This window comes from Pristiophorus japonicus, unplaced genomic scaffold, assembly GCF_044704955.1.
Source record: "Pristiophorus japonicus isolate sPriJap1 unplaced genomic scaffold, sPriJap1.hap1 HAP1_SCAFFOLD_163, whole genome shotgun sequence".
In the NCBI taxonomy this organism is placed as follows: domain Eukaryota; kingdom Metazoa; phylum Chordata; class Chondrichthyes; family Pristiophoridae; genus Pristiophorus; species Pristiophorus japonicus.
Window position 1 is genome coordinate 1,368,350 of NW_027251310.1, and position 72,089 is coordinate 1,440,438.

General features: G+C 47.3%; 3 non-coding genes across 3 annotated transcripts; all 3 read left to right on the forward strand.

Annotated features, from left to right (window-relative positions):
• Window positions 1-30,543: 30,543 nt before the first annotated feature.
• Window positions 30,544-30,615, forward strand: trnaq-uug (transfer RNA glutamine (anticodon UUG)). Its single transcript has one exon. It is a non-coding gene; the product is annotated as a tRNA-Gln (tRNA).
• A 1,250-nt stretch (window positions 30,616-31,865) lies between these two features.
• trnan-guu (transfer RNA asparagine (anticodon GUU)) lies at window positions 31,866-31,939 on the forward strand. Its single transcript has one exon. It is a non-coding gene; the product is annotated as a tRNA-Asn (tRNA).
• A 14,929-nt stretch (window positions 31,940-46,868) lies between these two features.
• Window positions 46,869-46,941, forward strand: trnak-cuu (transfer RNA lysine (anticodon CUU)). Its single transcript has one exon. It is a non-coding gene; the product is annotated as a tRNA-Lys (tRNA).
• Window positions 46,942-72,089: the final 25,148 nt, after the last annotated feature.

Here is a 72,089-nt window from a genome sequence, read left to right on the forward strand (position 1 = left end):
TATAGCGGCACTGGTGGGCCCTGTGATTTCCTCCACAGCGCCAGCATGGGGTTGGCCGGTTGGCCCCATGTGGCGGACTCAGGATTGTGGGACTCGGGGTTCTGTTCTCTCTTCCCTGAGAGAGACTGCGAGCAGCAGCCCTGCCTCTAAAAGGCAACTTTCGGTTCACAGTACTTGCTGGGTTAGAGTCCTGGGGGTGAGACATCCACTTGGAATCACAGGCCGAGATCATGAACGCCTGGCTCACGTTAATTGCCTTCTGCAGGGTGACCGTGGTGTCTGCAGAGAGCAGCCTGTAGAGAAGGCCCTCGTGACCGATTCCAATAACAAAGATGTCCCTTCGTGCTCTCAGGCTGGCTGACACACAAGACAAACTCAAAACAATCACCTAAACATTACTGCAACATTACCCTCAATTCTAAACTAAACCTTAGAATGTAAAATGGTGCAGTCAGCTGCCTTAGACTAAAAATTAGACCTATGTACAACCGCCACCTGTCGTCAGGTGGCCTGGTTCGTCCCTGTCAGGCCCATGCCTTGTGCGGCCTGATAGCTGCCTGGATGCTAGGGTTTCCCTGCAGCCGGTGAGCTGGAGACCATTGTCTCTGGAACAGTTCGATGATACTGCTCCTGTGAGACCCTCACCGCTGGAGGCGGCTGGCTGGGGGTCCCTACTCTGAGCGGCCTCTGTACTTCTGACCTTCGGCCTTTCCTGTCAGGCTGCCCTTCTCCTAGGGTAGAATCGCTGAGGCTCAGATGCCGGTGACCACGGTATTTTAGGCCGTGGTTTACGGAGGGTCCTTCTCAGGGCTTGGGTTACTGGGGGTGCGTCCGAATCCCAAACGATGGGTGGGATAGCCCCTCCAGTACTGCAATTCACCGTCCCTATAGGCACGGTTTCTGAGCCTGCCACATTCCCTGTGGGCCCTCCACCGTCGGGGGCGGCCAACGGAGGATCCCTGTCCAGAGGACAGTTCACACATCCCGGCTGCCCTCTGTGCTTGGCTGACCCTGGGTTGTTCAGCTTGCACTGGTTGATGTGGAACCACTTCGTACAGCGGGGCAGCTTTATGGCATCGACCATCGGGCTTGCCTTGTCGACAATGCTGTATGGCCCCATATATAATGCTTCAAAAATCCCGACCCGAGCATGGTTCCTCAGCATGACCTGGCCTCCTATCTCCCATTCGTGGTGTTTGCTGGGTTCTAGCAGCAATCGGTTACTCTGATGCTGTCTGCCCATGTGACTAGCAGCCTGCCAGTGAATCTGTTTGAGGTGTTCAAACAGGTTCCTGACAAACCAGTCCCAGTTCACCTCTCTGAACTGACCTTCTGTGAGCACCGGGGCTAGGACATGGGTGGGGGTCCGCATGATCCGGCCAGTCATGAGCTCGCATGGGGAATACCCCGTGCTCTTTGACTGGCTGGCTCGGATCCCCATTAGGACAACGGTAAGACCTCCACCTACTTTTGGGGTGAGTCTCCTGTCTCCTTCCGCAGCCTTTCTTTAATGGTGTAGTTTAAAAGCTCCACATTACTCGATGACTGTGGATTGTGGGCAATGTGCCATTTCCCCTCAATGCCGAGCACCTTAAGGGTTGCCTGCAATAACTGCACGGTGAAATGGCTCCCCTGGTCCGACTCCACATACTGTGGGAGTCCCCACCGGGAGAACACTTCCCTCACTAGAATCTTAGCTGTCCCTAGTGCGGTGGCTGTTCGGCAGGGCAAGGCTTCAACCCATTTTGTGAACACGTCCACCAGGACTAGGCAGTATTTGTAGCCTCCCTGGGCGGTGGGTAGGGGCCCGATGGAGTCAATTTGGATTGACTGCCATGGTCCCTCTACCCTCCTGACGTGTCCTAGAGACTCCTTCCTTTTCTGGGGGTCAGGGATGTTCGCAGCACACACCAGGCAGTTCACACAGAACCCACGGACATCCTCCCTGAGTCCCGGCCACCATCCTGCCTGTTCCACCCGTTGCCAGGTGGTCTCAGGCCCGGGGTGTCCCGCACCTGGACCCTCATGGGCCAGTTTTAGGAATTCCCCCTGGTGCTTCTGTGGCACGACCCATTGTCCCTCTTTTAACAGCATGCCTTCCTTAACGGTAATGGCTGTTGTGCCGTACGGACCTTCTACTCTCTCTCCTCTAGCTAGCGCGTTCTGGACAGCTTTCAGGACCGGGTCCTGTGCCTGAACTGTTTTTAAGTCCAGGGCCAAAGCTATCCGCGTACTCCCTGCTGCCCTGTTCTTATTCTTGACCGCTGCTATGCGGCCAGTGTCATAGGGGTCCCAGAACTTTACCGTGCGGGCACTTTCTTTGGCCAGTTTGTCAGCCTGTTGGTTTCCCTCTGCACGGGGTTCGGTTTTTGAATGGTCCTTCACCTTATGTATGTAGACCTTTCCTTCTTCCCTCACCGCTGTCATGATTTTCTCCAGCAGGGGCTTGATTGCCAGGGGTCTCCCGTCAGCGGACGTGTATCCGCGACGGGACCATATAGCCAGGTACTCTGTACACGAATTGCAGGTGAACATACTGTCCGAGCAAATCGTGTACGGGATAGGGAATTCCTCGGGGTGGGACACCACGTACATTACGGCGGACAGTTCAGCATGCTGGGCGCTCATGATGCTGCGGAGCTTGATTACCCGGGCAATACCTGACGTTGGGTCATCGGCTTCGCACTCAGTGAGTCGTTTGCCAGCAGATACCATGCTGGACCCGTCCACGTAGATGTCCCGGCCTGTAGGGTGTAACCCAGCCCGAAGGCCAATGTTCACCTCCCATACCCCTTCTATGGAGCACCTGTGGGCTTTCCCTGGGTAGATTAGGTTGGCTGCGAGCCTTGGCTTATGGGGGCCTTCTACTCTGAGGTCCATCTGGGAGAGGAGCAGGGTCCAGCGAGCAATGCGGGCAGTGCTCACGTCCCGTCCTTAATCATCCCATCTAGGAGCATCTGAATAGGTGTGTGATGGGTTAGGAGTGTTAGAGGAGACACTCCCGTGAAGATCAAGGATCTTTTCACTGACAATGTGTGGCTTGGAGGTGTCTCTCACAGTTGGAGTACCCCTTCTCCACATCTGTGAGGATCCTGGAGGAGTAAACCACCGGTCTCAGCTGGCCGTGCCGCTCTTGAAGCAGCACTGAGCTCAAACTGTCCCCGCTGGCTGCCACCTCCAGGAAAAACTCCTTTCCTACATCTATCGCTCCTGAGGCTGGTGCGGTCTGCAAGTCCTTCTTGAGCTGATTAAATGCTGCCTCGCAACCCTCATCCCAGTCCCACTCTACCGCCTTGTGTAGGAGCCTGAGCAGAGGGGCTGCGGTGGCTGCATAATCCTCAATGAAGTCTCTGCAGTACCCAGTGAGCCCTAGAAAGGATCTTACCCCTGTCACTGTGTTGGAGGCTGGTAACTCCTGTACTGCCTCCCTTCTAGCCTTGTCTATGGCCCTTTCCCCAGCGCGCACAGTCAGCCCCAGGAATTTGACTTCCTTCTGGCCGATCTGTGCCTTATTCGGGTTTACTTTAAACCCTTCTTCTTTTAGCAGCTCCAGCAGCTCAGCCAGCAGTGGGCCATGCTCCTCCCCCTGATCGGTGAACAGGAGCAGGTCATCCACATACTGCACCAACTGCTGGGGTCTGCTAAAGCCCTTTAAACAGTTCGCCATGCATTGGTGAAAAATGCTGGGCTGTTGTGGAAGCCTTGGGGAAGACCGTTCCACGTGTATTGTTGGCCCTGAAAGGTAAAGGCGAACTTGTACTGGTCCTCCCGTTTTAAAAGAATGGACCAGAACCCATTTGAAATGTCCAACACCGTGAAAGTGGTCGCGGATGCTGGAATACTCCCTCTGAGGTCCGCTACGGCTGCTACCGTGTGTGCACAGGCAGGGACATTCTTATTTAGCACTCGATATTTCACGGTGGCCCTCCATGAGTTGTCCGGTTTCTTAACCGGCCACAATGGAGAGTTCACATGGGTTGCTATCGGTCTTAACACCCCTTGCTCTACCAGTGATCCCAGCGCCGTTGTCAGGACTACCTCTGCCTCCCTGGGGAAGTTATATTGCTTTTGTGGTTGGGTCATGGGGTCCCCTTCTATACTAACTTCCACCCCCGTTACCCTGCCACAGTCATGTTTGTGGGTGGCGAATGCTGCAAGGTGTGCCCGTACATATGCCTGGTACTCCACTGGGGTGTTACTGACCAGTAATTCCAAGTCATAACCCTCCTTTGGCTTCACGGTACACAACGTTCCCTTGGCCTCTTTTTCTTGGATCACCGCCACCACACCTTCCCTGTCTGTCCCTGTGGCTCCCCATCGACAGTGGTTCCTCAGATCCAAAAGGATCTAGTGGCTAATGATAAAATCAGCCCCGAGGATACATTTTCCCTCCTGCTCCCATTTCATCAGGACACACTTCCATTTGGTTTTGAGTGTCCCCAACTGAATGGTGAGCGGGATGGGAAACGAACCAGTTTGCTCGTTGCCTGTGAACCCCACTAGACTGTACGGGACCCCGTTCGATAGAGGTGAGGTAGCTGGGTTATCTGCATGTACAAGGGTGCAGGAAGCACCAGTATCTAGCAGGTAGGTCCCGTTCACTTTCTCCACCTCCATTGTAACGCACGGTCTCTTCCAGGCATCGTACTCCAGGGAACACAGGTACACAGGCTGCGCTGGCTCCAGTTATACACATGGGTGGGTTGGAGCAGAGGGATTTACCGTACCGGCTACTGTACCGGTTGCGGTAGCTACTGCTCCCAGTCGGTTTACAAGTGTCTGTAGGGTGGCTACGAGTGTCTCATATGAGTCGGGTGTTCCTGCGCCGGCCTTATGGGCTGGGGCTGAAGTGGCCTTTCCCTTAGTCTCTTTCCATGGGTTCCTACAGTCCTTCCTCCAGTGCCCACTTTTCCCACACCCAAAACATTCACCCCCTTTGTGGGGAGGGTTCCCACCTTCCTGATGCCACTCTCTCTTGCCTTGGCTGGGTTTAATCGGATGGACCTTCCCGTTCCGGTAAGCGAGGGTCAACTGTCCGACCACTGTCTCCTCGGTGGTTCTGGGATCTCTTGGATCGAACCAGACCTGGGCTTTTGCCTTTACTCCAGGTAAGCTGTTTGCCACCAGGCTGCGGAGCCAGTGAGCCAGCTCGTTAGGGGCCAGGTGGGGCCGGTCATGAACCCCACTACAGGCCCTTTCGTAGACCGGCCACAACCTGTCGGCGAAAGCCTGTGGAGTCTCCCCATGGAGCTATACTGTCTTCTCCACTCGGGAGAAAGGACTCCCGTCGTTCATACCCATGGCCTCTAGAACCTCCTCCTTAACCGGAGGGTATGTGTTTCGCCCCTTTCTGCTGTCTGCAGAGAGGGAATGGCACAGCTTGGTGTCTAGTGAGAGGAGCAACAGCTTAGCCTGCTCTGAATCATTGCACCCGTTAATATCCCCTGTGTGTTCCACTTCCAGGAAGTGTACCGAGGGATCCCCCTGTTGGGTGAGCTTACTGAGGTGGCCTATCATAGCGCTCAGTTTTTGGGTGTCATGGGGCCTATGAAATTGCTTACGAGGAGTCCTGCTGCCCCATTTGCACCAGGTGGGCCAAACGTCTGCTGCCGGACCGAGTGCATTGGCCCTGGTTCCAGCCCTCCTTGTATTGGCTTGCCTGCTTCCCCCTGCTACCGAACCGATTTAAAACTCGGGGCCGCCGGTGTTGGTAGTTCGCAATCGTTACCTGCCCTGCACTCTGGTTGACACCCCCGCTGCTCTGGGCTGTTCCCGGGAACTGCAGGCGGTGACTGCGGGGTTTCTCCTTGCTCTACCAGGTATTCCTGGGCTAAACCCGGGTTTATCAGGCACACCATGCCTTTTGCCCGAGATAGAGCAAGGTTCAAGCCTTGGATTAGCTGCTGGCGGGGGCCATGGTCACCAGCCTCAAATTCCCTGGTACTGGCTACCTTAGAGGCTACCTGGATGTCTTTCACCCTCTCCCCATAATCTTTAACTTGCTTGGCGAGGCAGGAATTATATTCCCGCAATGCAAGTTCGCTATTCTTGGCTTCAATAATCTGACACTGTAAAAGGTCCACTTGGGTTTTGTGCCTTTCTTTAGTGAGCTCTCTACTTTCCTTTCACTGTCCCACCTCAGTCCACAGCCTTTCCCCGACTGTGCCCCTTGCACTGGACCTCTCTTCTGCCTGCCTCAATACTCCCTTTAATTTCTCATTCTCCTCATCTAGAAGCCGGATCTGTCGCTGAAGGCAAATTAGCCAAATGGCCTTCTGCATTGACTTTTTATGGTCCTTGCTCTCAGTCCATTGAGCTGCAGCATCTTCTGGACGCTCAGCATACAATAGATCGAGTACCCACTCATTAGCCACATTTACCCTCTTAAAGACATACGAGGAAATTCCCTCTTCCTTTTTGCTTCTTTTCATGAAACCACTCTCTCTCTTATCACGTCTCTTGCACCAGAGGCCCTTGGTGGTCACCATTATGTAAGGGGTGGTTTTCGGAGGGTCAGCTTTCCCTTCTGACCTTAAATGAATCGCTCCCATACCCTTGGTTCTAGACACTTGAATTATAAAGGGGCTGTGACAGACTTGGGCAAAAAATCGGTTTCAAGGTCGGAAGCAGGTATGGCTTTATTGTGTTTAAAAGGAAGTAAAAGGCACATCTTTAATAACACACACAGTATAGTAATAGCAATAGACACTAAGGGGTACAACACGTTGAATAAATTGTCAACATACAGCCTATGGGGAAAAGAATACAGCTTAAACTCTAAATAGGGTAAAGAGGAGAATGCAGATACATTGACACAAGTTATCCTAGCCTCCCCCGCTCTCAATTCCCCTGACTAACTAAGTTATAGCTCTGGGGGTTCAGGAGCTATGCTCACCAATCGCTTTTGACAGTTGCCGGTGAATCGCGGTTTCGGGGTTCACTGCACTTGGCCTTCTAGGCGAGCCATATCCCGGACGGAGGAGAGGACTTCGGACTGCGTAGTCTTCAGTTGGGGTGATGCGGTAAGTTGCATTTTGGATGTATGGAGTAAGTACCCACTTTCTTTGGTTAGGAATAGTTTTAGTTAGTCCTTTTTGGTAATTTCTCACCCGTTGGTCGTTCAGAAGTAGATTGTAGAGTGGAAATAAATGTCGATTCTTCGGTTTTTGCTGAGTTGGTTTCGGTTGGTCGTTTCGCTGGTTGTGGGGGCCGGGTTTTCAATTTGGTTACTGAAAACCTTCCGTTTCGTGGGCCTCGTGCTGTTTGCATGCTCGGTCGGTCCTTGATAATTTCTTGCAGTTTTCTCCACTACTCCATTTCTTCACTCCCCACCTCCGGCTGCTTGTGTTCTTTTCCTTGTAAAACTGGGAATAGATATATCCCAAAAAGGCTTCCTTATCTCCAACCAAATCTGGCCCAGCTCTTTGTTTCAAGGGAGCTGCTCATTAGTTTTGAGTTCTCTTCTTTGTCAGAATTTGTCGGGCTTGTTCAGCAGTAATTTGATTGAGTTGTGTCATTTAGATAATGGTTGGTAATTTGATTATCTCTTAGGGGGTGAATTGGTGTTGCATGGTACCCCCAGACAGTCTGGGAACCTTAATACACGAATTTGCTTCACAGAGGTTAGCCCCATGTCATGTATTCGGTAACTCTTTTTTCGCAGCCAAAATGTTGTAGATTCTTAAAATTGATATGCTGCTTCTCAGAGATGTTTAGGGGATCTCAGGCTTCTGTAATTTAGGTACAAATTAAATTCTCTTTCTTATGAGTTAAAACACTGTGGGGGCTCCATGAATGCATCCCCTTTTATCCCCTGCAGGCCTCGTCTTCCTCTTTAAACTCATTTGTGTCCCGAAGTTTGTCCTTCCATTTTAAAAGTCCAGAAAGGGATTCTTCTCCTCTGCAAGGGAACAGGTACAAGGAATCTTTGCGAAATATTGGTAAATTCTACATCTCCAAAGCAAGTAAAGCAGTATTAAACATGGAAACCAAAACTGCACGCAGTATTCCAGGTCTTGCCTTACCAATCTCCTTTATAACTGCAACAAGACTTCTCTGCTTTTCTACTCCATCCCCTTTGCAATAAAGGCCAAGATTCCATTGGCCTTCTGATCAATTGCTGTACCTGCATAGTAACCTTTTGTGTTTCATGCACAAGTACCCGCAGGTCCCGCTGTTACTGCAGCACTGTGCAATTTTTCTCCATTTAAATAATAACTTGTCTTTGATTTTTTCTGCCAAAGTTTCACTTTCCAACATTATACTCCATCTACCAAATTTTTGCCCACGCACTAAGCCTGGCTATGTTGTTTTGCAGATTTGTTGTGTCCTCCTCACACATTGCTTTTCCTCCAATCTTTGACTACGTTACACTCGGTCCCTTCTTCCAAGTCGTTAATATAGATTATAAATAGTTGGGGTCCCAACACTGATCCCTGCAGCACCCCACTAGTTACTGTTTACCAACCAGAGAATGAACCATTTATTCCGACTCTCTGTTTTCTGTTAGTTAGCCAATCCTCTATCCATGCTAATATATTACCCCCAACCCCGTGAACTTTTATCTTGTGCAGTAATCTTTTATGTGGCACCTTGTCAAAATGTCTTCTGGAAGTCCAAATACATCACATCCCCTGGTTCCCCTTTATCCACCCTGTTCATTACATCCTCAAAGGATTCCAGCAAATTTGTCAAACATGACTTCCCTTTCATAAATCCATGCAGACTCTGCCTGACTGAATTATTTTTTTCCAAAAGTCGGAGGAGCAGTGACCGGAGGAGGTGTGAGCAGCGGCCTATAAAGGCCCAGCGGGAGTCCGGGATCGGCGGCAGCCGGAGGAGCAGCGGCAGGAGGAGCAGCGAGCAGCGAGCTACAGCTGGTGCAGGGTCAAAAGTAAGAAAGAAGTCACAAGTAATCAAAGGGTGACGTCACAGCCAAGAGGGTAAGTGATTGGCTGGTTGAGTGGTGAGTAGTTTTCTGTTGCTTTGTCTTTCTTCTTGTTCTTAACAGCAAGAAACTTTTGGCATGTTGCCAAATTAAGTAATCTAATGGTTAAGTCATGGCAGGAGAGCTCGGACACGTGTCATGCTCCTCCTGTGCTATGTGGGAAGTCAGGGGCGCTTCCAGTGTTCCTGATGACTACATGTGCAGGAAGTGTATCCAGCTGCAGCACCTAACAGGCCGCATTGCGGCATTGGAGCTGCGCATGGTGTCACTCTGGAGCATCCGCGATGCTGAAGATGTCGTGAATAGCACGTTTAGTGAGTTGGTCACTCCGCGGGTAAAGGTTACTCAGGCAGATAGGGAATGGGTGACCATCAGGAAGAGCAGTGGAATGAAGGTAGTGCAGGAGTACCCTGGTGTCATCCCCCTGCAAAACAGATACACCACTTTGGGTACTGTTGGAGGAGATGACTCATCAGGGGAAGGCAGCAGCAGCCAAATCCATGGCACCAGGCGTGGCTCTGCTGCACAGGAGGGCAGGAAAAAGAATGGGAGAACTAGAGTGATAGGGGATTCTATTGTAAGGGGAAAAGATAGATGTTTCTGCGGCTGCAATCGAGACTCCAGAATGGTATGTTGCCTCCATGGTGCAAAAGTCAAGGATGTCTCGGAGCGGCTGCAGTGTATTCTGGAGGGGAAGGGTGAACAGCCAGCTGTCGTGGTACATATAGGTACCAACGATATAGGAAAAAACGGGATGAGGTCCTACAAGCAGAGTTTAGGGAGCTAGAAGTTAAATTAAAAAGTAGGATCTCAAAGGTAGTAATCTCAGGATTGCAACCAGTGCCACGTGCTAGTCGGAGTAGAAATTGCAGGACAGCTCAGATGACTATGTGGCTTGATGAGTAGTGCAGGGGGGAGGGATTCAAATTCCTGGGACATGGGAACCGGTTCTGGGGGAGGTGGGACCAGTACAAACCGGACGGTCTGCACTTGGTCAGAACCGGAACCAATGTCTAGGGGAGTGTTTGCTAGTGCTGTTAAGGAGGGGTTAAACTAATATGGCAGGGGGATGGGAACCGATGCAGGGAGATAGAAGGAAGTAAAATGGGTGCAGAAGCAAAAGATAGAAAGAAGAAAAATAAAAGTGGAGGGCAGAGAAACACAAGGCAAAATCAAAAAGGACCACATTACAGCAAAATTCTAAAGGGAGAAAGTGTATTAAAAAGGCAAGCCTGATGGCTCTGTGCCTCAATGCGAGGAGCATTCGTAATGAGTTGGACAAATTAACTGCATCAACAGCAATTAACAAATATGATATAATTGGGATTACAGAGACATGACTCCAGGGTCACCAAGGCTGGGAACTCAACATCCAGAGGTATTCAACATTCAAGAAGGAGAGACAGAAAGGAAAGGGAGGTCGGTTAACGTTGCTGGTTAAAGAGGAAATTACCGCAATCGTAAGGAAGGACATTAGCTTGGATGGTGTGGAATCAGTATGGAAAGAGCTGCAGAATACCATAGGGCAGAAAACACTCATGGGAGTTGTGCACAGACAACCACACAGTAGTAGTGAGTTTGGGGACAGCATCAAACAAGAAATTACGGATACGTAAAGGTACAGCAGTTATCATGGGCAACTTTAATCTGCATAGACATTGGGCTAACCAAACCGAGAGGCGGGAGTGCATGGTTGGTGAGGCCTATAAAAGGCCCAGCGGCAGCGAGAGGCGACGGCAGTCCGAGAGGCGGGAGTGCGTGGTTGGTGAGGCCTATAAAAGGCCCAGCGGCAGCGAGAGGCGGCGGCAGTCCGAGAGGCGGGAGTGCATGGTTGGTGAGGCCTATAAAAGGCCCAGCGGCAGCGAGAGGCGGCGGCAGTCCGAGAGGCGGGAGTGCATGGTTGGTGAGGCCTATAAAGACCCAGCGGCAGCGAGAGGCGGCGGCAGTCCGAGAGGCGGGAGTACATGGTTGGTGAGGCCTATAAAGACCCAGCGGCAGCGTGAGGCGGCGGCAGTCCGAGAGGCGGGAGTACATGGTTGGTGAGGCCTATAAAGACCCAGCGGCAGCGAGAGGCGGCGGCAGTCCGAGAGGCGGGAGTGCGTGGTCGGTGAGGCCTATAAAGACCCAGCGGCAGCGAGAGGCGGCGGCAGTCCGAGAGGCGTACCTCTGCAGCTGCAGCGGGGAGAGAAGGCAAAAAAGAAGTAGAAATAAATCAAAAGGTGACGTCTCAGCCAAGAGGATGAGTGATTGGTGAGTAGTTTTTCTCTTTTCTTTTTTCTCTTCTATATCAGTGAGTAACTTTTAACATTGTTGTTGCCAATTTAAGTGTATCTAAGGGTTAAGTCATGGCAGGAGAGCTCGGTCGGGTGTTATGCTCCTCCTGTACCATGTGGGAACTCAGGGACGACTCCAGTGTTCCTGACGACTATATCTGCAGAAAGTGTATCCACCTCAAGCTCCTGACGGTCCGCGTTGCGGAGTTGGAGCTGAGGGTGGATTCACTCTGGAGCATCCATGATGCTGAGAATGACGTGAGTATCACGTGTAGTGAGTTGGTCTTACCGCAAGAGAAGGGTCCACAGCCAGCTAGGGAATGGAGGACCAGCAGGAAGAGTAGTGCAAGGAAGGTAGTGCAGGAGTCCCCTGTGGTCATCCCACTACAAAACAGATACACTGCTTTGGGTACTGTTGAGGGGGATGACTCATCAGGGGAGGCCAGCAGCAGCCAAGTTCATGGCAGCGTGGCTGACTCTGTTGCACAGGAGGGCAGAAAAAAGAGTGGGAGAGCGATAGTGATAGGGGATTTGATGGTGAGGGGAATAGATAGGCGTTTCTGCGGCCGCAACCGAGACTCCAGGATGGTATGTTACCTCCCTCGTGCAAGGGTCAAGGATGTCTCGGAGCGGGTGCAGGACATTCTGAAATGGGAGGAAGAACAGCCAGTTGTCGTGGTGCACATTGGTACCAACGACATAGGTAAAAAAAGGGATGAGGTCCTACAAAACGAATTTAAGGAGCTAGGAGCTAAATTAAAAAGTAGGATCTCAAAAGTAGTAATCTCGGGATTGCTAACAGTGCCACGGGAAAGTCAGAGTAGGAATCGCAGGATAGCACAGATGAATACGTGGCTTGAGCAGTGGTGCAGCAGGGACGGATTCAAATTCCTGGGGCATTGGAACCGGTTCTGGGGGAGGTGGGACCAGTACAAACCGGACGGTCTGCACCTGGGCAAGACCGGAACCAATGTCCTCGGGCGAGTGTTTGCTAGTGCTGTTGGGGAGGATTTAAACTAATATGGCAGGGGGATGGGAACCAATGCAGGGAGACAGAGGGAAACAAAAAGGAGCCAGCAGCAAAAGACAGAAAGGAGATGAGGAAAAGTGGAGGGCAGAGAAACCCAAGGCAAAGAACAAAAAGGGCCACTGTACAGCAAAATTCTAAAAGGACAAAGCGTGTTAAAAAAACAAGCCTGAAGGTTTTGTGTCTTAATGCAAGGAGTATCCGCAATAAGGTGGATGAATTAACTGTGCAAATAGATGTTAACAAATATGATTTGATTGGGATTACGGAGACGTGGCTCCAGTATGATCAGGGCTGGGAACTCAACATCCAGGGGTATTCAACATTCAGGAAAGATAGAATAAAAGGAAAAGGAGGTGGGGTAGCATTGCTGGTTAAGGAGGAAATTAAGGCAACAGTTTGAAAGGACATTAGCTTGGATGATGTGGAATCGATATGGGTAGAGTTGCAGAATACCAAAGGGCAAAACACGTTAGTGGGAGTTGTGTACAGACCTCCAAACGGTAGTCGTGATTTTGGTGAGGGCATCAAACATGAAATTAGGGGTGCGTACAATAAAGGTGCAGCAGTTATAATGGGTGAATTTAATATGCACATAGATTGGGTTAACCAAACTGGAAGCAATACGGTGGAGGAGGATTTCCTGGAGTGCATAAGGGATGGTTTTTTAGACCAATATGTCGAGGAACCAACTAGGGGGGAGGCCATCTTAGACTGGGTGTTGTATAATGAGAGAGGATTAATTCGCAATCTCGTTGTGCGAGACCCCTTGGGGAAGAGTGAACATAATATGGTGGAATTCTGCATTAGGATGGAGAATGAAACAGTTAATTCAGAGACCATGGTGCAGAACTTAAAGAAGGGTAACTTTGAAGGTATGAGGCGTGAATTGGCTAGGATAGATTGGCGAATGATACTGAAGGGGTTGACTGTGGATGGGCAATGGCAGACATTTAGAGACCGCATGGATGAACTACAACAATTGTACATGCCTGTCTGGCGGAAAAATAAAAAAGGGAAGGTGGCTCAACCGTGGCTATCAAGGGAAATCAGGGATAGTATTAAAGCCAAGGAAGTGGCATACAAATTGGCCAGAAATAGCAGCGAACCTGGGGACTGGGAGATATTTAGAACTCAGCAGACGAGGACAAAGGGTTTGATTAGGGCAGGGAAAATGGAGTACGAGAAGAAGCTTGCAGGGAACATTAAGATGGATTGCAAAAGTTTCTATAGATATGTAAAGAGAAAAAGGTTAGTAAAGACAAACGTAGGTCACCTGCAGTCAGAATCAGGGGAAGTCATAACGGGGAACAAAGAAATGGCAGATCAATTGAACAAGTACTTTGGTTCAGTATTCACTGAGGAGGACACAAACAACCTTCCGGATATAAAAGGGGTCGGAGGGTCTAGTAAGGAGGAGGAACTGAGGGAAATCCTTATTAGTCGGGAAATTGTGTTGGGGGAATTGATGGGATTGAAGGCCGATAAATCCCCAGGGCCTGATGGACTGCATCCCAGAGTACTTAAGGAGGTGGCCTTGGAAATAGTGGATGCATTAACAGTCATTTTCCAATATTCCATTGATTCTGGATCAGTTCCTATGGAGTGGAGGGTAGCCAATGCAACCCCACTTTTTAAAAAAGGTGGGAGAGATAACAGGGAATTATAGACCGGTCAGCCTGCCATCGGGAGTGGGGAAAATGATGGAATCAATTATTAAGGATGTCATAGCAGTGCATTTGGAAAGAGGTGATATGACAGGTCCAAGTCAGCATGGATTTGTGAAAGGGAAATCATGCTTGACAAATCTTCTGGATTTTGTTGAGGATGTTTCCAGTAGAGTGGACAAGGAAGAACCAGTTGATGTGGTATATTTGGACTTTCAGAAGGCTTTCGACAAGGTCCCACACAAGAGATTAATGTGCAAAGTTAAAGCACATGGGATTTGGGGGTAGTGTGCTGACATGAATTGAGAACTGGTTGTCAGACAGGAAGCAAAGAGTAGGAGTAAATGGGGACTTTTCAGAATGGCAGGCATTGACTATTGGGGTACCGCAAGGTTCTATGCTGGGGCCCCAGCTGTTTACGCTGTACATTAATGATTTAGACGAGGGGATTAAATGTAGTATCTCCAAATTTGCGAATGACACTAAGTTGGGTGGCAGTGTGAGCTGCGAGGAGGATGCTATGAGGCTGCAGAGCGACTTGGATAGGTTAGGTGAGTGGGCAAATGCATGGCAGAAGAAGTATAATGTGGATAAATGTGAGGTTATCCACTTTGGTGGTAAAAACAGAGAGACAGACTATTATCTGAATGGTGACAGATTAGGAAAAGGGGAGGTGCAACGAGGCCTGGGTGTCATGGTACATCAGTCATTGAAGGTTGGCATGCAGGTACAGCTGGCGGTTAAGAAAGCAAATGGCATGTTGGCCTTCATAGCGAGGGGATTTGAGTACAGGGGCAGGGAGGTGTTGCTGCAGTTGTACAGGGCCCTGGTGAGGCCACACCTTGAGTATTGTGTACAATTTTGGTCTCCTAACCTGAGGAAGGACATTCTTGCTATTGAGGGAGTGCAGCGAAGGTTCACCAGACTGATTCCCGGGATGGCGGGACTGACCTATGAAGAAAGATTGGATCAACTGGGCTTGTATTCACTGGAGTTCAGAAGAATGAGAGGGGACCTCATAGAAACGTTTAAAATTCTGAAGGGGTTCGACAGGTTAGATGCAGGAAGAATGTTCCCAATGTTAGGGAAGTCCAGAACCAGGGGACACAGTCTAAGGATAAGGGGTAAGCCATTTCGGACCGAGATTAGGAGGAATTTCTTCACCCAGAGAGTGGGGAACCTGTGGAATTCTCTACCACATAAAGTTGTTGAGGCCAATTCACTAAATATATTCAAAAATGAGTTAGATGAAGTCCTTACTACTAGGGGAATCAAGGGGTATGGTGAGAAAGCAGGAATGGGGTACTGAAGGTGCATGTTCAACCATGAACTCATTGAATGGTGGTGCAGGCTAGAAGGTCCGAATGGCCTACTCCTGCACCTATTTTCTATGTTTCTATGTTTCTAAATACAGTGGAGGAGAATTTCCTGGAGTGTATTAGGAATGGTTTTCTTGACCAATATATGTCGAGGAACCAACTAGAGGGCTGGCTATCCTAGACTCGGTGATGTGGAATGAGAAAGGACTAATTCGCAATATTGTTGTGCGAGGCCTCTTGGGGAAGAGTGACCACAATATGTTACAATTCTTTATTAAGATGGAGAGTGGCACAGTTAATTCAGAGACGAGAATCCTGAACTTGAGGAAAGGATACTTCAATGGTATGAGATGTGAATTGGCTAGAATAGACTGGCAAATGAGACTTAAAGGGTTGATGGTGGATAGGCAATGGCAAACATTTAAAGATCATATGGATGAACTTCAACAATTGTACATCCCTGTCTGGAGAAAAAAATGAAACGGGGAATGTGGCTCAACCGTGGCTAAGAAGGGAAATTAGGGATAGTGTTAATTCCAAGGAGAGGCATATAAATTGGCCAGAAAAAGCAGCAAACCTGAGGACTGGGAGAAATTTAGAATTCAGTCGAGGAGGACAAAGGGTTTAATTAGGAGCGGAAAAATAGAGTAGGAAAAATAGAGACGCCTCACCAAGGTCCTTTAAATCTGCAGTAAGACCTCCCTGCTCCAATACTCAAATTCCCCAGCTATGAAGGCCAACATGCCATGTGTCTTCTTCACAGCCTGCTGTACCTGCATGCCAACTTTCAATGATTGATGTACCATGACACCCAGGTCACGTTGCACCTCCCCTTTTCCTAATCTGTCACCATTCAGATAATATTCTGCCTTCTACGTTTCTATGTTTCTATGTCCTGCTACTGCTTTTTAAATAATGGACGCCAACATTTTCCCAACCACAGACGTTAGGCTAACTGGTCTATAGTTTCCTGCTTTTTGTCTTCCTCCTTTTTTAAATAGGGGCATTAAATTTGCAGTTTTCCAATCTGCTGGGTCCTCCCCAGATACCAGGCAGTGCCTGTCCACAGATCCCTGAAAGTAGCAGGCCAGGTCGATAAGGTGGTTAAGAAGGAATATGGAATGCTTGCCTTTATTATCCGAGGAATAGAATAAAAGAGATGTGGTCGGTGGGGCAGGTTTGGCCACTGCTGGAGTACTGCGTGCAGTTCTGGTCGCCATTTTACAGGAAGGACATGATTGCACTGAAGAGGATACAGAGGGGATTTACGAGTCTGTTGCCGGGAGTGGAGAATCTTAGCCATGAGGTCAGATTGGATAGGCTGGATTTGTTTTCCATGGAACAGAGCCTGAGGGGAGACTTCATTGAGGTGTATAAAATTATGAGGGGCCTAGATATAGTGGATATAAAGGGCCTATTTCCCTTAGCAGAGGGGTCATCAACAAGGAGGCATAAATTTAAAGTAATTGGTAGAAGGTTTAGAGGGGAAATTTCTTCACGCAGAGGGTTGTGGTGGTCTGGAACTCACTGCCTGAAAGGGTGGTAGAGGCAGAAACCCTCACCATATTTTAAAAGTGCTTGGATGTGCACCTGAAGTGCCGTAACCTGCAGGGTTATGGACCTAGAGCTGGAAAGTGGGATTAGGCTGGATAGCCTCTTGTTGGCCGACGCGGACACGATGGGCCGAAATGGCCTCCTTCCGAGCTGTAAACTTCTATGATTCTATGATCTCCTTCACAAAGAGTTGAGGTGCGTGTGAGGTGACTTGGGCACATCTTTCCTCACGTGACAACATTTCAAAGGCAACTCAACGACTGTAAAGCACTTTGGGGCATCATGAGTTCCTGACAGACGCTGCAGAAATGCAAGTCCTTCTTTGCAAAAGTTCGATGCAAATTCAAAATTCGCGGCAAATTGAGGGCTCGTCCGGGATTTGAACCCGGGACCTCTCGCATATTTCAAATAACAACCCCGAAGCGAGAATGATACCTCTAGACCAACAAACAACTGTGTAGTTTATTTGGAGATAAGGTGTAACCATTATTAAGCATTTTTAGTTTGTTGCTATTCCTGATTGGAGGAGCACATGAGACGGAATCAGTGACTTTGTCTTTTTGACATGTCTTCTGAAGTGCCGCACGGTCCCACTCCTGCAGTCAATGAGCTGTCGGGACGTTAATGTATCCATCATCATCATCATCATAGGCGGTCCCTCGAAACGAGGATGACTTGCTTCCACACCAAAAAAGGATGAGTTCATGGTAGTATGGTGTTACTCCTCCCTGTACGATCCCCAAGTTTGGCCAGGGAGCGTACAGCACCTTTGGTGCCTGACCTGATGGCCTCTGCATTTCACTCAACAAGTGAGACACCATAAGTAAAGAATAATCGCGAGTTGACAGACAACCAAAAAGTGGGAAGCTATTCTGATCCCGGCAGGAACTTCTATATTTCTGAAAATGTCCCACCAAGGTGGAATTGTGATCTCTAGAATCTTTCTCCCTATCTCAATTGTTTTCTGTTCTCGAGAATCGAAATGTTTTTGTGAGATTACTACAGCTGCTAGCAGAGCGGTAAGATGTTCGGGTAGTGGGGTAATTTCATCGCCAAATGAAGAAATAATCCTGCAGGTTTGTGATGTTTTCTCTCACAGTGAGGTGAACAGTGGAGGGTTCAGGAATGGGGACAATCCGTTCCTGGGTCAGTTGAACTTCTGCCTCGGGTTTAAAGCAAAAACTGCAGTCACTGACCGGACACCAGAAGTGTCCAAATTGGTAGTGGGGCGCACTGGTGGTGACACAATATGTCCCACCCCCGATGTATGCTCCCTGTGGAGGGACATGGTTTTGTGCCATTACCTCCATGGTACAGTTGATAGACTGTGCACCAGCAGCTTTAAACCCACACTGTGGTTTAGAATAGGTGTTCAAGTGCTGGGGATACAGTATTATGTGTGCACCCGGAGAGGTCAGTACCCGTCACAGCGTGTTCCCACTTTATGACATAGGGTGGGACTGCTGTGAAATGAACATGTGCACCTCCTTGAATGACTCCAATGTTCTCCACCCTGTATACAGTGTGCGAAGGGCTGTCCCACCCATGACCGACATCCTTAGTACTATCCCCATGATGGTGTGATTAGAACATCGCGATCGACTGGGACAGGGTAAGTTTCAGAAGCTCGGCCAAGCTGGCACAGGCTTCGTGATTAATGTACGGGTGAAGGGCTGCAAGGTGCTTGTTACTGATCCAGGAGGGGACTAAACCTTGTTTTAAATCCTCCAGGTTGTTGCGGCCCTCGCCCAACAACCATGCCCCGTACAGCACACACACCTCGTTCTGTGCAACCTGGTCAGAAGCATTCCTATCCTCCCGTATGAGTGCATTCCCTGTCTGTGCATGTTTTTCCAGCTCAGCCATGATTTCAATGGATCATCATAGCCTGGTCCTCGTGTAGCTCTGAGCCTTCTCCTGTGTTTTCTTCTTTCATGATGTTTCTCAGTTGGTTCTTTCGACCATTTATCTGCATGTGTAGTTCTATATCGTCCAGGCTATTTATCACAGAGGATCCTGCATGATATGCAGTTAAAATGTCGTTCAAGGTGCCCCTTCTAGGTCTTCCCGTGCCCCTGGTGTCCCTAGCGTATAGGATGTATATATCTGTTTTGTCTACATTCTCAAATTCTAACTCATAAAAGTTCTTGAACATTTCTCTGAGTAGGGCCTGGTATAGCTGCTCTGTTTCCTTCGGGCACCAGTCAGGTATATGCACTTCGGTAAAGTTTAAAATAACTGAAGCTACTGCATAATGTAACCCCTGGTATAACACCTTTTCGGTTGGTACCAATACTAATCTGTTCGCTGGTCACTTGGTGGTGGTCGGACACCTTTCTATTATTGTTCTCACTGACGGGTTCGTGGGCAGGGGTTTCTTAATGTGTGCTATAAGTTTGGTGGTGTTAATTGGGAGTGGGAAGTGTGGGACCACTCACCTGTGTGGGCTGGAATCCCACCCCATCCCTTCCCCCTCATCTTGCCATTGCCTGGCAAAGGCGATTGATATGCCTGCAGGACAGATCTCCTCTGTCCACCACATGAAGACGTAAATTCCCTGTTCAGACTCCCACCACTTGTTCTAACCCACCTTCACTCCTCCCCATGTCCCCGTGATGGTACGGTACATGTCATTCCCGAGTCTTTCCCAGTCAGAGTGCTGATCCCCCACATCCTTGCTCAGCTTCCTGAGCCAGCACCATCTACCCAGGGGAATCTTTCCTTTACAAGTCAAACATACACGTTTTCCCTCCGTGACACTGACCCACGCAGCAACGACCCGTATCCTGAGGCATGGAACGGAGGCCCCCAGAGGTAAACCCTTCCTGGCTGGAGTAGTGGGTGGAATGAGACCCCATCCACCCTGGCCACCTTCCCTCGTGGGCGTACACGGCGAGCTCTTCCACACCCGGGGTGTCACCCGCTGCAGTCACGATCGGTGCTCTCTCTCCTGAGACCATAAATGGGGGATTCTTCCACGTCTCCTCAGCTGTCACTGCTCATCCTTATCAGGGTGAGCAGGAACAGGACCCTGTTCATGTTGTTATCGATCTTGTAGTGCCTCTTTTACTGCCGACAAGGTGGGGTCTTTTCCTTTCCCCAATACATATGTCACTATTTAGTCACCGGCTGTCGGCTGAAACTCTTAACTTCTATATTCATATAAACATCCTTATCCTATTCTACTCGTTTCACACCTTCCATACGTGTGGTTTCTTTTCGGTTGTGGTGTCCTGAAATCATTACATGCATAATCTACACTACGCTAGATTCTTACTAAACATACCTTAACACATATCGTATTATTTATGTACATCTGCCACCCATCTCCGGGTGGCCAGGTTAATTCCTGCCCTTCTCTTTTCTTCCCTGGCCTCTGTGTTTCCAGCGGGGCCGGTAGTAGGTCGGACTGTACCGCAGGACCTGGAGTGTCCTGACCGGAGGTGGGTCTGAGTCCCACACTATTGGGGGAATGTCCCCTCCGGTGATACAGCACACCGCTCCTTTGGGGGTGGCTGCCTGGTTCATTTTTTCCCCTGGGGGTTCTGCCTGGTTGAGGGCCGTGGGCTGGGGACCCCCAATTAGTGGCTGGTCCACCACTATCTCTTCTGGGGCTCCCTCGTCGCCCGCGGCTACCGGCTGGGTGTCCCTGCTCGCAGGCTGGTCCCTGATCTTAGGTACCCTTTCACGGCAGGTCCCTCTCCCAGGGCTGAACCACTTAAATTGGGGCGCTGGTGACCACGGTGCCTTAGGCCGTGGCGTGCGGAGAGTCCTTCTCAGGGTTTTGACCCCTGGGGGTGCGTCCAAGTCCCAGCTCCTCCAGTAACTCAGTCCACCGCCCCTCTGGGTACAGTCTATGGGTCTGCCACGTCCCCTGTGGGATTTCCATAGTCGGAGGCTGCTGGCTGTGGGTCCCTGCCTTTAGCACAGTTCCCTGTTCCTGGCTGTCCCTTACGTTTCGCTGCTGTCCCGGGGTTGAAAAGTTTGCACTGGTTTATGTGGAACCACTTTGTACGGCGAGGCATTTTCACGGCACAGATCATGGGGCTTGCCTTGTCGACAATGTGGTATGGCCCCATGTACAGTGCCTCAAAAACCCCTACTCGAGCGTAGTTGCTGACCATAACCTGGTCCCCTATCTCCCATTCGTGGTGTTTGCGGGGCTCGAGCAGCAGTCAGTTGCTCCGATGCTGTTTTCCCATATTGTCAGCAGCCTGCCAGTGAATCTGTTTAATGTGTTCAATCAGGTTCCTGACAAATCTGTCCCGGCTCGCTTCCCTAAGCTGACCTTCCATGAGTACCGGGGCTAACACATGGGTGGGGGTTCGCCTGGCTCTGCCGGTCATGAGCTCAAACGGGGAGTACCCCGTGATATTTGACTGGCTGGCCCGGATCCCTATGAGGACCAGTGGTCGGACCTCTACCCACCTCTTGGGTGAGTCCCCTGTCTATTTTCGCAGCCTTTCTTTGATGTTGCGGTTTAAACGCTCCACAGGCCCGGATGACTGCGGGTTGTGGGCGACATGTCATTTCTCTTTGATGCTGAGCACCTTAAAATCTCCTGCATCACCTGCCTGGTGAAGTGGCTCCCCTGGTCGGAATCCACGTACTGGGGTAGTCCCCATCGGGAGAACACCTCCCTGACCAGGATCCTGGCTGTTCCCAGGGCAGTGGCTGTTCGGCATGGGAAGGCTTCCACCCATTTGGTGAATACATCCACCAACACTAGACAGTACTGGTAACCTCCCTGGGCAGTGGGTCGAGGCCCAATGTAATCGACCTGGATCGACTGCCAGGATCCCTCTACCCTCCTGATATGTCCCATAGACACCTTCCTTTTCTGGGGGTCGGGGTTGTTGGCAGCGCACACCAGACAGCTGGCACATAACTCGCAGACGTCTTCCCTGAGTCCTGGCCACCACCATGCCTGTACCACCCATTGCCAAGTGGTCTCAGGTCCAGGATGTCCTGCTCCTGGACCCTCGTGGGCCAGCTGCAGGAATTCTCTCTGCTGTTGTTGGGGTACTACCCATTGCTCCCCACTGAACAGCATGCCTTCTGTCTTCTGTACGGGCCGTCTACCCTTTCCCCTTTTTCTAGCGTGTTCAGGACAGTTTTGGGGACGGGGTCTTGGATCTGAACCGTTTTTAGGTCCGGGGATAATGCTACCCCTACCCTCTCTGTCTTCCCAATCCTGCCCCTGACTGCTGCGATGGGGCCTGGGTTGTACGGATCCTAGAGCTTGCCCGTGCGCGCACCTTGCTTGGCCAACATGTCAGCCTGCTGGTTTCCCTCGCTACGGGGTTCAGTGGTGGAATGTGCCTTCACTTTATGTATATAGATCTTCCCTTCCTCCCCCACGGCTGTCATGATCTTTTCCAGTCGGGGCTTAATTGCCAGGGGTCTCCCGTCTGCAGATGTGTATCCGCGACGGGACCAGATAGCCAAGTACTCCAGACATGAATTGCATGTGAACATACTGTCCGAGAAAATCGTGTGTCGGGTGGGGAATTCTTCGGGGTGTGTGACTACATACACCACCGCAGACAGTTCAGCGTGCTGGGCACTCATCGTACTGGGGAGTTTAATCAACAGGGCAATGCCTGTCTCTGGGTCATAAACTCCACAGCCTGTGAGTCGTTCACCCGCAGATCCGTGCTTGAATCGTCCAAAAGGATCTCTCGGCCTCTGCGGTGTAACCCAGCCCGAAAACCTATGCTAATTTCCCATACCCCTTCTATGGAACACCGGTGGGCGGACCCTGGATAGATCATGTTGGCTGCGAGTCTTGGCTCGCAGAGATTCTTTACCCTCAGGTCCATCTGGGAGAGGAGTAGGGTCCAGCGAGCAATGCGGGCACTGCTCTCTGTCCCGTCCTTGATCCTCCCGTCCAGGAGCATTTGGATGGGCGTATGGTAGGTAAGGAGTGTGATAGGGGATCCCCTGTGAAGATCAGTGATCTTTTCACAGCCCAGTCAGTGGCTAGGAGGTGCCTCTCAAAGTTGGAGTATCCCTTCTCCACATCCGTGAGTATCCTGGAGGAGTAGACCACTGGCCTCAGCCGGCCGTGCCGCTCTTGGAGCAGTACTGCACTCAGGCTGTCCCCACTGGCTGCTACCTCCAGGAAAACTCTTTGCCCCCGAGAGCTGGCACGGTCTGCAGGTCTTTATTGAGTTGGATAAATGCTGCCTCGCAACCTTCGTCCCATTCCCACTCCACTCCCTTGTGTCGGAGTCGGAGCAGAGGGGCTGCTGTGGCTGCATAATCCTCAATGAGATCTCTGCTGTACCCGGTTAGCCCGAGAAAAGATCTTACTCCTGTCACTGTGTCGGGAGCTGGTAACTTCTGCACTGCTTCCCTTCTAGCTTTGTCAATGGCCCTTTCCCCAGCGCGCACAGCCAGTCCAAGGAATTTTACTTCCTTCAGGCCGATCTGTGCCTTTGTGGGATTCACTTTAAACCCTTCTTCTTTCAGCAGCTCCAGCAGTTCAGCCAGCAGTGGACCATGCTCCTCCCCTTCATCGGTGAACAGGAGCAGGTCGTCCACATACTGTACCAGCTGCTGGGGTCTGCTGAAGCTCTTTAAACAGTTGGCCATACATTGATGGAAAATACTGGGGCTGTTGTGGAAGCCCTGAGGGAGACAGTTCCAAGTGTATTGCTGTCCTTTAAAGGTAAAAGCAAACTTGTACTGACCTTCTCTTCTTAAAGGTATGGACCAGAACCCGTTGGAAATATCCAGCACCGTGAAGGTGGTCGCGGAGGCTGGGATACTTCCAATGAGGTCATCCAACGGCAGCAACCGTGGGTGCACAGCCAGGGATGTTACGTTTGAGTATTCGATAATCCACCGTGGCTCTCCAGGTGTTGTCCCGTTTCTTAACAGGCCACAACGGAGAGTTCACTTGGGTAGCTATTGGTCTCAATACCTCTGTTTCACTAAATAACCCAAGGCTGTTTCCATGTCTGCCTCCGCCTCCCTGGGGAAGTTATACTGTTTCTACGGTCGGGTCATAGGGTCACCATCTATGCTAACCTCGACCCCGTTTATCCTGCCACAGTCATGTTTGTGAGTGGCAAAAGCTGCAAGGTTTGCCCTCACATACTCTTGGTACTCCATTGGAGTGTTACTGACCAGTGACTCAAGGTTGTAACACTCCTTGGCTTCATGGTACACACCGTCCCTTTTCCCCATTTTTCTGGGATAACCATCACATCACTCTCCTGTCCCATACATACTGACCCCGAAAGACAATGGTTTCTTAAATCCACGAGGATCCCATGGCCTCGAATGAAGTCAGCCCCTAGGATCCCTCTCCCTTCCTGTTCCCACTTCATCAGGACACAAGTCCATTTGGTGTGGAGTGTTCCGAAACGAATAGAGAACGGAACGGAGAAAGAGCCAACCTTCTCGGTGCCTGTGAAACCCACCAAGCTCTGGGGGACCCCGCTAGATGAGGTGAGGCGGCGGGGTTATTTACATAGACAAGGGTGCTTGATGCACCGGTATCCAGCAGGTCAGTCCCTTTCACCTTTTCCACCTCCATCTGAACGGTCGGTCTCCCCCACGCATCGTACTCGACGAACACAGGTGGACAGGCTGTGTCTGTTCTAGTCACTGTTTTGGCTGGGATGGGGCAGATGGGATTTCGGTACCGGTGGCAGTGGCTACCATCCCAGAGCCATCCAGCATTGTTCGCAGCGCAGTCAGAAATGTATCAAACGGGTGGGGAGGCGCTGGCTTCTCAGTCTCGGTCTTTTGGGCAGGGGCAGGAGAACTCTTCCCTGCGCTACTCTTCCATGGGTCTGGAGAAGGGACTCCCATCATTACAGCCCATGGCTTCTCGAATATCTTCCTGGACAGCAGCACATGTCGTCTGCCCCCTTTTGCTCTCGGCAGATAGGAACCTGTACAGCTTGCTGTCCAGTGAGAGGAGGTGCATCTTTGCTATCTCGGCATCAACACACGCGTTAATATCCCCTGCCTGTTCCACTTCCATAAAGTGGACCGAGGTGTCCCCCTTTGGGGTGATCTTTCCCAGATGACTTATCATAGCCCTAAGCTGTTGGGTAGTGTGGGGAACCACAAACTGACTTTCCAGGGGCCCCAGACCCCCAGCACCGGTGGGCGGGCCAAACATTTGTTGCTGGACCGGGCACATTGGCCCTGGTTCTGGCCCTTCCTGTTCTGGCTCGCCTGCCCCTCCTCCCTGCTGCCAAGCCAAGCTGAAACTCGGTGCCACAGGTGGTGGTTGTCCGCTATCCCTGTCCGCCCCACAACTCGTTCACCCTCCTGCTGCCGAACCGGTATAGTCACCGGCACCACAGGTGGTGGTTGAACAGTTTCCTCCTTCTCTTCCAGGTTTACCCGGGTCGTACCTGGGTTTATTAGGAATACCTTGCCTTTTGCCTTGGACAGAGCAAGGGTTAAACTTTTGATTTGTTGCTGGCAGGGACCGTGGTCTCCTGACTCAATAGTGCTGGCTACTTTATAAGCTGCTGTACGTCTCTTAACTTCTCCTCCAACTCTTTTACTTGAAGGGTGAGGCGAGTGCTTTCCTCCCACAGTATCTTTTCATTATTCTTAGCCTCGGTAACCTGACACTGTAAATAGTTCTGGCTGTTTTTGAACCTTTCCATTCGCTGTGTCTTTCCATGTTTTAGCTTCCGGAGTTCTCTCCACACATTTCTTCTGACATAGCCCTGTCATGTGATGTTTCTGCACATTAACATCGTTCTGCCTGCAGTGACTCGATGTTCTTATCTAGGAGTTGGACCTGTCGCTGCAGGCAGGCCAACCAAATTGCCTTCTCTACTGATTCCTTATGATCCTTGCTGGGTGTCCAGGGCCGCATCGTGTCCTGGATGCTCAGCGCGCAACAGACCAAGCACCCATTAAATAAGAACATAAGAATTAGGAACAGGAGTAGGCCATCGAGCCCCTCGAGCCAGCTCTGCCATTCAACAAGATCATGACTGATCTGGCCGTGGACTCAGCTCCACTTATCCGCCCGCTCCCCATAACCCTTAATTCCCTTATTGGTTAAAAATTAATCTATCTGTGACTTGAATACATTCAATGAGCTAGCCTCAACTGCTTCCTTGCGCAGAGAATTCCATAGATTCACAAGCCTCTGGGAGAAGAAATTCCTTCTCAACTCGCTTTTAAATTGGCTCCCCCAGCTTTTGAGGCTGTGCTCCCTAGTTCTAGTCTCCCAGACCAGTGGAAACAATCTCTCTGCCTCTATCTAGTCTATCCCTTTCATGATTTTAAATGTTTCTATAAGATCACCCCTCATCCTTCTGAACTCCAACGAGAAAAGACCCAGTCTACTCAATCTATCATCATAAGGTAACCCCCTCATCTCCGGAATCAGCCTAGTGAATCGTCTCCTTACCCCCTCCAAAGCTAGTATATCCTTCCTGTAGTAAGGTGACCAAAACTGCGCGCAGTACTCCAAGTGCAGCCTCACCAATACCCTTTACAGTTGCAGCAGGACCTCCCTGCTTTTGTACTCCATCCCTCTCGCAATGAAGGCCAACATTCCATTCGCCTTCCTGATTACCTGCTGCACCTGCAAACGAACTTTTTGGGATTCATGAACAACGACCCCCAGGTCCCTCTTCACCACAGCATGTTGTAATTTCTCCCCATTCAAATAATATTCCCTTTGACTGTTTTTTTTCCCAAGGTAGATGACCTCACATTTTCCGACATTGTATTCCATCTGCCAAACCTTAGCCCATTCGCTTAACCTATCTAAATCTCTTTGCAGCCTCTCTGTGTCCTCTACACAACCCGCTTTCTTCCCAGTAATCTTTGTGTCATCTGCAAATTTTGTTCCACTATACTCTGTCCCCTCTTCCAGGTCATCTATGTATATTGTGCACAGTTGTGGTCCCATCACCGATCCCTGTGGCACATCACTAACCACCGATTTCCAACCCGAAAAGGACCCATTTATCCCGACTCTCTCCTTTCTGTTAGCCAGCCAATTCCCTCTCCATGCTAATACATTTCCTCTGACTCCACGTACCTTTATCTTCTGCAGTAACCTTTGTGTGGCACCTTATCGAATGCCTTTTGGAAATCTAAATACACCACATCCATCGGTACACCTCTATCCACCATGCTCATTATATCCTCAAAGAATTCCAGTAAATTAGTTAAACATGATTTCCCCTTCATGAATCCATGCTGCGTCTGCTTGATTGCACTCTTCCTATCTAGATGTCCCGCTATTTCTTCCTTAATGATAGTATCAAGCATTGATGAGTGACATTCACTTTCTTATACACATCGGAGGAAATCCTTTCTGTCATCTTGGTTCTTTCCACCAAAACAGCAATCTCTGCATCACATCCTTTACACCAAAGTCCTGCCGCGGTCGCCATTCTCTTGGGGGTGGTGTGTGGGATCAGGTTCATCTCTGACCTTCTGAGCAGATTGAATCGCTCGCACTTCCTGGGTTCTAGACTTTAGATTTATCTGGCGATGTGACAAAGAACAAGAGACAACTAGTTTTGGTGCAAAGAACCTCAATTTTAACAAGGGTAAGAATGTACAATGTCAAGCTTGTAATTACTAGAATAAAAAAACACTTTACCAAACATTCATGGGGTTACAGAATAATAATACACCTCCCACATCCCAATGCCTAACTCTGACTAGGTCAAACTCTCGGGCAAACAGGGATTATGCTCACCAATCCTCTTATTGTCAGTTGGCGGTGGTTCGCAATTTTGGTGTTCACTGGACTCTGTAAGTTCTGCTTGCCATACCCTGAATGTTGTGAAAGACTTCTTGCTGCGTAGTCTTCAGTTGGGTGGTGTCCGCTGATGCGGTAGGGCGCGTATTGGATTTATGGGTAAGTACCCACTTTCTTCTGTCAGAAATTGGTTTTAAATTCTTTTGGGTAATGTTTCACCTGTTGGTATCGAGGAACAGATTGTAGACGGGAAACTTTCGAATCTTTGGTTTCTTCTTGAGGACTGTTTATCTTAGAATTTGTCGGTCGCGGTGTTTTCGATGTTACCACGTTGGCTGTGGTCAGTTGCTGCTGCGATGATGATGTCAGAAGTTACTGGGAACTGCTTTCTCTGCTGTGATGATGTACTTTCTTCTCCTTCGGTAGCAGGTCAGTGTGGTCCAGGAGTGTCGTCGAGGCTGAAGATGTTGGAGCTCAGAAGACCTGCATAGGAGGCTGTGTAGCAAGCTCTCTGGAATGCTTATTACAAACTGCTGCAGTGGTCTCTCTTCTTTTTCCCTCGTTCCCCTTCTCCTTCTTTCGTTAAAAAACAGGGCCCCAGTTATACCTTAGGAGCCGTTCTAATCTGCGCGCCAAATGAGCCCCGATTCTTTGATTTTAATTTTGGCGGGCTTGATATCTCTTTGTTATATTTTGGCGGGCCCATTAATGGTAACCTGTCTCGGATGTGTCGATCTTTTGAATTTGTTTCTTGATCGGGAAAATTAGATTTTTGGTATTTGCAATGTCAGCCTCGGCCTGGATTTTCCATGCGGGCTAGATGGGCCATTGTCATTATGTATACGCTGGATGGGTTTCCTGCTCTGAGTGATGGCTGGCTATCTCTGGGTTGATTGTTGCTATGTTAATGTCTCCCGGTGAGATGGGTTTTCGAGTTTACACAATTCCCCAGACAATTTGTTCAGCTTCAATATCCCAGACAGTTTCAATACCCAAACTGGTTTCTTTGAACGATCCTTTAGTTCTCAGCCCTTTCCACACGGAACCAATCTGCCTTGTAAAATCCCAAATTCGAATAAAACTCGTAGTTTCTTCCAGTTAGGATCCCAAACTTTCTGGTTGATAGTTCTAAATTAAATTTCCTTTCCAATGAGTCCAAACACAGGGGAGGTTGTCCCACGAATTTTTGCCATCCAACTCCTGCACATATTTTCTATGTTTCTATGTTTCGATGTTTCTATGTTTCAAAAACTTTGGCATGATTGGTTCCATGGTGTAATGGTGAGCATTCTGGACTCAGTAAACCAGTGATCTGAGTTCAAATTGTGGTGGAACCTCAATTCTTGCTGTCCCAGCTGCTGAAAATTTGGGACAAACAAGTGAAAGACACCTGGTGCTGGTGGGCAGTTTTGTTGCCTTTGTCAGTGTTGCTTGGTCTAGTTGTGAAATCATGTGTTCAACCATCAGTTACCTGTTACAAATCAGCGGAGGAGAATCCAGTTTTTTATCTAATGCTGCCTTTACCTGCACAATGTGTGCTGAGATTATCTGTGCAATATGCATTCAGCAGGATGAATAAAAGCAACGCTTTTGAAATGCAGGCACTGCATGTTTTGTACTCGAAAAAATTTGCATTTTCTTTTCATGCCAAGCATTTTACATTAATACATTGCAATGCCAATGCACTTTTTACCTGGCAAGACTGAAGTACAAGCTGTGATGAACAGTGTGAAACAGAAAAAGCTACTTGAGAACCCATAGCCTCGAAGGTATCTGTGTGAATTGCTCTGCATCGATAATTAGCAGAGCGTAAAGAGGGGAAACTGACGGTGTGGATGAGAAAAGGCCGAGCCAAATTGTAATGTTGCAGATGGTTTTGTTGTTTTTGAGAAATGTTTCAAAGATTTTGTCATGGTTGTTGCCATGGTGTAATGGTGAGCACTCTGGACTCTAAATTTAATGATCTGAGTTCAAATCTCAGTCGAACCTGAATGCTTGTTGTCCCAGCTGCTGAAAATTTGGGACAAACAAGTGAAAGACACCTGGTGCTGGTGGGCAGTTTTGTTGCCTTTGTCATTGATGCTTGATCTACAAGTCCAGTTATCAAATCGTGTGTTCAACCGTCAGTTATCTGCTACAAATCAGCGGAGGACAAATCACTTTGTTGTCTAATGCTGCCTTTGTCTGCACAATGTGTGCTGAGATTATCTGTGCAATATGCATTCCGCAGGATCAATAAAAGCAATGCTGTTTGAAATGCAGGCACTGCATAGAAACAAAGAAACACAGAAAATACTTGCAGGGGTCGGCCATTCTACCCTTCGAGCCTGCACCATCACTCAATAAGATGATGGCTGATCATTCACCTCAGTACCCATTTCCTGCTTTGTCTCCATACCCCTTGATCCCTTTAGCCGTAAGGGCCACATCTAACTCCCTCTTGAATATATCCAACGAACTGTCATCAAAAACTCTCTGCAGTAGTGAATTGCACAGGTTAACAACTCTCTGAGTGAAGAAGGTTCTCCTCATCTTGGTCCTAAATGGCTTTAACTGTGTTCCATGGTTCTGGACTTCCCCAACATTGGGAACATTCTTCCTGCATCTAACCTGTCCAGTCCCATCAGAATTTTATATGTTTCTATGAGATCCCATCTCATCTTTCTAAACGCCAGTGAATAAAGACACAGTCGATCCAGTCTTCTTCATATGTCGGTCCTGCCATCCCGGGAATAAGTCTAGTGAACCTTAGCACTCGACAAATCTTTTCTTTTCATGCCAAGCATTTTACATTAATGCATTGCAATGCCAACGCACTTTTTACCTGGCAAGACTGAAGTACAAGCTGTGATGAACAGTGTGAAACAGAAACAGCTACTTGAGAACCCATAGCCTCGACGGTATCTGTGTGAATTGCTCTGCGCCGATAATTAGCAGAGCGTAAAGAGGGGAAACTGACGGTGTGGATGAGAAAAGGCCGAGCCAAAGTGTAATGGTGGCGATGATTTTGTTGTTTTTGAGAATTTTTTCAAAGATTTTTGTGTGGTTGGTTCCATGGTGTAATGGAGAGCACTCTGGACTTTGAATCCAGCAATCTGAGTTCAAATCTCAGTGGGACCTCAATTCTTGTTGTCCCAGCTGCTGAAAATTTGGGACAAACAAGTAAAAGATACCTGGTGCTGGTGGGCAATTTTATTGCCTTTATCATTGATGCTTGATCGACAAGTCTCGTTGTCAAATCCTGTGCTCTGTGGGAGCACAGTCCCGCATTGCTGAACTCTTTGCTTCAGCACGCAGTCTGAAGTTTGGATTAAAAAACAGGAAGATTGAAGTTTGGATGGAAAAGAGACTGTTAGAAAATGTGGTGCCTTCAGCCAGTGAGATGAGGAACTGGTCATTGTCTGGATGATATATATATTTGAGTACCTTGTTACGGTGGGAATAATGGAAATTCAGGACTAAACGATTTGACGATGTCTGTATGTTCTGTATTTGAGTTTTAACTTGTTACTATATAATGAGATCTGTAGGTTAAACAAGCAATATTAAGTCTGTCTGTTAAACGATTCAGAAACCAGTTCGTCTGGATTGTCTAAATGCAAAGAATAAGAGTTCAAAGGCTTTTTCAGTATAAAGATGACTGCAGTATGGACTGCAGAGACACAGACATCAGAGACACTAGACATTTGGAAGGTGTGTGTCTCAAGCAGCCACGGAAATCGAAGCAAGCTGCCTTTGTGAAGTGTTCTCAGTAACTTTCATATTTGGTTTGCTGAGAATGAATGTTTAAATAAAAGACCCGATCCTGCCTTTCCTACAACGGAGTGTGTGCGGGTAATTCGACGTTAAAAGCAACGAAGCGAAAAGAGCAAGACAGCCGTTTACAACATTTTGGTGACCCCGACGTGATTTTCAAAAGTTCGTTAGCTCATTCGAAGCCCCCGACATGAAGCAGAAAGTTGGCTGAGTTGTTGGAAGAAGTGTTTCCCACACATCAGTTCGAGGGGTGAGCATTCTCTTCGTTGTCGTGATTAAAGGGATCTTCAGTTAGTAATGGGAGGCTCAGGGGATATTCCAGTTGAAGTCCGGTCTTTTCTTAATGAGTGGATTGAGTTGAAAGGGGGAACTTATGGGATAAGACAGGAAACAATCACAGGAGGATGGAGAGAGACACGGCAGTCCTTAGTGGAGAGTGTCCAGTTAAAAAAGATTAAAGTGTTTGGCTTCCACACATCCACAATGAATGTCCCACCCTTTACTTGGGAAAAGTACAACTGAGAGTGGACAAGTTCCATCCCGGTCAGTGCAATCTGAAGCTTTAACTGACTGACACCCTGGTTTGGGATGTCTTGCAGTGTGCAATTGCGTCAGTCTCTGTGGCGCCATGGGTTAGCGCGTTCGGCTGTTAACCGAAAGGTTGCTGGTTCGAGCCCACCCAGGGACGAAGCATTTAACTGTTTTTCCCCGTGGATTCGGTGCTGCACGATTCCAGGTTGTCATTGTGCGTTTTGGCTGCGCGAATATATTCCACAAACTTTGCCAGCTGTGCTGTTATCCAGTGAGTTCCCACTCCAATACTTTTATGAGCATTCAGTTTGAGTGTATACAGAACTGAACAGAGATATCAGAAAATTTAACAAGGTTGTAGGACATTGTTTTTTGTTAATAAGGCTACAGGGAAAGGGCGGGGGAGTGGGTCTCGCTGAGAGTCGGCACGGGCTCGACGGGTCGAATGGCCTTCCGTGCTGTAACCATTCCATGATTCTATAAGTTAGTGGCACATTTCATAGTGTGGGTGGAAGCAGAACATATCAAAGGGACATGGATTGAGTCGGCAAAACTAGAGGCATCTGAATCAGGAGATTCGGGGGGCACGGAAATTCGGAAGTTTAATGACTTTGAAAGGAACATTTTTGTTTTGTGCAGTTACGGTCAGAGAAATGTTTGTGAAAGGAATTTTTTGAACAGAGGAATGCAGCATTTAATCTTCTGCCTTCACACTTCTTCCTGGGTGTCGGTGTCACATTTCCTTTCGAGGTTATTCTTCTCAAAAATGAGTTAGATGTCGTCCTTCAGACTAGGGGGATCAAGGGCTATGGCGAGAAAGCAGGAATGGGGTATTGCAGTTGCATGTTCAGCCATGAAGACATTGAATGGCGGTGCAGGCTCAAAGGGCCGAATGGCCTACCTCTGCACCTATTTTCTATGTTTCTTGAATTTATATTTCCTTTGGTGTTTCTCAATAACCAGACCTTTGCTCTAAAATCTTTCTCACTGTTTGCCCAGTCTCCTGTTGATGTTGCCATCAATGAACATTTTGAACCAGACACCGAAAACACACTGTGCAAATTGGGACATGCTTTAACAGTTAACGTGGGGCTCGAACCCCCAAATTCGAGATTAAGATTCTCATGCTCGACCGATTGATCTCACGGGGCTTCTACCAAATAGACGTTTTTGTCGTTGATTGCAGCCAGGTGCCTGTTGGCTCCGCCCCAGATGTTTAAACTTGCTGTCAAGGAACTGACAGGATCTTCTTGAATGGTGGACCAGGCTCGAGGGGCCGAATGTCCTACTCCGGCCCCTAATCCTTACATGTTTATGACCTTATGACCTTTCACAGGAGAACAAACTCGCCCCTGAGCATGCATGAGGAGATAGCTCCAGAAAATATTCCCACCCGGTGAGCTTTCGCGTGTGAGGCGAACGTGTTAACCGCTGCACTGCGGAAACATCGCCACTTTCAGCACCCGGTCAGACGGAAATGTTAAGCGAGCAGGTGAACTGCTGAATCCCACTTTGAAGGAGTTGATCGTGGTGTCAAACAATGAGTTTCACTTAATGATTAAAAATAAGAAATGTCAGATTAAAACACAGACCTCGAGAGAAGACTGAAACCTGAACACAGCAGCTGAGACCGCTCGGCCAGCCTGACTATTTAATGCTGTATGTGGCCATCTGCAGGTTGATTTTGAACTCTTGTATCCTGTCACATGTAATAAATGAGGGCAGCAGGTGTATCTCTGTCTGACACCGGGGAAACAGTGAGACAAACCTTGGAGCAAGGGTCTGGTTATTGGCAAACAGCAAAGAATATATTAATTCTGGAAGAACAATATCTAAAAGTACAGTAACCCTGATGTGATTTAAACACGCTACCTTCGGAACTGAAATAAGTCACGCTACCATTGCGCCACGAGGTCTACGTCATGAGACTCAGATGTTCGTCTAGATGAAGGAGTCACAATACAAGGAGCTTTAAAATCTCCGCCCATTCCCACCTGGTGTCAGAAGCAGCGCTCACCTCCCAGTCACTGTACGTTTTTTTCTTAAACTTTTGTGTTGCTTTCACGGGAAAGCATCATTAATTAACCCCTCACCTTCTTTTGCACAATGAAAGAAATGCTAACTGAGGGACAGTCGATACTTCAATCATTTGTCCTGTGCTTTGGGGAGCGGGCAGGGAAGTGGACCTGAGTCCATGATCACATCGACCATGATCGTATTAAATGTCGGAGCAGACTCGAGGGGCGTATGGCCGACTCCTGCTCCTATTTCTTATGTTCTTATGTTATTCTGCCTGTTGACACATTTTACAAACTGTATTCTAGGATCTGGTTCAAAATCTTCATTGCCGATGACATCAGGAATCTGGGGCAACTTTTGTCAAATTTAACAGCACCGGTTATTCCGACCATGCACAGAAAATAGAATCAGTAGTGAAGATAAAAGCCCATGGTGCTCATTTTCAGATTCAACGCAGTAGGATTTCAAATAAAGTTTCAGAATTTTACAGTGAAAAGATTTGGAAGTGTTATTGCATTTGTGTCTTTAATTAAACTTTGTGGCGTCTGACTCCCGTTCATGCCACTGCTGAATAAGAAAGGAGGGTTTGACGTTGACCAGACTGCACTGCCCCTGATATTTGTGAGCTCATCCCTTATATTCAGTGGTTTCTTGCCCTTTGATGGGCTGCAGTGTAGCGGATATCACGTTGGCCTCACACACGAAAGGTCTCCGGTGGATCCGTTTTCTCTCACTGAAAGTTATCTATTTATTGAAGTGAAATAAAGAGCACTTAAGGAATAAGGGATAACTTTTGCCAGGAGAATAAATAGCAAATAAAAACAGCAAATGCTGGAAATCTCAGCAGGTCAGGCAGCATTTGCCAGGAGGCGAAACTCGCCTCTGATTGTTCCTCTATAGCAAGTTAAAATATAATGCTCCTTCCCGGGATCGAACTTCATACCTTTCATGTGTAATGCAAACGTGATAAGCACACGTGATAACCACTGCTCTACAGAAACCTCTGGCACAGCTGGCACAACAGAGTGGAGCTGACCAGTGAGCTCCCTCTGTGCTGATCAGGAATGTGTTGGCTCACCTGAAACAACTTCTGTCCCACACTGAAAGTTCTCAATCCTTCTCCTCCGCTGCCCTTTACAGAAATGTCACGGTTCACCCAGCCACCGTGTTCACTTCCACATCCTCACAGTGGGGCCACAGAGGCTCCTACCGTCTCCCCGCGATCAGCGAACTCGCCCAGTTTACAAAATTAAACCCGGAACACGTGCTCGGCAAAGGGCAGGAGAAGCCAGATCGTCTGTAAGATCGGTCTGTCACAGAAAGTATTGGAATTCATGGTGATTACAGCAATTATTAATCGTCTCACAGAACTCAATTATTTATACGCAATGAATTGATCGACAATTGAAACCAGGTTAGTGCACCGGATCTTAACCCCTCGACCACCAGGGAACAGTTATGATACATGTCGATATATTTATATATATTTATATATGAACCGGAATATCAACGGCTAGCTACCTAGACCTCATGGTGCAACGTTAGTGCGTCTAACTTTGAGTGAGAGAAATTGTTCCACAGTGACACCCATTTCATCTTTTGTTCCCTTTTAAACACTAGAAACTGAGACAGGGGGAATAAATAGAGAAATAAAAGCACAGGGATATAGACAAGAGGAAGAGAGAAGGGGAAAGATACTGTCCCCACCCAGAACTAATGCAGAAACCCCTCTGCTGCGCTCGGGGTGGCCACCCACAGCCTGGATACACTAACGGGAGAACACCAGCGGCAGGTCGGGGCCATAAAAGGAACGGCGAGCGGCCCTGGGAGCAGCTTGGAGGTCCCGGGAGACTACTCCAGGGAGTAGCGCGAGCTGGTGCAGGAGGGCGGCGGCAGCGAAGAGTGACGTAATCAAGGTCCAGGTCGGTGATTGGAGCGTGGGCAGGTGCAGCAGGAGCGGCGAGATCGGGGCGAAGGAGCGGTGAGAGACTGTAGAGGGACGTGATCAGGGCCCGGGGAGGCATGAGTTCGGGGCCAGTGGCCCAGGGTTAGCACGGGCCAGCCCACACTGCGATATATGTGTGCACTGGGTCCGTGCAGCAGAACTGGTCTCCAGTCGTCCTGCTTAACCCTTGCCACTGGACCAAGACCAAGCTCTGTCAAGCCCGTTTGATGGCTGAGGTGCAACGGCCATCACAACTGAAAAAAATCCACGCACAGGCATCTTCCACCCATCGGGATGTAGTTCGCGTCCTTCATTAAAACACCTGTGAACTCATCCTTTTTCGGCGTGGAAGCAAGTCATCCTCGTTTCGAGGGACCGCCTATGATGATGATGATGATGGATACATTAACGTCCCAACAGCTCATTGACTGCAGGAGTGGGACCGTGCGGCGCTTCAGAAAACATGTCGAAAAGGCAAACTCACTGATTCCGTCTCATTTGCTCCTCCGATCAAGATTAACAACACACACTAAAAATGCTTCAATGATGGTTACACTTTATCTCCGTGCAGCCTCTACAGTCTAAAGACACCACAACGGTAGTGTGAATACATTCTTCCCATCAAAGTTCTATTTGTGCTACTTTGTTGTGGCAACTCTTGATTGCAGTCACCAAGATATCCCTTGAGATATCGGGTAAAACTCATTCTTTTCCGTTGGCAATGCTTTTAAGAATCTGAGAAGATTTGACTGGAGGTTTATTAACAGATAGCACTTCGTAAGGCCTTTATCTCCATATTTGCTAAGCAGTTGGCTCGTTGGTCTCGTTGTATGATTCTCACTTTGGGGTTGTTACTTGAAATTTGCGAGAGATCCCGGGCGAGCCCGTTTTTTGCCGTGAATTTTGAATTTGCATCGAACTTTTGCAAAGAAGCACTTGCATTTCTGCAGCGTCTGTCAGGAACTCATAACGCCCCAAAGCGCTTTACAGCCGTTGAGTTACCTTTGACATTTTGTCACTTGAGTAAAGATGTGCCCAAATCACCCCACACGCATCTCAACTCTTTGTGAAGGAGTTCATAGAATCATAGAAGTTTACAGCACGGAAGGAGGCCAATTCGCCGCATCGTGTCCACGCCGGCCAACAAGAGGCTATCCAGCCTAATCCCACTTTCCAGATCGAGGTCCATAACCCTGCAGGTTACAGCACTTCAGCTCACATCCAAGCACTTGTTAAATGTGGTGAGTGTTTCTGCCACTACCACCCTTTCAGGCAGTGAGTTCCCGACCCCCACAACCCTCTGTGTGCAGAAATAAATAGGTGCAGGCGAAGGCCATTCGGCCCTTCGAGCCGCACCACCACGGAGAATGAAACAGTTAATTCAGAGACCATGGTCCAGAACTTAAAGAAGGGTAACTTTGAAGGTATGAGGCGTGAATTGGCAAGGATAGATTGGCGAATGATACGTACGGGGTTGACAGTGGATGGGCAATGGCAGACATTTACAGACCGCATGGATGAACTGCAACAATTGTACATCCCTGTCTGGTGTAAAAATAAAAAAGGGAAGGTTGCTCAACCGTGGCTATCAACGGAAATCAATGATAGTATTAAAGCCAAGGAAGTGGCATACAAATTGACAAGAAATAGCAGCAAAAACGGGCACTGGGAGACATTTGGAACTTAGCAAAGGAGGACAAAGGGTTTGATTAGGGCAGGGAAAATAGAGCACGAGAGGAAGCTTGCAGGGAACATTAAAATGGACTGCAAAAGCTGCAAAAGCTTCAAAAGAAAAAAAGGTTAGTAAAGACAAACGTAGGTCCCCTGCAGTCAGAATCAGGGGAAGTCATAACTGGGAACAAAGAAATGGCAGACCAATTGAACAAGTACTTTGGTTCGGTATTCACTAAGGAGGACACAAACAATCTTCCGGATATAAAAGGGGTCAGAGGTTCTAGTAAGAAGGAGGAACTGAGGGAAATCCTTATTAGTCTGGAAATTGTGTTGGGGAAACTGATGGGATTGAAGGCCGATATATTCCCAGGCCTGATGGTCTGCATCCCAGAGCACTTAAGGAGGTGGCCTTGGAAATAGCAGATGCATTGACAGTCATTTTCCAACACCCCATAGATTCTGGATCAGTTCCGATGGAGTGGAGGGTAGCCAATGTAACCCCACTTTTTAAAAAAGGAGGGAGAGAGAAAGCAGGGAATTATAGACCGGTCAGCCTGACATCAGTCGTGGTGAAATTGATGGAATCAATTATTAAGGATGTCATAGCAGCGCATTTGGAAAGAGGTGACATGATCGGTCCAAGTCAGCATGGATTTGTGCAAGGGAAATCATGCTTGACAAATCATCTGGAATTTGTTGAGGATGTTTCCAGTAGAGTGGACAAGGGAGAACCAGTTGATGTGGTGTACTTGGACTTTCAGAAGGCTTTCGACAAGGTCCCACGCAATAGATTAGTGTGTAAAGTTAATGCACATGGGATTGGGGGTAGTGTGCTGACGTGGATTGAAAATTAGTTGGCAGACAGGGAGCAAAGAGGAGGAGTAAATGGGTACTTTTCAGAATGGCAGGCAGTGCCGAGTGTGGTACCGCAAGGGCCCTAGCTGTTTACATTGTACATTAATGATTTAGACGAGGGGACTAAATGTAGTGTCTCCAAATTTGCAGATGACACTAAGTTGGGTGGCAGTGTGAGCTGCGAAGAGTATGTTATGAGGCTGCAGAGTGACTTGGATAGGTTAGGTGAGTGGGCAAATGCATGGCAGATGAAGTATAATGTGGATAAAGGTGAGGTTATCCACTTCGGTTGAAAAACAGAGAGACAGACTATTATCTGAATGGTGCCAGATTAGGAAAAGGGGAGGTGCAACGAGACCTGGCTGCCATGGTACATCAGTCATTGAAGGTTGGCATGCAGGTACAGCAGGCGGTTAAGAAAGCAAATGGCATGTTGGCCATCATAGCGAGGGGATTTGAGTATAGGGGCAGGGAGGTGTTACTACAGTTGTACAGGGCCTTGGTGAGGCCACACCTGGAGTATTGTGTACAGTTTTGGTCTCCTAACTTGAGGAAGGATGTTCTTGCTATTGAGGGAGTGCAGCGAAGGTTCACCAGACTGATTCCCAGGATGGCGGGACTGACATATCAAGAAAGACTGGATTCACTGGAGTTCAGACAAATGAGAGGGGTTCTCATAGAAACGTTTAAAATTCTGGCGGGTTTAGACAGGTTAGATGCAGGAAGAATGTTCCCAATGTTGGGGCAGTCCAGAACCAGGGCTCACAGTCTTAGGATAAGGGGTAAGCAATTTAGGACCGTGATGAGGAGAAACTTCTTCACCCAGAGAGTGGTGAACCTGTGGAATTCTTTACCACAGGAAGTTGTTGAGGCCAATTCACTAAATATATTGAAAAAGGAGTTAGACGTAGCCCTTACTACTCGGGGGATCAAGGGGTATGGCGAGAAAGCAGGAATGGGGTACTGAAGTTGCATGTTCAACCATAAACTCATTGAATGGTGGTGCAGGCTCGAAGGGCCGAATGGCCTACTCCTGCACCTATTTTCTATGTTTCTACATTCCAATAAGATCATGGCTGATCATTCACCTCAGTACCCCTTTCCTACTTTCTCTTCATACCCCTTGAGCCCTTTAGCCATAAAGGCCACAGCTAATTCCCTCTGGAATATTTCAAATGAACTGGCATCAACAACTCTCTGCGGCAGAGAATTCCACAGGTTAACAACTCTCTGAGTGAAGAAGTTTCTCCTCATCTCGGTCCTAAATGGCTTACCCCTTATTCCTGAGACTCTGACCCCTGGTTCTGGACTTCCCCAACATCGGGCACATTCTTCCTGCCTCTAACCTGTCCAGTCCCGTCAGAATTTTATATGTTTCTTTGAGATCCCCTCTCATTCTTCTAAACTCCGGTGAATACAGGCCCAGTCAATCCAGTCTCTCCTCATATGTCAGTCCTGCCATCCAGGGAATCAGTCTAGTGAACCTTCTCTGCACTCTCTCAGTAGCAAGAACATCCTTCCTCAGATTAGGAGACCAAAACTGAACACAATATTCCAGGTGAGACCTCACCAAGGCCCTGCACAACTGCAGTAAGACCTTCCTGCTCCAATACTCAAATGCCCCAGCTATGAAGGCCAACATGCCATTTGCCTTCTTCACCGCCTGCTGTACCTGCATGCCAACTTTCAATGACTGATGTACCATGACACCCAGGTCTCGTTGCACCTCCCCTTTTCCTAATCTGCCGCCATTCAGATAATAATCTGCCTTCACGTTTTTGCCACCAAAGTGGATAACATCACATTTATCCACATTATAGTGCATCTGCCATGTATTTGCCCACTCACCTAACCTTTCCAAGTCACTCTTCAGCCTCTTAGCATCCTCCTCACAGCTCACACCGTCACGCAGCTTAGAGTCACCTGCAAACTTGGAGATATAACACTCAATTTCTTCATCGAAATCATTGATGTATTTGTAAATAGCTGAGGTCCCAGCACGGAGCCCTGCAGCACCCCACTAGTCACTTCCTGTCATTCTGAGAAGGACCCATTTATCCCGACTCTCTGCTACCTGTCTGCCAACCAGTTCTCCATCCATGTCAATACATTACCCCCAATACCATGTGCTTTAATTTTGCACACTAATCTCTTGTGTGGGACCTTGTCAAAGGCCTTTTGAAAGTCCAAATACATTACATCCACTGGTTTTCCCTTGTCCACTCTCCTTGTTCCATCCTCAAAAAATTCTAGATGATTTGCCAAGCATGATTTCCCTTTCCTAAATCCATGCTCACTTGGACCGATTTTGTCACTGCTTTCCAAATGCTATGCTGTTTCATCCATAATAATTGATTCCAGCATTTTCCCCACTACTGATGTCAGGCTAACCAGTCGATAATTACCCGTTTTCTCTCTTCTTTTTAAAAAAGTGGTGTTATATTAGCTACCCTCCAGTCCATAGGAACTGATCCAGAGTCGATCGACTGTTAGAAAATGATCACCAATGCATCCACTATTTCGAGGGTTACTTCCTTAACTACTCTGGGATGCAGTCTATCTGGCCCTGGGATTTATCAGCCTTCAATCCCAACAATTTCCTGAACACAATTTCCTGACTAATAAAGATTTCCTTCAGTTCGTCCTTCTCGCTGGACCCTCGGTCCCTGAGTACATTAGGAAGGTTATTTGTGTCTTCCTTCGTGAAATCAGAACCAAAGTATCTGTTTAACTGGTCTGCCATTTCTTTGTTCTCCATTATAAATTCACCTGATTCTGACTGCAAGTGACCGATGTTTGTCTTCACTAATCTTTTTCTCTTCACATATCTATAGAAGCTTTCGCAGTCAGTTTTTATGTTCCCAGCATACTTCCTCTCATACTCTATTTTCCCACTCCTTATTAAACCCATTTGTCCTCCTCTCCTGAATTCTAAATTTCTTCCAGTCCTCAGGTTTGCTGCTTTTTCTGGCAAATTTATAGGCCTCTTCCTTGCATTTAACACGATCCCTAATTTCCCTTATTAGCCACGGTTGAGCCACCTTCCACATTTTATTTTTTCTCCAGACAGGGATGTACAATTGTTGAAGTTCATCCATGTGATCTTTAAATGTTTGCCATTGCCTATCCAGCGTCAACCTTTTAAGTCTCATTTGCCAGTCTATTCTAGCCAATTCACATCTCATGCAATCGAAGTTACCGTTCCTTAAATTCAGGTCCCTGGTCTCTGAATTAAATGTTTCAATCTCCATCTTAATAAAGAATTCTACCATATTATGGTCACTCTTCTCCAAGGGCCTCGCACAACAAGATTGCTAATTAGTCCTTTTTCATTACACATCACCGAGTCTAGGATAGCCAGCCCTCAAGTTGGTTCCTCGACATATTGGTCTAGAAAACCATCCCTAATACACTCCAGGAAATCCTCCTCCACCGTATTTCTACCAGTTTGGTTACCCCAATCTATATGTAGATTAAAGTCGCCCATGATAACTGCTGTATCTTTATTGCACGCATCTATAATTTCTTGTTTGATACTGTCCCCAAACTCACTACTACTCTTTGGTGGTCTGTGCACAACTCCCACTCGTGTTTTCTGCATTTTGGTATTCCGCAGCTCTATCCATACAGAGTCCACACCATCCAAGCTAATGTCCTTCCTTAATATTGCGTTAATTTCCTCTTTAACCAGCATCGTTCCCCGACGTCTTTTCCTTTCAGTCTATCCTTCTTGAATGTTGAATACATCAGGATATTGAGTTCCCAGCCTTGGTCACCCTGGAGCCATGTCTCTAGAATCCCAATTATAACATATTCGTGAATTGCTGCCTCTGAGTGAATTCATCCACCTTATTACGAATAATCCTCGCATTGAGGCACAGAGACTTCAGGCTTGTCTTTTTAATACACTTTGTCCCTTTAGAATTTTGCTTAATGTGGCCCTTTTTGATTTTTGCCTTGTGTTTCTCTGCCCTCCACTTTTACTTTTCTTCTTTCTATCTTTTGCTTCTGCCCCCATTTTACTTCTTTCTATCTCCCTGCATAGGTTCCCATCCCCCTGCCATATTAGTTTAACCCCTCCCCAACAGCACGAGCAAACATTCCCCTAGACATTGGTTCCGGTCCTGACCAGGTGCAGGCCGCCCGATTTGTACTTGTCCTATCTCCCACAGAACCGGTTCCAATGTCCCAGGAATTTGAATCCCACCCTCCTGCACTACTCATCAAACCATATATTCATCTGAGCTATCCTGCATTTCCTATTCTGACTAGCTCGTGGCACTGGTAGCAATTCTGAGATTACTACCTTTTAATTTAATTCCTAGCTCCCTAAACTCAGCTTGTAGGACCTCATCCCATTTTTCCCTATATCATTGGTGCCTATATACACCACGGCAGCTGGCTATTCACCCACCCCCTCCAGAGTGCGCTGCAGCCACTCCGAGACATTCTTGACCTTTGCACCAGGGAGGCAACATACCATTCTGGAGTCTCGATTGCAGCCGCAGAAACATCTATATATTTCCCTTACAATAGAATCCCCTATAACTATAGTTCTCCCACTCTTTTTTCTGCCCTCCTGTGCAGCAGAGCCACCCCTGGTGCCATGGACTTGGCTGCTGCTGCCTTCCCCTGGTAAGTCATCTCCCCCAACAGTACCCAAGGTGGTGTATCTGTTTTGCAGGGAGATGACCGGAGGGGACTCCTGCACTGTCTTCCTTCCACTGCTCTTCCTGATGTTTACCCACTCCCTCTCTGCCTGAGTAACCTTTACCTACGGTGTGTTCAATTCACGACATCCTCAGCATTGCAGATGAATCCGTGCGCAGCTCCAGTGCCGCAATGAGGCCTGTCAGGAGCTGCAGATGGATACACTTGCTGCACATGTAGTCAGCAGGGACACTGGAAGCGTCCCTGACTTCCCACACAGCACAGGAGGAGCATGACATGTGTCTGAGCTCTCCTGCTATGACTTAACCATTAGATTTACTTAACTTGGCAACAATTCCAAAGTTTCTTTGCTGCTAAGAACAAGAAGAAATCAAAGAAACATAAAACTACTCACCACTCAACCAGCCAATCACTTACCCTCTTGGCTGTGACGTCACCCTTTGATTACTTTTGACTTCTTTCTTACTTTTGACCCTGCACCAGCTGTAGCTCGCTGCTCGCTGCTCCTCCAGCCGCTGCTCCTCCGACTGCCGCCGATCCCCGGACTCCCGCTGGGCCTTTATAGGCCGCTGCTCACACCTCCTCCGGTCACTGCTCCTCCGACTTTTGGAAAAAAATAATTCAGTCAGGCAGAGTCTGCATGGATTTATGAAAGGGAAGTCATGTTTGACAAATTTGCTGGAATCCTTTGAGGATGTAATGAACAGGGTGGATAATGGGGAACCAGGGGATGTGGTGTATTTGGACTTCCAGAAGGCATTTTGACAAGGTGCCACATAAAAGATTACTGCACAAGATAAAAGTTCCCGGGGTTGGGGGTAATATATTAGCATGGATAGAGGATTGGCTAACGAACAGAAAACAGAGAGTCGGAATAACTGGTTCATTCTCTGGTTGGCAATCAGTAACTAGTGGGGTGCTGCAGGGATCAGTGCTGGGACCCCAACTGTTTACAATCTATATTGACGGCTTGGATGAAGGGACTGAGTGTAATGTAGCCAAGTTTGCTGATGATACAAAGATGGGAGGAAAAGCAATGTGTGAGGAGGACACAAAAAATCTGCAAAAAGACATAGCCAGGTTAAGTGAGTGGGGAAAAAATTGGCAGATGGTGTATAATGTTGGAAAGTGCAAGGTTATGCATTTTGGCAGAAAAAAATCAAAGAACAAGTTATTAGTTAAAAGGAGAAAAATTGCACAGTGCTGCAGTACAGCGGGACCTGGGAGTACTTGTGCATGAAACACAAAAGGTTAGTATGCAGGTGCAGCAAGTGATCAGGAAGGCCAATGGAATCTTGGCCTTTATTGCAAAGGGGATGGAGTATAAAACAAAGAAGTCTTGCTGCAGTTATACAGGGTATTGGTGAGGCCAGACCTGGAACACTGCGTGCAGTTTTGGTTTCCATATTTAAGAAAGGATATAGATGCTTTGGAGGCAGTTCAGAGAAGGTTCACTAGGTTGATTCCGGAGATGAGGGGGTTAACTTATGAGAAAAGGTTGAGTAGGTTGTGCCTCTACTCATTGGAATTCAGAAGATTGAGAGGTGATCTTATGGAAACGTGTAAGATTATGAGGGGGCTTGACAAGGTGGATGCAGAGAGGATGTTTCTGCATACTAACCTTTTGTGTTTCATGTACAAGGACACCCAGGTCCCTCTGCACCGCAGTATTTCTTAATCTTTCCCCATTTAAATAATTATTTGCTTTTTTATGATTGCTACCACAGTGGATAACCTCATATATTAGGTACTATGGGCCGAGTGCCCTGTTTTTTTGCTGATTCGAATGTTGTATAAAAAGTTATTAAAATTGACAGTTGCTCGGCAAACATATTTGTATTTCCTTCAGTGTACTCCTTACTCTTCAAGGGCTAGATTTTCCCCGAGCAGTTTTGTCGGCGCACTGACCTCAAGCGCACCGACTTTGCGCGCTGGAAACAGCTCGGGGAAAAACTCGCCCCATCCTGGCCGCTGTGTGCAGTCCCCGGAGTCCTGGCGTGGCGTCGATGGTGAAGTGGGGGGCGGAGCCAAATGCCTGCGTCGAAAACACTGCTGGCACCTTCGCGCATGGGCAGTAGGGAGAGAAAACTTGGCAATCTGCCATTTTTAAACAGTGTCAAACCCGATTAAAAGCACAGCAGCTTCTCAGCTTCTCCGGTCGCTCGGCGGGCTCTCCCCCCGTCCCTCCCCGATAAAACGCACAGCTCCAGCAGCTGCAACTTCTCCGGTCCACAAGCTCACACTTCTCCGGTGTGTCTTCCCTCCCCTATCCCAGGGATATAGGGACCGAGTGCAATGGAGCCAAGTTTGCAGATGGTACAAAGATGGGTGGGAAAGTAAATTGTGATACAGCAAAGTAAATCTCAATTCCGGAAGAACAAGATGGAAAAGTACAGTGACCCCGACGTGATATAAACATGCAGCCTTCTGATCTGGAGTCAGACACACTACCGTTGTACCACGAGGTCTACAGTGCAGAGTGCCCATGTTTGTATTCATGAAGGTTCCTGAAACACAGTTTCATTTACCCTGCATTGGTGCAATGAAAGGGCTTTAAAATCCCCGGCCACTCCCACCGTGGGTCAGACAGCATCAGAAGCAGTGCCCACCTGTCACTCACCCTCTCACGCCCGCTTTCATCACCTGCTGCCCGCTGACTGCAGCAAATCCAGTTCATCATCATCATAGGCAGTCCCTCGAAGCGAGGATGACTTGCTTCCACGCCAAAAAAGGATGAGTTCACAGGTGTTTCAATGATGGACCTAATATTCTAGGTCCCAAACTGCATGTTGAAGGGTGGAAGATACCTGTGCGTGGATTTTTTTAACGTGTGGTGGCCGTTGCACCCCAGCCATCACACGGGCTTGACAGAGCGAGGTCTTGGTCCAGTGGCAAGTGTTATCCAAGACGACTGGAGACCAGCTCTGCTGCACGGACCCAGTGCCCACACATATCGCAGTGTGGGCTGGCCCGTGCTGCCCCTGGACCCCTGGCCCTGAACTCACGCCGCCCCTGGGCCCCGATCACATCCCTCCACAGTCTCTCGCTGCTCCTGCTGTACCTGCCCACGCTCCAATCACCGACCTGGACTTTGATGACGTCACTCTTCGCTGCCGTCGCCCTCCTGCACCAGCTCGCGCTGTCCCTTGCCGTGGTACACCACCACGCTGCTCCCAGGCCGCCGCTCACCGCTCCTTTTATGGCCCCGACCTGCCGCTGGTGTTCTCACGCAGGTCGGGGCCTCCACGCTGCTCCCAGCAAATCCAGTTACACCCCGTGTCACCACACAATTCTCAGTTGTGATTGTAAGCTGACTATATTTAAAGCTATCGCAGAGGCTGAAAGCAGTGTTCCCTGGTAGTATAGTGGTTAGGTTCTGGTGCTCTCACTGCCGTGGTCTGGGTTTGCTTCCTGGTCAGAGAAAGCATTTTTACAGAGCAAGCTGACAAATATAATTCAAGTCTGTGAAATACTGAATAATTGTTTCAATCATCATTAATCCATCCATCAGTGTTGCACACTGAAGGAAATACAAATATGTTTGCCGAGTGACTGTCGAATTTTAATAACTTTTTATACAACCGTAGAATCAGCAGAAAATCAGGATATTTGGACCATAGCACCTAATATTCCGCCCATAGTGCAAGAGTAAGGAAATCTTGCTCCAATTGTGCAGGGCCCTGGTGAGACCACACCTGGAGTACTGCGCACAGTTTTGGTCTCCTTTTCTGAGGAAGGATACACTTGCCTTGGAGATGGTACAACGAAGGTTCACCAGATCGATTCTTGGGATGAGAGGACTGTCCTATGGTGAGAGATTGTGTAGAATATGCCGATGCTCTCCGGAGTTTAGAAGAATGAGAGGTGATCTCATTGAAACAGACAATATTCTGAAGGGGATTGACAGAGTAAATGTTGAGAAGCCCGGCTAGCTCAGTCGGTAGAGCATGAGACTCTTAATCTCAGGGTCGTGGGTTCGAGTCCCACGTTGGGCGATTACTTTTCATTAAACTTTTATGTTGCTTTCGCGGGTCAATATCATGAATGAACCCATGATCTTCTTTTGCACAATGATAAAAATGCGAACTGAGGGAGAGTTGATAATTTAATCAAATAATGAAAGCAGTGCCTCAGACCGTTCGGCCGTCCTTACTGTTAGATGTTCCAGATACAAGTTATTACTCTGGAAAGTTTCAGACCGGGCGCTTGTTCAGGGCTGCTGGAAGGCCCAGTGACCGGGATACCCTCTCCCCCGAGGTTTTCCTGAGCCTGTGCTCGGTGTACGGGGAGCTTTGGTCCGGGTCCGAGGTAGCTTGTATCCCAGGGATGGACAATAACCCTCTGAGCTCTGGAACTGGGGAAGAGCGAATAATTAATGAGTTGTTTGTGGGTTTCAAATGCAGCTTAGATCCGCTGGTGTAAACCGATAGTATTGTTTCACAGAATGAATGCAATGCTGACAGGGACAGTCAAAACTTCAAAAAGTGAAATTTAATAACTCATGAAACTTTAATCCTTGATGAAGTTTTATCCCCGATCTGATTTTGCACAATCTATATTGGAGGAGACTGGTTTTAAATGTGCATTGCTCATTCAACAATGTATCCAAAACAGCTTTTATTGCAGACAAGTTTTTGTTTGAGAAATAATGTTTCTGCGCAGGCTTGAACCGGGAACTTTTCACGTGTGAAGGAAATGTGATAACCTCCACACGACTGAAACTGCTGCTTTGCTCAGTGCCCAGAGAGAAGTGTTCAGCAACAAGCTGAAATGCTCAATCCTTCTCTCTGCAAAAAGTTCCTTTCACAAACATTTCTCTGACCAGAACGGAACCAAACAACAATGTCCTCCTTTCAAAGTCATTAATCTCCCCAATTTCCACGTCTGCAATTTTAAGGACAAGGACTGAAAGCGCTTTGCGATCAGAAAATTGCAGGAAACCCTTTGCGGTTAATGACAGGGCTTTTGATGGTTGATTTCTGTTCACATCTTGTGTTATGTATTTAACCCTTGACAACCTGTGCACACCATCATCAGAGGGCCTACCTGTCGGAGTCCCAAGGGATCCCAGTATCCCTTGGGAGCACGGTATGTAAGCAGGCCACCCATGAGGTACCTGTACTCTGGAGTCTTATTAAAGGAGCTAAGGTCACACTTACTCAATGTTCACAATACTAAGTTTCATCCTTTATTATGAGCGTATCAATTGGCGACGAGACAATGAACAACCACGCAAAAATGCAAGGAACAGTTGGTCTCCTGGAGAAGTTCTCAGAAGTGGACGATTGCGAAGCCTCTGTGGAGATACTCGACCAATACTTCGTGGCCAACGAGCTGGAAGGGGACGAGAACGCTGCCAAATGAAGGGCGATCCTCCTTACCGTCTGTGGGGCAGCAACCTATGGCCTCATGAAGAATCTTCTAGCTCTGGTGACACCAACAACTAAATCCTATGAAGAATTGTGTACGCTGGTCTGCGAGCATCTAAATCCGAAAGAAAGCAATCTGATGGCGAGGTATCGGTTCTACACGTGCCAACGGTCGGAGGGCCAGGAAGTGGCGCGCTATGTCGCCGAATTAAGGTGCCTCGCAGGACATTGCGAATTTGAGGGATTCCGAGAACAAATGCTGAGAGACATTTTCATGCTAGGCATTGGCCATGCGATAATTCTTCGCAAACTGTTGACTCTCAGAATCTGAGCAAAGCCATAACGATAGGTCAGACAATTTCCACCAGTTCCTTTAAACACAATAACGTTATTTATTTCTCGTGGACTGGATGGAGGACCATGGTCCATGTAAAAAATTGTTATCGTTTTCCATGAACTAAATGTTCATAAAAGTATTGGAGTGGGAACTCACTGGATAACAGCACAGCTGGCAATGTTTGCGGAATATATTCGTGCAGCCAAAACGCACAATGACAACCTGGAACTGTGCGGCACTGAATCCTCGGGGAAAACAGTTAAAGGCTTCGTCCCTGGGTGGGCTCAAACCACCAACCGTTCGATTAACAGCTGAATACGCTAACCCATTGCGCCACAGAGACTAACTTAAATGTAGACTGCAAGACATCCCAAACCAGGGTGTCAGTCAGCTAAAGCTTCAGATTGCTCCGACCGGGATGGAACTTGTCCACTCTCAGTTGTACTTTTCCCAAATAAAGGGAGGGACATTCATTGTGGATGCATGGAAGCAGTCTGGTCCCGCACACTGCAGACACTTCCATGTCACCGCCAACCAGCTCTCCCACAACCGGTGTGACCTACCTTCCAGCCTTCCATTGCCTTGTCTGTGACAAAGTATACTGATTGTCCCAAAGCCAGTCGTCGGTTTTAATTACTTTTCAGCTCCTGACTGCAGATATTCCTGTGATTAAACCTGAACAAAAGGATTACAGGGACAGTTGGATTCATCATTTCTTTGCTTGGTGAAATTTCAAAGATTGAAAGTGACGGACATCAACCCCAAACTCGTCACCGACTCGCTAACTGCCACACGCTGCTCCCGTGAGATGGAAGCCCAGTTGCTGTTTCAAGCTTGAATACAGGTACAAGCAGAACTCATTCAAAGAAAATCCAAGTCCCTGATTATTTGCACCGAACTCCTTCGCAAAGAGTTGAGGTTCGTTTGGGATGATTTGGGCACACCTTTCCCCACACTACAACACTTCAAACATAACTCAACGACTGTAAAGCGCTTTAAGGCATCATGAGTTCCTGAAAGGTGTTGCAGAAATGCAAGTCCTTCTTTGCAAAAGTTCGATGTAATTTCAAAATTGGCGGCAGAATAGTGGGCTCGGCCGGGATCTCTCGCAAATTTCAATTAACAACCCCGAAAAGAGAATCATACCCCTTGACCAACAAGCTAACTTTTTGACAAACTTGGAGATAAGGTGTAACTTTTATAAAAGCATATTTTGTGTGTAGCTATTCTTGGCTGAAGGAGCACATGAGATCGATTCAGTGACTTTGCTTTTTCGACCTGTCTTCTGAAGCGCCGCACAGTCCCACTCCGACAGTCAATGAGCTGTTGGGACGTTAGTGTATCCAGGCTGTGGGTGGCCACCCTGAGCGCAGCAGAGGGGTTTCTGCATTAGTTCTGGGTGGGGACAGTATTTCCCCTTCTCTCTTCCTCTTGTCTGTATCGTTGAGCTTTGGTTTCTCTATTTATTCCCCTGTCTCAGTTTCGAGTGTTTAAAAGGGAACAAAAGATGAAATGGGTGTCACTGTGGAACAATTTCTCTCGCTCAAAGTTAGATGCACGACCGTCGCGCCATGAGGTCTCGGCAGCTAGCCGTTGATATTCAGGTCCATAAATAAATATATATTTTTATATTTATACAAATTATCGAAGCTGTTCTCTGGTCGAGTGGTTAAGATCCCGAGCATTAACCCTTTTCCATTCTCAATCAGTTCATCGCAGAAAAATAATTGAGGTGTGTGAGAGGATTAATGATTGCTGTAATCGCCGTTAATAACCCCACTACTATCTGTTACAGAACGAGCTTACACACTCTCCCGCTTCTCCTGCCCTTTGCCGGACAGGTGTTCGGGGTTTAATTTTACAAACTGGGCGAGTTCGCTGAACGCGGGGAGACGGTAGGAGCCTCTGTGGCCCCACTGTGAGGATGTGGAAGTGAACACGGTGGCTGGGTGATCCGTGACATTTCTGTAAAGGGCAGTGGAGGAGAAGGATTGAGAACTTTCAGTGTGGGGCAGAAGTTGTTTCAGGTGAGCCAGCACATTCCCGATCAGCACAGAGGGAGCTCACTGGTCAGCTCCCCTCTGTTGGGGCTGCTGTGCCAGAGGTTTCTGCAGTGCAGGAGTTGTCACGTTTACTTTATACGTGTAAGGTCCCTGGTTCGATCCCAAGTGTGAGCATTATGTTTAAACTTGCTGTGGATGAACAATCAGAGCTGACTTTCGTCTCCGAGCAAATACTGCCTGACCTGCTGAGATTTCCAGCAGTTGCTGTATTTATTGATTAAAGTATCGACTGTCCCTCAGTTTGCATTTCTTTCATTGTGCAAAAGAAGGTGACGGGTTAATTAATGATGCTATCCCGTGAAAGTAACACAAAAGTTTAACAAATAAACATATGGTGACTGGCAGGTGAGCGCTGCTTCTGACACCCGGTGGGAATGGGCGGGGATTTTAAAGCCCCTTTTATTGCAGAACCTTCATATTGACGAACATCTCAGACTCAGTGTTTCGGCCTCGTGGTGCAGCAGTGGTGTGTCTGCCTCTTGATCAGAAAGTTGCGTGTTTTAATCATGTTGAGGTCCCTGTCCTTTTGGGTAATTACAGAATTAATATTTTCTTTGCTGTTTCGCAATAACCAGACCCTTGCTCCAAGGTCTGTCTCACTGTTTCCCCGGTGTCAGGCAGAGATACGGCTGCTGTCCTCATTTACTTCATGTGACAGGACACAAAAGTTCAAAATCAAACTGCAGGTGGCCACACATAATATTGAGCAGTCAGGATGGCCGAGCGGTCTAAGTTGCTGCATTCAGGTTGCAGTCTGCTTTGGAAGCGTGGGTTCCGTTGTGTAGTGGTCATCACATTCGCTTAACACGCAAAAGGTTCCTGTTTCAAAACCAGCTGATAACGTGCTCAATTAAATATGAGAAGCATTGAATAATGTGCATTTCTGGTTCAGTATTAACAAAGCACAATGTCTCCCAGCCCTGCTATATTTGTTGAATACTCTGTACAGTTCGGTACACATTCAAACTCTACAGTTTCCAGCCCTGACGGTGCAGAAAGCCCCTCTCAATGCTGCACATTCCAGCTGCTTTCAGTTGAGTTGTGAGAGATTATTGACGGATCCTGCAGCTGTGAAAAGGAATGATGTGTGAGAGGGATCATCAAACGAGGCCATGTGGCTTGAATTAAAGAACAAAAAAAGGGGCGATCACACTACTGGGAGTGTAGTATAGACCCCCGGGCAGTTAGAGGGAGATAGAAGAACAAATATATGGGCAGATTGTTGAGAAGTGCAAAACCTATAGAGCTGAAAGAGTGGAGGTTTTAACTACCCGAATATTAACTGGGAAAATGATAGTGTGAATGGCACAGATGGTGGAGAATTCCTAAAATGCATTCAGGAGAACCTCTTTATCCAGTATGCAACAAGCCCATCAAGGGAGGGGCGGTTCTGGACTGGGTCTTGTGATCGAAGAGGGGCAGGTAGAAGGGGTATCAGTGAGAGAGCATTTTGGTGCGAGTGATCATAATCAGTAAGGTTTAGTGTAGTTATAGAAAAGGACAAAGGGGACCAGGAATAAAAGTTCTCAATTGTGGTAAAGCCAATTTTGCTGAGCTGAGATGGAATTTGGCCAAAGTGGACTGAGAACGGCTACTTGCTGGTAAATCAGTGTCAGAGCAGTGGGAGGCATTCAAGGAGGAGATCCTGAGGGGACAGAGCAAGTATGTTCCCTTAAAACACAGGTGGGACGAACAAATCTAGAGCTCCCGGCATATCAGGGGACATACAGGGAAAGTTAACGAAAAAAAGGGAAGCTTATGACAGATACCGATAACTCAATACTGCAGAAACTCTAGAGGTGTAGAGGTGCAATTAAAAAATATATCAGGAAAGCAAAGAGAGAGCATGAGAGAATGTTGGCAATTAAATCTGGGAAAACCCAAAGATGTTTTCCAAATACATTACGAGCACGATGATAACAAGATAAAGAGTGGGGCCTATTAGAGTCCATAAAGGGAATCTGTACGCGGAGGCGGAAGACGTGGGTAGGATTCTTTATGAATACTTTGCATCTGATTTCACAAAAGAGAGGGGCAATGTGGACTTTGCAATGAGGGTGGAGAAGTGTGAAATATTAGATGAAATAAACATAGTGAGAGAGGAAGTATTGGTGGTTTAGCAGCTTTGAAAGTGGATAAATCCCCAGGCCCGGATGAAATGTATCTCAGGCTGATAAGAGCAGCAAAAGCGGAAATAGCAGAGGCTCTGACCACCATTGTCCAATCCTCACTGGCTACAGGTGCGGGGCCAGAGGATTGGAGCACTGCTCACGTTGTACCTTTGTTTAAAAAGGGAGAAAGGGATTGAGTAAATACAGGCTGGCCAGCCGAACCTTTTACAATTATTTGTAAAAATCCTGAGGGACAGGATAAATCTTCATTTGGAAAGACATGGATTAATCAAGGATAGTCAACATGAATTTGTCAAGCAAAGGTCGTGTCTGACTAAGTTGATTGCATTTTTCGAGCAGGTAACCAGGAGGGTTGATGAGGGCAGTGGTATGATGTAATGCATATGCACTTTAGCAAAGCTTTTGATAAGGTCGCACTTCGCAGACTGGTTACGAATGTAAGAGCCCATGGGATTCAAGGGCAAAGTGGCAAGTTGGGTCCAAAAGTTGTTCAGAGGCAGGAATCAAAGCCTAATGGTTGATGGGTGATTTTGTGATCCAGTAGGTTTCCGCAGGGCTCAGTGCTGGGTCCCTTGCTTTTTGTGGTATACATCAATGACTTGGACTGAAATGTTGAAGGTATGAGTAAGAAGTTTGCAGATGACACTAAAATAGGCTGAGTGGTAAATAATGAAGAAGGAAGTGGCGGACTACAGGAAGATATCAATGGATGTCTCAAGGCGCTTTGCAGCCAATGAAGTACTTTTTGAAGTGCGGTCACTCTTGTAATGTGGGAGACACAGCCGCCAATTTGCACACGGCAGGCTCCTATAGGCAGCAGTATGATGATGACCAGATCATTTGTCTCTGTGATGTTGATTGAGGGATAAATATTGACCAGGACACGAATCCTGGCCACATTGATCCTCCCACCACTTCACACTGTTCTCCGAGGGACCAGCGCGATGATACTAAAACAACAAGCGAAGTTGGTAAGCTATCCATGCAGTCCATCGGAATCCAGCCACACCACCTTCTACCACGGGTAACATCTCTCCATGGATTCTGGAATCTGGATCAACAAACCATAATCCCATCTTATAAGGGATTCCGGGAGGTGCTTCAAGCTTTATTACATATATGTTAACATTTTTAAGGTATTTAAACAAATACCGACATTTTTGAAATGGGCGTCTGGGTGACGTCATCAAAACCCTGGTCGTCATTTTGGAGCGTGAGCAGGAACATCGGCAGGGCCCAGGTAGAGAGGAGTGGGAAGGTCGGGGCGGATGAGCGGCGAGTGTTTGTGACGAGATGCGGTGAATGTTTATGGTGGAGGAGCGGCGACAGATCGTGGAGGAGGTGTGACAGATGGGGGTACGGGGCCCAGAAGAGCCGAGGGCCCAGGGGCAGCATGGGCCCAGACCACACTGCGATATGTGTGGGCACTGGGTCCATGCAGCAGAGCTGGTCTTCTGTCGTCTTGGTTAACCCTTGCCACTGGACCAAGACCTCGCTCTGTCAAGCCCGTGTGGTGGCAAGTGTGCAACGGTTACCCCACGTTAAAAAAATCCACACAAAGGCATCTTCCACCCCCTCAATTGGAGTTCAGGACTGGAACATCGGGTCCTTCTTCGAAACACCTGTGAACTCATGGAAGCAAATCGTCCTCGATCGAGGGACCGCCTATGATGATGATGATCAATGTATTGGTCAGGTGGGCAGAACGGTGATACATGGAATTCAATCCGGATAAGTGTGAGGTAATGCATTTGGGGAGGTTTAACAAGGCAAGGGAATACACATTAAATGGTACGACACTGAAAAGTGTAGAGGAATAAAGGGACCTTGGAGTGCAGGTCTGCAGATCCCTGAAGGTAGCAAGCCAGGTAGTTAATGTGGTTAAGAAGGCATATGGAATACTTGCCTGTATTAGTCAAGGCATGGAATACAAGAGCAAGGAGGTTATGCTTGAACTGTACAAAACACTGGCTACACCACAGCTGGAGTACTGCGTGCAGTTCTGGTCACCACATTACAGGAAATATGTGATTTCACTGGAAAGGGTGCAGAGGAGATTTACTAGAATGTTGCCTGGTCTGGAGAATTTTGGATATGAGGACAGTTTGGAGATGCTGATTCTCTGTTTTCTTTGCAACAGAGGCTTCTGAGCGGAGACCTGATTGAGGTGTATAAAATTGAGGGGCCGAGATAAAATGGATCGGAAGGTCCTGTTTCCCTTGGCAGAGGGGTCAACAACCAAGGGGCGTAGAATTAAAGTAATTGGGGGAGGTTTAGAGGAGATATGAGGGGACATTTCATCACCCAGAGGGTGGTAGGGTCTGGAACTCAATGCCTGTAAGGGTGGTAGAGGGAAGGACCCTCACCACATTTAAAAGATACGTGGATGTGCACTTAAAGTGCCGCAACCTACAGAGCTCTGGACCGAGAGCTGGAAAGTGGGATCAGGCTGGATAGGTCTTGGTCGGCCGGCGTGGACACGATGGGCCGAAATGGCCTCACTCTATGCTGAATCTTTCTGATTCTATGATTCTATTAATATAGATATATAGATATATACCATTATCGTCATTTTTCCTTGGTGGTTGGGTGGTTAAGATCTCGAGCCCTAACCCTCTTTCTATTCTCAATCAGTTTATCACATGAAAATAATTGAGGTCTGTGAGAGGATGAATAATTGCATACCTCGGGAGCCTATTATCAGCGAGGGCAGGCATCGACGACGAGGTTCAACACTGCCTCCAGTGCGCCAGTGCAGCCTTCGGCCGCCTGAGGAAGAGAGTGTTCGAAGATCAGGCCCTCAAATCTGCCACTAAGCTCATGGTCTACAGGGCTGCAGTGATACCCGTCCTACTGTATGGCTCAGAGACATGGACCTTATACAGTGGACACCTCAAGTCGCTGGAGAAATACCACCAATGATGTTTCTGCAAAATCTTGCAAATCTCCTCGGAGGACAGATGCACCAACGTTAGCGTCCTCGATCAGGCTAACATCCCCAGCATCGAAGCACTGACCACACTCGACCAGCTCCGTTGGACGGGCCACATTGTTCGCATGCCTGACACAAGACTCCAAAAGCAAGCGCTCCACTCGGAACTCCTGCACGGCAAGCGAGCCCCAGGTGAGCAGAGGAACCATTTCAAGGACCCTCAAAGCCACTTCATAAAATGCAACATCCCCAACAACAGCTGGGAGTCCCTGGATAAAGACCACCCTAAGTGGAGGAAGAGCATCTGGAGGGTGCTGAGCACCTCGAGTCTCATCGCCGAGAGCATGCAGAACACATGCACAGGCAGCGGAAGGAGCGTGTGGCAAACCAGTCCCACCCACCCTTTCCTTCAACCACGGTCTGTCGAACCTGTGACAGAGACTGTAATTCCTGTATTGGACGGTTCAGTCACCTGAGAACTCACTTTTCGAGTGGAAGCAAGTCTTCCTCGATTTCGAGGGACTGCCTATGATGATGATGAATTGCTGTAATCACCGTTAATATCCCCGTTACTTTCTGTTACACACTGAGTTTACAGACTCTCTGGCTTCTCCTGTCCTTTGCGGGACACTTGTTCCGGTTGTAACTTTACAAACTGGGTGAGTTCGCTGATCGCGGGGAGAGGGCAGGAGTCTCTGTGGCCCACTGTGAGGATGTGGAAGTTAACATGGTGGGTGGTAATTACGTGACATTTCTGTAAAGGGCAGCGGAGGAGAAGGATTGAGAGCTTTCAGTGAGGGACAGAAGTTGTTTAAGGTGAGCCAACACATTCCTGATCCTCCTCTCTTCTTCTGAGGCAGTCCCCCGGAGTCGAGGATGACTTGCTTCCACATCAGCATCGGTCCCAATCAGCACCGAGGGAGCTCACTGTTCAGCTCCCCTCTGTTGTGTTTCTTGTAACAGAGGTTTCTGTAGTGTAGCGGTTATCATGTTTACTTTACATGTGAAAAGTTCCTGGTTCTATCCCGGGTGGGGACATTATGTTTAAACTTGCTGTGGATGAACAATCGGAGGTGAGTTTCGTCTCCTGGCAAAAAAGTAGATGCTGCCTGTGCTGTACCAGAACTGAACACAGTCCCCCAAGTGAGGGCGAACCAGGGCTTTGTATAGCTGCACATAACATCTGTCCCCTTGTATTCCAGTTATACGAATATAAGAAATAGGAGCAGGAGTTGGCCACACCGTCCCTTGACCCTGCTCCACCATTTGACAAGATCATGGCTGATCTGATCATTGACTCAGCTCCACTTCCCCGCCCGCTCCCCATAACCACTTATCCTCTCATCGTTTAAGAAATTATCGATTTCTGTCTTAAATATATTCAATGTCCCAGCTTCCACAGCTCTCTGAGGCAGCGAATTCCACAGATTTTCAACCCTCTGAGGGAAGAAATTTCTCCCCATCTCAGTTTTAAATGAGCGGCTCCTTATTCTAAGATCGAGTTCTAGTCTCCCCCACCAGTGGCAACATCCTCTCTGCATCCACCTTGTCGAGCCCCCTCATAATCTTATACATTTGGATAAGATCACCACCCATTCTTCTGAATTCCAATGAGTAGAGGCCAAATCTAAACAACCTTTCCTCATAAGTCAATCCCCTCAACTCTGGAATCGACCAGTGAACCTTCTCTGAACTGCCTCCAGAGCAAGTATATCCTTTCGTAAATATGGAAAACAAAACTGCATGCAGTATTCCAGGTGTTGCCTCACCAATACCCTGTATAACTGTAGCAAGATTTCCCTGCTTTTATACTCCATCCCCTTTGCAATAAAGGCCAAGATTCCATTGGCCTTCCTGATCACTTGCTGGTGATCGAGTTCGCGAGATATGAAGGCCAGCTTAACATTAGTTTTATTTGATTATTTTCTGTACCTGCCCATGACATTTACATAAAACCATGTTGACTCTGTCAAATCATGTTATAATTTTCAAAGTGCCCTGACACCACTTCCTTAACAATGGATGACAGCATTTTCTCGATGACTGATGTCAGACTAACTGTCCTGTAATTCCCGGTTTTCTCTCTCCCTCCTTTCTTGAATAGCGATGTTACATTTTCTACCTTCCGATCCGCTGGGACTGTTGTAGAATCTGGACATCGTGGTGCAACGGTTACGGGTCTAACTCCCGATCAGGAGGCTGCGTGTTCAAATCAGTTAATTTAGCTGTTGTTCTTCCGGAATTGATATTGTGTTTGCTGTTTCACAATAACCAGACCCTTGCTCTTAAACCTGTCTCACTGTTTCCCCAGGGGCACGTTCATGTTACAATGAACATTCTGAATCAGATGCCTGAAGTACAGTGTGTAAAATGGGATATGGTTTAACAGTTAACATGCAAAGCACAGAACCAATTATTCAATTATCGACTCTCCCTCAGTTAGCATTACTTTCACTGTGCAAAAGAAGCTGATCGGTTAATTCATGAAATTTGCCCGAGAAAGCGGCATAAAATTTAACAACAATGATTCACCCAACATGGGACTCAAACCCACAATCCTGAGAATAAGAGTCTCATGCTGTATCTACTGAGCTAGCCAGGATTATGTAAATCCCATGTCCCTGTCGGTGATTGCAGCCAGGCGTCTGTTGGTTCCGTCCCATTTCCCTGTGTTTCCCGATCCTGTCTGTCTCTCTGGCTCTGTTCAATCTGTGTGTGGCCACCTCCAGTTTGATTTTGAACAAATACCTGTGTTTGTGTGTTCAGTAAAAACAGAAAATGCTGGAAACACTCAGCAGGTCGGGCATTATCTGTGGAGGTGGGGAAGTGGGAATAATCGATGGGTTTGTTTGTGGCTTTGATCTGTTGCTGGGAAGTGAGGCAACGCTGCAGGATGCTTTTTTTCGAGGTGTAAGCAGAGGTTTCCGTCGTGTAACGGTTATCACCTTCGCTGCACATGTCAAATATCCTCGGTTTGAGCACGGACAGAAACATTATTTTGGAGAATATTGTTCTGTGGAATACATTTTAAAAAGTCGCCCCAGGTTCCTTGTATCATGAGCGATGGGCATTTTAACTCACTCTCCTAAAATACAGTGTGTGTAAAATCAGATAGGGGATAAAACTTCATCAATGATTAAAGTTCCTTAACGCAGTAAAGTTCAGTTGTTGAAGTTTCCATCGATGCATTGCATAAAAATAACTGAGGTGTGTGAGAGGATTAATAATGGGCTTTAATCGTTAATGAGCCCATTACTTTATGCTCGCTTTACATTTCCGTCTGACCTGGTGCTGCAAGTAGAGATGTGTCCACAGTGTAGCGTTTAACACGTTCACCTTACACACGGGAAAGCTCACCGGGTGGAAATATTTTGTTGGAACTTTCTCCTCAAGCATGTTCAGGGGAGAGATTGTTCTCCAGTGAAAGGACATAAGATCATAAGAACGTAAGAATTAGGAACAGGAGTCGGCCATTCGGTCCATTTTAAAGTTTTCAAAATGATTCCACGCGGGGACCTTTGGTGTGTTTGGGGAACATGATAACCACTACACTTCAAACACACAGTGGTAGATGTTGTCTAAGGTACATAACCAGAGCTCCAACCAACACAGCTGGCCGATACTTCAGGAGCTGGTTTTGCGAGAATAGAATGACGGTGCTATATTTAGGAAAGCTGTGAGAGTGGCAGGAATTGATCTCGTGTTTCCCAGACTTTATATACAGGAACATAGGAACAGGAGGAGGCCATTTGGCAGCGAGTGGTTCGGATCCGGAATGCGCTGCCTGAAAGGGTGACAGAGGCCGAATTAATCTTATCTTTCAAAATGGATTTGGATAAGTATCTGAAGGAAAAATATCTCAGGGGTACGGGTAAAGGCCGGAGGAGTGGGACTAGCTGAGAGTCGGCACGGGCTCGACAGGCCGAACGGCCTACTTCCGTGCTGTAACCGTTCCATGATTCTATATTATGTTTAAACTTGCTGTGGATGAACAATCGGAGGCGAGCTTAGTCTCCTGGTAAAAACGCTGATGATGTCTGGCCAGCTGAGATTTCCAGCAATTCTGTTTTTATTTTTTATTTATGGATTGAGTCGGTACAACCAGAGCTTTCTGATTCAGAAGATTCGGGGGGCACGGAAATTTGGGAGTTTAACGACTTTGAAAGGAACATTTTTGACTTGTGCAGCTTCGGTCAGAGAAATGTTTGTGTTATGATTTTTTCACAGAAAGGGATTCAGAATTACATCTTCTGGTTTAACACTTCTCTCTGGGCAGGCAGTTCAGCAATGGTTTCCATTGTGTCGCAGTTATCATGTTAGTTTTTCACACACAAAAGGTCCCCAGTTCAATCCCAGGCAGAGATATCATTTTAGAATATATTTGCTGTGAAATAAGATGAACATAAGTACCCCACGTTCCTTGTCTTATGAGCAGTGAACATTTTAAACCAATCTCATAAAATACAGGGTGTGTTAAGTCAGATAGGGTGCAAAATGTCATCGATGATTAAAGCTCCTGAAATTATTTCAGTTCAGTTTTTGAAGTCTCGACTGTAAGTCTGCAACACAATCCGGTTGGGAATATTGGCCCAAAAATTCAGGTTGGAGGCTTCCCGCGGACAATTCCCTTCCGACCGGAGATGTTTTACGAGCCTACCTGGTGGTCTAGGAGGCACCGTGGATTCCACTGGGAAGGCCTTCTCTTCCCGCGCTGCGAAGCACACTCCCGTCCGGAGGGATCCCACGTGTGACTGCTCAGCCAATCAGATCCGTATTCCACAGCTTTCCCATTAATAGCAATGAGACTCGCGGAACTCCGGGTTCTCAGTGCTATTCATGAGAACAAAAAACACAAACACTGAGAAATAATAAAAAACAGACCTCACATAATTAAAATTAATTGAAATTAAAGTTAATAAATGCATTAGAAAAAAACAAGGTAGTTCCAATTTTTTTTAAGCTATGTAATTTGTGTTAAAAATAAACTTACCTTAGTTGGCAGAGTTTTCCACAATACATTGTGTTTATTTTATTTTATTTTATTGTGGTTATGAGTGTTTTTAAACACTTGCGCCTGTAAAATTGCGCTATGCGCTTGCTTTTTCAGCTGCAAGGATTTTGAGGATATTTGCTGGGCAAGATATGCGTAAATTCCGCAATCCGTAGAAACTTTGTACGGGCCCAGGACGTTGGAATTTCCCTAAACTTACTGTGGATGAAGAATCGGAGGCAAGTTTAGTCTCCTGGTAAATGATGCCTGACCTGATGAGATTTCCAGCATTTGCTGTTTTTATTTACTATTTATTCTCCTGGCAAAAGTGCTCCCTTATTCCTTAATTGCTCTGTATTTCACTTCAATAAATAGATAACTTTCAGTGAGAGAAAACGGATCCACCGGGGACCTTTCGTGTGTGAGACCAACGTGATATCCGCCACACTGCAGCCCATCAAAGGGCGAGAAACCACTGAATATAAAGGATGAGCTCACAAATATCAGGGGCAGTGCAGTCTGGTCAACGTCAAACCCTCCTTTCTTATTCAGCAGAGGCAGGAACGAGAGTCAGACGCCACAAAGTTTAATTCAAAACACAAATACAAGTAACGCTTCTAAATCTTTTCACTGTAAAATTCTTTCACTTTATTTCAAATCGTACTGTGTTGAATTTGAAAATGAGCACCGTGGGATTTTATCTTCACCACTGATTTCCTGCATTGTTTCACATTGCAACATGAAGTTGTGAAAATACTGGCAAAACTGAGCCCCGGATTATTTTACGTCGGGGTCACATTGCTTTTGGATAATTCCAGAATTAATATTTTCTTTGCTGTTTAGCAACAACCAGACCATTGCTCCAAGGTCTGTCTCACTGTTTCCCCGGTGTCAGGCAGAGATACACCTGCTGCCCTCATTTATTTCATGTGACAGGACACAAAAGTTCAAAATCAACCTGCAGATGGCCACATACAGCATGAAATAGTCAGGATGGCCGAGCGGTCTCAGGTGCTGTGTTCAGTTTGCAGTTTTTTCTGGAAGTGTGGGTTCGAATCCCACTTCTTTATTATCGTCATTAAGCAAAACCCATTTGCTTGGCACCACGACCAACTCCTTAAAAGTGGGATTCAGCAGATCACCTGCTCGCTTAACATTTCCGTCTGAAAGTGGAGATGTTTCCGCAGTGTAGCGGTTAACACGTTCGCCTCACACGCGAAAGCTCACCGGGTGGGAATATTGAATATTTTCTGGAGCTTTCTCCTCATATATGCTCAGGGACGAGTTTGTTCTCTTGTGAAAAGTCATAAGATCATAAACATGTAAGGATCAGGAGCAGGTAAAAATACATCTCCTCACCCCACATCCCCCGGCCCGGATTTTTCCTTTTACCAATTATCTTATGTCTTTGTCCTCTGGTTACCGACACTCCTGCCCGTGGAAGCAGTTTCCCCATAATTCTGAAAACCTCTATTAAATATCCCCTTAACTGTGATTACTGGGGTTCAATGTAGGGAAGGGTCAGTTCATCCACTTTGCACCGAAGAATGATCGACCAGTGCATGATCTAAAAACATGATGTCAGAGAAGATTTTTTCTGTGAGATAGCAGGTCCTGTTAATTTTAACAAAAGTTGCACCGGGTTCCTGAAGTCATAAGTGATACGCCCTTACTGTACAGTATAAATGCACACGAGGCCCATGCTTGAGAGAAGGTCAGTCTGTGACCTGTCCTTTATTCCTTTGCATTCAAGTGATGAAAGTGGGAGGAGCTTCCCCTTTTATACCTGAAGGTGCAGGTTAGCAGTGCCTCCCACAAGTTCACCACCTAGTGGTAATTGTTCTCACAATGTACAACTTGTCAGTTTATACATGGGTTACAATGCTGGTTGAATACATGACATCATCTCCTACCCCAAAGTCTTTTTGGGATCACAAGTTGAGTCTTTCTGCTGGTTTACGCTCTCTTGTAGAGCGCCTAAGTTGGGGCTCCCGTTGTTGGGCGCTGGCCTGTATGTCTGCTGTTTGCAGTGCCTCAGGCCTATCCGGACTGCCCACAGTGACTGGGCTCTCCTCCCTTCGGTTCCGGTGTTCGGTCACCTGTGCTGGAGTGAACTCTATATCGTGTTCTTCCTCTGCTTCTTCGATGGGGTTGCTGAACCTCATTTTTGTTTGATCCACGTGTTTGCGGCAGATTTGTCCATTGGTAAGTCTAACTACCAGAATCCTATTGCCCTCTTCGGCAATCACAGTGCCTGCGAGCCATTTAGGCCCTGCAGTGTAGTTGTGGACAACAACAGGGTCGTTTACACCAATATATCGTGCCCTCACATTCCTGTCATGGTAGTTATATTGTGATTGGCGCCTGCTCTCAACAATTTCTTTCATGGTCGGGTGTATAAGGGATAACGGGTTATGAGCGTCCTTATCATTAGCAGCCCTACGGGTGGAACCCCTGTGAGCGAGTGTGGTCGGGATCTATTGGCCAACAGGAGGCGTGATAATTGGCTTTGTAGGGAACCCCCTTGGATTCTGAGCATCCCCTGTTTGATTATCTGCACTTTTCGTTCTGCCTGGCCGTTTGAGGCTGGCTTGAACGGTGCCTTTCTGACATGGTTAATTCCATTGCCTGCCATGAAGTCCTGGACCATTGTCGCTGACCAAGATGTCTGGTAGACCGTGGCCGGCGAACATTGCCCGTAGACTGTCTACCGTGGCAGAGGATGTGCTTGAATTTAAAATATCACACTCAATCCATCTGGATTGGGCGTCTACTACAACCAAAAACATTTTTCCGATGAAAGGACCTGTGTAGTCATCATGGATGCGTGACCAAGGCTTGGCGGGCCATGGCCAGGGGCTAATGGGGGCTTCCGTGGGCGCATTGCCCAGCTGGGCACACGTGTTGCACCTGCGAAAACAAAGTTCCAGATCTGCATCTATCCCTGGCCACCAAACGTGTGACCTGGCAATTGCCTTCATCATGACAATGCCCGGATGCTCATTGTGGAGTTCTCTGATGAACATCCCTCTGCCCATCTGGGGCATGACTACGTGGTTTCCGCACAGTAGGCAATCAGCCTGAATCGAGAGTTCATCCCTGCCCCTGTGAAATGGTTTAAATTCCTCGGGGCATGACCTGTACGTGGCTGCCCAGTCCCCATTCAGGACACATTTCTTGACTAGAGACAATAGCGGGTCTCTATTTGTCCAAACTTTAATCTGACGGGCTGTCACAGGTGAGCCTTCGCTTCCGAAAGCTTCAACAGCCATGACCATCTCAGCAGCATTCTCGGTAGCCCCCTCAGTGGTGGCTAGTGGGAGCCTGCTGAGTGCATCGGCGCAGTTTTCAGTGCCCGGTCTGTGCCGAATTGTGTAGTCATAGGTGGCTGACGTGAGTGCCCACCTCTGTATGCGGACCGATGCGTTGGCATTTATGGCCTTGTTGTCGGCCAAAAGTGACGTTAGGGGTTTGTGATCTGTCTCCAGCTCAAATTTCCTGCCAAACAGGTATTGGTGCATTTTATTTACCGAATATACACATGCGAGCGCCTCCTTTTCTATCATCCCGTAGCCCCTTTCTGCCTGGGACAGACTTCTGCAGGCAAAAGCTATCGGCTGTAACTGACCCTTGGCATTGACATGCTGCAACACACACCCGACACCATAGGACGACGCATCGCACGTGAACACAAGTTTCTTACATGGGTCATATCGCGTTAACAGATTGTTGGAACATAACAAATTGTGTGCTCTATTAAAAGCGTTTCCTGGCTGTCCCCCCAGATCCATTCGCGACCTTTGCTTCGGAGCACGTGTAGCGGCTCTAGCAGCGTGCTCAATTTGGGAAGAAAGTTACCAAATAGTTCGGGAGCCCCAGGAACAAACGCAGCTCCGTCGTGTTACGGGGTCTGGGTGCTCTCTGGATCGCTTCCGTCTTGGACGCAGTAGGGCTCATCCCGTCTACTCCTACCCTCATCCCCAGGAATTCTACCTCTGGAGCTAGGAAGATGCACTTCGCCTTTTTCAGTCGCAGCCCTACCCGGTCCAGTCTGCGTAGCACCTCCTCCAGGTTGTGGAGGTGTTCTTCAGTATCGTAACCCGGGATGAGGATGTCGTCCTGAAAAACCACCGTCCCTGGAATCGACTTGAGGAGGCTTTCCATATTTCGTTGGAAGAGCGCGGCGGCCGAGCGAATCCCGAACGGACATCTGTTGTACTCAAACAACCCCTTGTGTGTCGTGATAGTGGTCAGCTTCTTCAACTCACTCGCCAGCTCCTGGGTCATGTAAGCTGAGGTCACGTCCAATTTTGAAAAAAGTTTGCCACCGGATAGCATCGCAAAGAGGTCCTCCGCTCTCAGTAGCGGGTACTGGTCTTGGAGTGACTTCCCGATTGATGGAGGCCTTGTAATCACCATATATCCTGACCGACCCATCCGCCTTGAACACCGGTACAATCGGGCTCGCCCAGTCACTGAATTCGACTGGCAAAATGATACCTTCCCTCAGCAGGGGGTTCAATTCACCTTCTATCTTTTCCCGCATCACGTACGGCACCGCTCTGGCCTTGTGGTGTCCTGGCCTGGCTTCCGGGTTTATGTGAATCACTACCTTGGCCCCCATGAAAGTGCCAATCCCGGGTTGAAATAATGAGTCAAATTTGTGCAGGATCTGTGAGTATGATACTCGCTCCACAGAGGAAATAGCATTGGCATTGCCCCATTTCCAGTTCATGACAGCAAGCCAACTCCTCCCCAGTAGTGCGGGACCGTCCCCCGGGACAACCCAGAGTGGCAACCTGTTCTCCGAATCTTTGTGGGTCACGATTACCGTGGTGCTGCCAAGCACCTGAATGATCTCCTTGGTGTATGTCCATAGTTGTGCGTCAATCGGTGATAATTTTGGCCCTACTGGCCTTGGACGCCCACAACTTTTCAAACTATTTGATACCCATCAGGGACTGGCTAGCCCCCGTGTCTTGCTCCATTGACACTGGGATGCCACTGAGGAGCACTTTCATCATTATCGGTGGCGTCCTGGTGTATGAACTGTATACGTGCTCCACATGAACTCACTGAACTTCAGCTTCCAGCGATTTCCCCCAGCGTTCATTTCTGCAATTTCTGTCGGCATTTTGCTCATCTCTGCAAACTCCGGCTGAGTTTGTGCCTCCATGCCTCCAACATGAGCTGTTTTGGAAACAAAAGATCCCTTGCTTGTCAATCGTCTCTGACAACACCTGTGACTATCCTTGAGTGTGCCATTAACAAGTGTTGATGGCCCCATTACTGACCACATTGTCTCTTGCAATGGCGTGAATCGTCGTTCAGCTTGCCATTATCTCTGTCGAACTCTCCCTCTGGGTTCGACTACATGTTGGGTCATGCCCGATTGCCCTTGTCTGCCTGGAGAACTGTGTTCTGCTTCAACAATGTTGATTCTCTGTCCCAACCATTCCTTAACACAGTATCTCTCGTCTATTCTGCTAGCGGCCATACTCACGTGGTTAAAATCCCAATTTCTTGTCGTCATTGATACATCCGTACTCTACAGTATAAATGCACACGAGGCCCAGGCTTGATAGAAGGTCAGTCTGTGGCCTGTCCTTTGTTCCTTTGCACTCAAGTGATGAAAGTGGTTGGAGCTTCCCCTTTTATACCTGAAGGTCCAGGTTAGGAGTATCTCCCACAAGTTCACCTCCTCGTGGTCATTTTTCTCACAGTGTACTACTGAGGTCAGATTATATATGGGTTACAATGTTGGTTGAATACATGACAATAAGCACTTAAAATTTTAAACCATTCTCCTAAAATACATTGTGTAAACGAGATAGGGATAAAAGTTCATCACATGGAAAGAGAAAATGAATGATTGAAGCTCGTAAAAGATCCTCTCGGAATGAGTGATCACAATATGCTTGAATTTGTAATACAGATTGAGGGTGCGGAAGTAGTGTCTCAAACGAGCATACTATGCTTAAACAAAGGGGACTACAGTGGGATGAGGGCAGAGTTGGCTGAGGTAGACTGGAAACACAGACTAAACGGTGGCACAATTGAGGAACAATGGAGGACTTTTAAGGAGCTCTTTCACAGTGCTCAACAAAAATATATTCAAGTGAAAAAGAAGGGCGGTAAGAGAAGGGATAACCAGCCGTGGATAACCAAGGAAATAAAGGAGAGTATCAAATTAAAAACCAATGCGTATAAGGTGGCCAAGGTTAGTGGGAAAATAGAAGAATGGGAAAATTTTAAACGACAGCAAAGAATGACTAAGCAAGCAATAAAGAAAGGAAAGATAGATTACGAAGGTAAACTTGTGCAAAGCATAAAAAGCAATAGTTAAAGCTTTTACTGATATATAAAACGGAAAAGAGTGACTAACGTAAATGTTGGTCCCTTAGAAGATGAGAAGGGGGATTTAATAATGGGAAATGTGGAAATGGCTGAGACCTTAAACAATTATTTAGCTTCGGTCTTCACAATGGAAGACACAGAAACCATGCCAGAAATTGCTGGTCACAGGAATGTGGCAAGAAAGGACCTTGAAACAATCACTATCACTAGGGGGGTAGTGCTGGACAGGCTAATGGGACTCAAGGTAGACAAGTCCCCTGGTCCTGATGAAATGCCAGGGTAGTAAAAGAGATGGCGGAAGGTATAGCAGATGCATTCGTTATAATCTACCAAAATTCTCTGGACTCTGGGGAGGTACCAGCGGATTGGAAAGCAGCTAATGTAATGCCTCTGTTTAAAAAAGGCGGCATACCAAAGGCAGGTAACTATAGACTGGTTAGTTTAACATCTGTAATAGGGAAAATGCTTGAAACTATCATGAAGGAAGAAATAGCGGGACATCAAGATAGGAATAGTGCAATCAAGCAGACGCAGCATGGATTCATGAAGGGGAAATCATGTTTAACTAATTTACTGGAATTCTTTGAGGATATAACGAGCATGTTGGATCGAGGTGTACCGATGGATGTGGTGTATTTAGATTTTCAAAAGGCATTCGATAAGGTACCACACAAAAGGTTACTGCAAAAGATAAAGGTACGCGGAGTCAGTGGAAATATATCAGCATAGATAGAGAATTGGCTGGCTAGCAGAAAGCAGAGAGATGGGATAAATGGGCACTTTTCAGGTTGGAAATCGGTGGTAAGTGGTGTGCCACAGGGATCGGTGCTGGGACCACAACTGTTTACAATATACATAGATGACCTGGAAGAGGGGACAGAGTGCAGTGCAACAAAATTTGCAGATGACACAAAGATTAGTGGAAAAGCAGGTTGTGTAGAGGACACAGAGAGGCTGCAAAGAGATTTAGATGGGTTAAATGCATGGGCTAAGATTTGGCAGATGGAATACAATGTCGGAAAGTGTGAGGTCATCCACCTTGGGAAAAAAAACAGTAAAAGGGAATATTATTTGAATGGGGAGAAATTGCAACATGCTGCGGTGCAGAGGGACCTGGCGGTCCTTGTGCATGAATCCCAAAAAGTTAGTTTGGAGGTGCAACAGGTAATCAGGAAGGCGAATGGAATGTTGGCCTTCATTGCAAGAGGCATGGAGTACAAAAGCAGGGAGGTCCTGCTGCAACTTATAAGGTATTGGTGAGGCCGCACCTGGAGTACTGCATGCGGTTTTGGTCACCTTACTTAAGATAGGATATACTAGCTTTGGAGGGGGTACCGAGACGATTCACTCGGCTGATTCCGGAGATGAGGGGGTTACCTTATGATGATAGATTGAGTAGACTGGGTCTTTACTCGTTGGAGTTCAGAAGGATCTTGTAGAAACATTTAAAATATTGAAAGGGATAACAAGATAGAGGCAGAGAGATTGTTTCCACTGGTCGGGGAGACTAGAACTAGGGGGCACAGACTCAAAATACGGGGGAGCCAATTTAAAACCGAGTTGAGAAAGAATTCGTTCTCCCAGAGGGTTGCGAATCTGTGGAATTCTTTGCCCAAGGAAGCAGTTGAGGCTAGCGCATTGAATGTATTCAAGTCACAGATAGATAGATTTTTAACCAATAAGGGAATTAAGGGTTATGAGGAGCGGGCGGATAAGTGGAGCTGAGTCCACGGCCAGATCAGCCATGATCTTGTTGAATGGCGGAGCAGGCTCGAGGGGCTCGATGGCCTACTCCTGTTTCTAATTCTTCTATTCTTATGTTCTTATGTACCACTATCCCTCAGTAACCATATTATAATTTCTTTAATTCTGCAAAAGAAAGTTATCGGTTAATTGAACATGATTAAATAAATTCATTTTTTCACATTTGCTGCATGTTGACATTTATATAGGGCTATTAGTTTGAAAACTCTGTTGGAAATATTATCTCCCTGACCAAGAATCGAACCTGTGTTGCGGTGGTACAAGGGGTGGATTCAGTGAATCATTTGAATGTGATCTCAAGGTGCGTGAATTTAGATCACGTTTACTGTCGGCACCTTTAATAATGACTCCACCAGGCAGGGTATGATACTTAAACTGTGTAGACGTGTAGTCCTTTATTTGAAGCTCCTCGAGTGAGGACACCAAGATGTGAGCTCCTTTATATACTGGGTTGCAGGTAACCTTTCGGTCTCAAGCAGCAGCATCCTCTGGTGTCGGTCAGGTGTGTACAGTGTAAGAGTACATTCAGTGTTGCATAGCAGTGTTACAGACATCACACAGTAAACAGGCATGCATACACAACAGTTACAATCTGTTTCGGTGTGAATCAAGTGAACTGAAAATGACAATAATGTCATTAACCATAAAGATGTAGCAATAAAATGGAATATCGTTCCCTGGTTGTCCAGTGGTCAGGAGTCCATGCTCTCAACTTTGTGTCCTGGGTTCAATTCCCACCCTCGGAAGTTGTACTTTCAGTTCAAAACCTCATAAAAAAAAGAGATCATTTATTTTACAGATCAAAATGCAAATCATGTATAAAAAATAAGAATCATTGACTTGAACATCATTAATTAATACATAAATTATTTTGTAAATCTTTTACCATTTATTTTGCCATGAGCCTGTGAGGAACTTTTATTCCGATCTCATTGGGTTTAATTGTGGTACAAATGACGAACCGGGGGCTGGGTTCAGGAAAGGTTTACGGAGTGTCGCCGTTATCATGTTCACCTCCCACATGAAATGTCCCTGGTTTGAGCCTGGGCGCGTGCTTTATTTTAGAATATATTTGCTGTGAAATACATTGAACAAAAGTAGCCCCAGGTTCCGTGTCTTATGAGCAATGAACATTTTAAACCAATCTCCTAAAATACAGGGTGAGTAAAGTCAGATTTATGGATTGAGTCGGCACAACTAGAGCTTTCTGATCCAGAAGATTCGGGGGGTGCGTTAATTTGGGAGTTTGACGACTTTGAAAAGAACATTTTTTACTTGTGCAGCTTCGGTCAGAGAAATGTTTGTGAAAAGATTTTTTCACAGAAAGGGACTCAGAATTACACCTTCTGGCTTAACACTTCTCTCTGGGCACTAAGTTTTGCAGTGGTTTCTGTACTGTAGTGGTCATTGCGATTGTCTCAGACACGAAAGGTCCCAGGTTCGAGCCGGAGCAAAAACATTATTTTACAATATAATTGCTGTGAAATAAATTGAAAAAAGTACCCCAGGTTGCTTGTCTTCTGAGCAATGAACATTTTAAACCAATTTCAAAAATTCAGAGTGTGTTAAGTCAGATAGGGTGTAAAATATCATCTATGATGAAAGCTCCTGAAATTATTACAGTTCAGTTATTGAAGTATTGACTGTAAGTCTGCAAAACAATTCGGGTGGGAATATTAGCCGATTCTTGACAGGAGGTGCACTTGAGACCGAAGTTCCAGTTCCATATATGTATCAATAGAATCAATTTTCACCAGTTCCTTTAAACTCAATAACATAATTTATTTTGATTGGACTGGATGGAGGAACATGATCCATGTAAAAAAATTGTTATCATTTTACTTGTGCTGAATGCTCATAAAAGTATTGGAGTGGGAACTCACTGGATAACAGCAAAGCTTGCAATGTTTGCGGAATATATTCGTGCAGCCAAAATGCACAATGACAACCCGGAACTGTGCGGCACCGAATCCTCGGGGAAAAACATTAAAAGGCTTCGCCCGGAGATGGGTTTGGATTACCCACCTTTCAGTTACCAGCCGAATGCGCTAAACCATTGCACCACAGATACACACTGCAAGACATGCAAAACCAGGGTGTCAGTCAGTTAAAGCTTCAGGTTGCTCCGACCGGGATGGAACTTATCCACTCTCAGTTGTACTTTTCCCAAGTAAAGGGTGGGACATTCATTGTGGATGTGTGGGAGCAGTCTGGTCCCGCACACTGCAAACACTTCCATGTCACCACCAACCAGCTCTCCCACAACCGGTGTGATCTACTTTCCAGCCTTCCAGTGCCTTGTCTGTGACGAAGTATGTTTCAAAAGTTTTGGCATAGTTGGTTCCATGGTGTAATGGTGAGCCCTCTTGACTTTAAATCTAGTGATCTGAGTTCAAATCTTAGTAAAACCTAAATTCTTGTTGTCCCAGCTGCTGAAAATTTGGGACAAACAAGTGAAAGACACCTGGTGCTGGTGGGCAGTTTTGTTGCCTTTTTCATTGATGCTTGATCTACAAGTCTTGCTGTCAAATTGTGTGCTCAACCGTCAGTTATCTGCGACAAATCAGCGGAGAACAAATACTTTGTTGTCCAATGCTGCCTTTGCCTGCACAATGTGTGCTGAGATTATCGGTGCAATATGCATTCCGCAGGATGAATAAAACAATGCTTTTTGAAATGCAGGCACTGCATGTTTTGCACTCGACAAAACGTTGCATTTTCTTTTCATTAATTTTACATTAATGCATTGCAATGCCAACGCACTTTTTACGTGGCAAGATCGATAATTAGCAGAGCAGAATGAAGAGATCGCAAAGTTTCTGTTTAAAGAATGGACTCAGTCGAGAATATTTTGTGGATTTTATTTTTCTGAGACTATTTTCCCTGTGCTGCGGACACCCTGCGCAGATATGTGAAAAAGCTGGTTTTGTTAAAACTCCAGAGACCGCATGGCAGTTAGCTGGGACAAAGACCTGTCAGTCATCCATTGACAAAAGAGCTGTCAGCCAGGAAGGGGGGCCACTGACAAAGCCACTCTAATTTGTAAAAGCACTTCTCACCTCCATCTCAGAAGGAGACACAGAACAATGAACCCACCAGCCTGGCCAGCCAAGGAGGAGCTGGGTCTTTCCCAACACAAAGGCTCAGAGAGATGCCCAGACTAAGGGCCATCAGCCCAATGCATGGGTGGGATGGCCCA